This window comes from Sinocyclocheilus grahami, unplaced genomic scaffold (genome assembly GCF_001515645.1).
Source record: "Sinocyclocheilus grahami isolate Dianchi unplaced genomic scaffold, SAMN03320097.WGS_v1.1 scaffold4.1, whole genome shotgun sequence".
Classification (NCBI taxonomy): domain Eukaryota; kingdom Metazoa; phylum Chordata; class Actinopteri; order Cypriniformes; family Cyprinidae; genus Sinocyclocheilus; species Sinocyclocheilus grahami.
The window spans coordinates 573756-645844 of NW_015505183.1; the positions used below are offsets into that span (position 1 = coordinate 573756).

General features: G+C 38.2%; 1 protein-coding gene across 1 annotated transcript; it reads right to left on the bottom strand.

Moving 5' to 3' along the window:
- Positions 1–15785: 15785 nt before the first annotated feature.
- Positions 15786–49588, bottom strand: LOC107582329 (serine/threonine-protein kinase D1-like). The gene is made up of 18 exons (XM_016268124.1): positions 49149–49588; positions 32175–32313; positions 29227–29358; positions 28973–29133; positions 27105–27312; positions 25712–25789; positions 24950–25148; positions 23981–24104; positions 23786–23863; positions 23281–23566; positions 22110–22162; positions 21458–21530; positions 21046–21152; positions 20632–20793; positions 20343–20441; positions 19396–19663; positions 17459–17544; positions 15786–16322 (listed from the first exon to the last, which is right to left on the bottom strand). Exons 1-18 carry the CDS (start codon positions 49311–49313, stop codon positions 16104–16106), a joined length of 2637 nt encoding a protein of 878 aa, XP_016123610.1. The 5' UTR covers positions 49314–49588; the 3' UTR covers positions 15786–16103.
- Positions 49589–72089: the final 22501 nt, after the last annotated feature.

The following is a 72089-nucleotide window of genomic DNA, read 5'->3' on the forward strand; positions in this document are numbered from 1 at the left end:
AATTTTTTTTATATTAGGCTAAATTTTAAATAGAAACATTTCATGCATCCTGCTTAATTAAACACATTAAAGGTACATTTTTAAGAATGTAGTTTAACTTTCTCTATGAAAAATTAAAGTTGTATATTTTAAGGTCATTGGTTTTATAGCTGCTCATTAACTCTACAACATGAAAATGACTTGTTATATATAAGCTTATGAAAGCGTGAAATTCATGTAACATGTAAGCAGCTGGCTCAAACACATCAACAGTCCACTCTGTGGAGGTCAGATCCCCTGAGACCACTAGACCCTGAGAAGTGAGTGTTTAACAGTAGCATGACTTCTTCATCAGATGGCTTATTCATGGAAATTAATGGGATAATAACCTGATGAGAGATTGTCATGAGCTAACTCTGAGTTATCCTTTTCTTAGAGAGGTTTGGCTGATGTGAACAATATCCTCAATCCAAACATGTAGTGCTCGGCACAATTTAGAAGGATTTAGAATGATATTAGAGGTACAAAGCCCATGTTTTTTGTTGTGTTCTGTATTAATATATAACATATATACACTACAGTATGAAAGTTTGGAATAATTAAGATTTTATGTTTTAAAAATATGCCCACCAAGGCTACATTTATTTGATCAAAAATGTAGTAGAACGAGAACTATTGTCAAATATTAATCACATTTAAAATGACTGTTTTGTTTTACTATATTTAAAAAAAAAATGTAATCCTCTGATGGCAAATCAGAATTTTCAGCAGCTATTACTCCAGTCTTCAGAGTCACATGCTCCTCCAGAAATTATGCTATAATGCTGATTTGGTGCTCATGAAATATTTCTTATCAATCTAAAAAAAAAAGCTTTTTAAGCCTAATCATGTAGCTTTAGTTTATGTTAAATGTTGTCTTTTATGTCCAGAGCAGCGCAGACATAAATGAGTAAGCTTAAATTAACTTTATAAACTACACTCAAACGAGTGCTGGATTGGATCAGTGAGGGCCTGGCCTGGGAAAGGTAAGCATGCCTTCGTGTCAGGTGAAGTGATGAAGTATGAGTAGAGGCTGCTGAAGACGAGTGGTGGCCATGCAGGTAAACTCGGCTTTGGAAAAGAAGACATTGGATTTGTGGCAGCTGCAAAACCCACGCATGTACTCAGCTGGCACGCCGGTATCGAGTTTCAACCGAACAATACCATGTGTTTGGAAACAAACATGACTCCCAAGCATCTCAAATGCATCTCTGCTGAATCTGTGGGGAACACAGAATATAGAGCCCGTAAGTACTGCTTTTACAAATTAAGGTTGAATTAATGTCTGCTCTTCAAATTTGTTTTAGTTTGTACAATATCCTCTGTTTATGTGAATCTCAGTATTGTGTGATAAGGCACATCTGTATTTTTGCCTTTAGCAGGTAATAAGAGGATGTTTATGTTCCAAATAAAGCTTAAAAGTAAAAGCAAGCAGGTCCTGCAACCCTCCTGCCATCTGCCACTGAGTTAAGCAAAATTACCTAGTGAACCATTTGCTAATTTAAAAAAAAAAGTGTTTCATTTCTGCTCCTTAATTACAGTTGAACCTAGTTTCAAACTTTGTCACTACATTTGAATACAAACTCAGAAATACACTTTGGAACGTTAGGCACAAATTAAAAGCAAATATGTTTTCTTTTTTGCAGGAAGAGACTTTTATAAAAGACATTACATTTGGCTATGCAGTGACAGACATCCTTGCCTTGGGAAACATCCTAGGGGGAAAAAAAGCCTAATTGGTAGAGTGCCGTTTAACCCAATCTCTCCCACCAATATCAGTATCTCAAAATTGTGGGAATATAAATTCTCATGAGGGAATACGTGCAAGCGAGGCAAACACTTACCGCACCATTATTCCAGGCTCTCCCACCAGCCTCTGTGTTTCTTGATAGGAAATGTGAGGGGAGGGGTTCTGCTGGTGGATTCTGGGATGGTGACACCTGCAGCGCCTTTGAAAGGCATGCTGTTTCTGTTCACCCTTGAGTCTGTGGATGTTGTATGGAGGTGGAGAAAGGAACCAGGCCCCTTACCTGTGCAAGACCAGGGACTCTGGCCGAGCCAGGCCTCGGTTGGCAGATTGGTAATGAGTGGCTGTATGTGGTGAGGCTCAGGCACAGTACCGGCCCCCTGGGGGGAATGTGGTGCAGGATAATGAGAGGGCTGAAACTCTTAATGTGGCGGTGATTCTTGGAGACTATCCGTCCGGATTACCTTTCTCACTGTGTGCACAATGTGGACAAGGATTCCCAGGGTTAGGAACAACACCACCAGATTGGCCCAGCAAGCCCTCGGGGAGATGGGCCTTTCCCAGGGTACAAACACTGTGGTGCACGTTGGATTAATATGAACCGTAAATACCTGTTTGTTCCAAAATGCAGTTGCAGAACAGTGTGGAACACAAACACAAATAACTGCAAAAGGCCACATCACAGTCTGTCAAATGGTTAAAAGAGAAACGATGACTGCCACTTTGACTCCTCAGTGCTGATTATATTTACTAATAAATACTAATAAATTGATAACCACTTAGGGTGTCTGAGCCAGGCATGTGCAAAATTCAACCTACCTTTCAATTCACATGCATTCATCCATCCATCGTTCTATCTAATCGATCGTTCTATCATTCTATCTACCGTTCTGCTGTTCTATCTACAATTCTGTCTTTCATTCTATCTGTCTGTAAGGCTTATAAACATTTAAAGGGGTCATATGATGCTATTTTAAAGATAATTATTTGGTGTATTTGGTGTAACATAATATGTTGACATGCTTTAATGTTCAAAAAACACATTATTTTTCAAATACTGTACATTATTGTAGGTCCTCTATGCCCCGCCTCTCTCAAACACGTCGTTTTCAACAAAGCCCCCTCCTTTGACAAGCGAAGTCTGCTCTGATTGGCCAGCTGACCCAGTGCATTGTGATTGGCCGAACACCACAAGCACGCGTCAGAAATGTAATGCCCCTTACCATAATCGCTTCAGCTTTCAAAGTAAATTTCAAGACAGTTAATAATGTTGGTAATTTCACACACACACACACACACACACACACGATGCGTTACTCTGCGCTGCGCAAAACTCATTTGAACAGTCAATAGCAAATACTTAATCTACTAACAAAACATACTTACAGTCGCTGATTCAGAAGCGCCAGATTGTCATAGCAAACAGTCAATAGTAAATACTTAAACTCTTAAGAAAACATACTTACAGTAGCTGATTTGGAATAAGCACCAGATTGTCATAGCCAAGTCGGAATTTACCTTCCCATTTTTTTTCCAAAATAGCCTTTGCCCAGCCAGCCTAGCCTTGTACTCTTCTAGGTTCAAAAAACTGTCGTCCATAAAATGCGTTGCACAAATTCGAACATCTGGGTTGTGCTGTTCTGTTGTAAATAAATCTTATCCACTGATTTCTAATTGCATCTACTTCTGGAAGGCCAAATTTTGTGCTTTTACTTTTGCACTGAAACACACTCCCTGACATGGCTGCATCAACACAACTGCTGTTCCTGAAACCACGCCTTCTTTCTTTGCGTGCACATTTGGGCGGCATTATGCTAATATTTCCACATAGTGACGTAGATATGTGGGGACATGTTAGAACGAGCCGTTTTAGGTAGGCGTGGCTGACTCTTAACTTTTATAAAGAATATCTCTTTGGCTTTGAGACTTTAGTCTTTGCAACTTTACAGATCTTCTTTATGCACCAAGAGCTTGTAACACTCCAAAGAGAAAGGAAACTTGAAATCGCATCATATGACCCCTTTAAACTTCAAGGCTTTTAAAAAAAAACTCCATGGATGTGTCAAACCAACATTTAAAGTTTATCTTTGGTTTTCTAGTTAAAATTAGAGTTATGTGAATTCATTTAAATTATAGTTCATTTTAATTCTTAATGCTTTCTTGCATTTAAATTTGAATTGCAATTTTTCATCCTTTAAATTCAGGGATTAAATTACAATTTTTATTAAAAATGGCACACAACCCTGGTGTGAACAGGAATGGTTCAAATTATATAAGACTAAAATGACACATATGTTAGGTGGAGGCTTTTTGGGCTCAGTTATGTTTTTCACTGAACTGAGGAGGGACAATATTCATATGTCATAATGGAGCTGAGAAGGAATATGACGGCACACCTAATGCTGTGCTTCAGTGACTGCAGATTTATTTCAGCTATTCCCCCAGGACTGTTTATTTTAACTAAGGCACTAAGAGGGGAGGACTGATTTTATGCTTATTTTATGTTTGGATTGTGGTTAGCTTAAAAATCCCAACCATTCACAAGAGGAGTTTCATGACAACAACAACAACTCATAATTCAGTTAACTGTGATGATTAAATTAGTGCTCCTTTAGGATAACAGCCATGAATTATTATTTGAAGGAAAAGTAAGGTGAAAAATTTAAGGGGGTCTGAATACTTTCCGTACCCACTGTATATGTATATAATAGAAAAATCTTCTGTCAAAAAAGTATAGGTTGTCTGAACAGGATATAAGCATTGGATTTAAAAAAAAAAAAGAAATACATAGTGCTGTTTTCTGCAAAAGGGCCCAGGGTGTTAATAGTGAGAGGAGCTGATGGATTAACAGCAGATATTCACAGAGCATGGATAAATAATTGATGTGTTTCCATTTCCTCTTTCAATCTCAAATTGAAGTGAATTGTTAGCTTGTGGAATGAGATGTGCAAACGAATCCACCATAAACTTGTTTTTTTAACTTGTTAGTAATCCTAACCTTAAAGCAAAATAGCTAGCTACAGTATTTTGTTTGCTTGTTAGATGGCTAACATTTGTTGTTAATGGTTAAGTAGTTGCTGCCTACAGAGATTAGAGAAAAAAAGAGATTAGACATGCAGAGGAATTGGGGGAAAAAATGGTAATATGCAACAAATTTAATCATGAATTAACCAAATGTGGATCGTGCTCAAAATATCAATACAGAGAGATTAACTTATGACAGAGTTAAAAAAAAAACATGCATAAAATGTTTCATCCTCCCATTTAGTCTTATTTATATTCTGGACATGTTTATATGAAATGCTACAGACATGTCTGAATTATGAAAAAAATATGGTTGACAAGAATTTTAAAAAGTTAGTTGAGCCCCCATGTAGGCCCCAACCCCTCACAGACACACAAGCATCACATATCACATACACACACACACACACACACACACTCACTCTCTCTCTTGTCTTGTAAGAGTGTAATCACTGGTCACTCTCTCTGAAGCACTATATTGATGAGCTATGATTGTTCCTGATTGGCTAAAACCCCAAAGACAAAGAGACAGTGAAATATTAAAAAATGGCAGTTACCCAGTCACAATCATTTCAAATGTCTACATCAGAGTCCTGAAATTTCATGCTGTTTGTTCCTTTTGTGCTGTTAAAATAGAAGAAAAGCAACTAAAGCTCTAACAGGGTTCACAAAGTAGAAATTGTCACAGATTTTTTTTTAATTATTTAAATTGTATTTTAGCTAATGATTTTGAGTTAAATTGCTGACTTTTAAAAAAAGAAATTAATACTTTGCATTGATAAATAAAAGTGACAGCAAATACATTCATAATGTTACAAAAGATTTCAGTTTTAAATAAATACAGTTTTTTTACTTTCTATTCATCAAAGACTACTGAAAGTTTACACAAAAATATTAAGCAGCACAGCTGTTTTCAACATGGATTATAATAAGAAAAGTTTCTTAAGCACCAAATCAGCATATTATAATGATTTCTGAAGGATCATGTGACACTGAAGACTGGCGTAATGGTTGTTAAAAATGAACAGTAGTGTGTGTATATATGTAAACCTAACAGTTCTCTGCAATAAAACATACAAATACCTAGTGATTTTGGCATAGAGGTCTCAAAGAATACGAGGACATTTCTAAGACGAGGACTGGGTCAGCAGATAGTGTCTGACAGCTCTTGTCCTCTGGACTTTTTGTAAAAGCATGAGGCCACTGTAGGTTTGTTTATGCTTCCTTCCATGCAAGCTGTCTGTTCAGATTCCTTTCAGTGAGCAGAGATTAATACTGTTGGATCTCTGGTGTAAACAACACTGAGCAAGGCAACCTTAGCCATTGGTATATTTGTAAACGGGCAGTAAATGCATGACATGTCACATGTTGTTTGATGCCAGATATTATATGAATTGTCAGGTAGGATTTTCTTCAGGTTTAAGGGTGTTACAGACCCAGGTAAGGACATATAGAGATGCTTGTAGAGTATGTAAGCATGCCATACTGTTAAGTGTGTGTTCAAAGTCATGTACATATTCTTAGTAGTAATAGTATAGCAACTAGTATTCTTACCTACAAAAAAAAAATCATACGTTTTTTTAAAGTCTTCTAGTCTCAAATTTAAATGTGCAGTGAGACAAATATTTACTAACCAAAGAGTCCTGTTTACATACGCAGCTACTGCCACGGTCACTTCAGCCAGGGCGACAGCCAAGGAACTTGTCAAAGCAGCAGTTTGACAAGGTGTTTGATATGCTGAAATACAGGTAAAATCCCCCCAGTCACACTGAGCAAACAGCAGCTATTTTTGAGCCATGTGACAGTGCTTAAAGCTGGAAACACAGTGGTTCACTTCATGTGACTTTCTAATTAGAGTCTTTATGCTAAGACTGATGTCAGGAAAGCAAAGTATTTGTGACGTGTGGTGAAAAAAATGTTTAATGTAAACAGAAAGCAAAACTCTCTATACTTACATAGATAGATACTACACTAAATAGATAGATATATTTACACTAAATACAGCAAAAACATTCTTTACATAACCAAGTCAGAAATATAATATATAGTACACTCTTAAAAATAAAGGTGCTTCAAAAGGTTCTTCAAGCGATGCCATAGAAGGACCATTTTTGGTTCCACAAAGAACCATTCAGTCAAAGGTTCTTTAAAGAACCATCTCTTTCTTACCTTTTTATAATCTGAAGAACCTTCTTTCGCCACAAAGAACCTTTTGTGAAACAGAAAGGTTCTTCAGATGTTAAAGGTTCTTTATGGAACCATTTAGACAAAAAGGTTCTTCTATGGCATCGTGAAGCACCTTTATTTTTAAGAGTGTGCAGGGAGTTGAATCAATGAATCATTTTTATAAATGTTCACTGAACTGTCAGAATGAACCAAAAACCCAGAAAACCATTTAGGTGAGCGGGTTTGATCATTACTTTAGCTTGGACATTAAAGGAATAGTTCACTCAAAGAAAAATCCAGTGACATATTTGTTTAGAACTATTTTGGACTGTTTTCGCTTGTGAACGGTGCTTGATCTGTGAATATTTCTCTCCAGATTCAGACAACACAAGTTTTTCACTGGAGAAAACAATATTATGGATAGAAGACTTCAAGTTAAAACATCTTAATGATAGATTTACAAAAAAAAATTCTAATCTGTTCCGGTGATTAAACAAACTCATCTACATTTTGGATAGGCTGAGAGTGAGTCATTTTCAGCAAATGTTCATTTTTGGGATGAACTACTCCTTTAAAATCAGCTCTTTAGTACTGTTTGGTCACGCTATACACTGCTGTACGCTGGTTAAAAAAATCATCAAAATTGAGTTAATTTAGTACAGTCGCTACATTTAACACATCTCTGCCTGCTTATAATAATAATTAATTAATTTAATTAATAATAATTTAATTAATTTAATAATTTATGCATTTAGCAGACGCTTTTATCCAAAGCGACTTACAGTGCATTCAGGTTATACATTTTTTACCAGTATTTAAAATAGATAGTATGTATTTTTTACCAGTATGTATTATAGATAGACAGTTCAGAATTCCTAGGCTTACCATTATTTAAACTTTACATTACATGGTTTATGGTTGAATCTATTTATTCTATGTGAGTTGTATCCAATACCTGCATGTTTAATGTGATAGGAGAAATACAGTTGTCCAATTAAAACATGTGTAGAGCTGTATGCTGGGCCATGAAGAGCTCTATTCATTGTAGAATCAGAGTTCAGTTTGTCCCACTAACCAAATAGCACCTTTCATCTTCAGCCCTTTACAGAGCTACTGAAGTGGAAGGTAAACTTTGCTCTCCTCTCCCTCCTTTCGTTCCTCTCTTTCCTTTCTTGGCGAGCACTTGGCCTCACACTGTGTGGCTCGTCCTTAAAGCCACAGAGAGGATAAAGTTTGTGAATACATCACATGGGTGACAGTGATGGTTTTCAGAGGCGCTCTGCATACATGGAGAAACACCTGCACAACCAAATGATTGTCTCATCAGCTGGAGACTAGTTGGAAAGACAATTAAATTAAGAATGTATGGGCGCTGACAGCAATGGTATTTAATAACCAAAAATAATTTCTTCATTTCAATTAACCTTTGCTGTCGTTGCACGGCTCTGTATCTGTAGGATGTTGACCTTTGAAAAATATCAAAACAAGACACTCATTCAGCATTACAGGTGTGGCTTGTGGGGAAAAAAATCCTTAAAACACTTTTAAATACATAATAGAGCCAATAGCATTTTCCACTGAAATTGGTGATGCGTTGGCGTATAGATCTCCACCAGAAAACGTTAGCATACTAAGAGGACCAATGAAAAAAATATCTCTAATTTTCTCACCTTGTTGAATATAATGGCGAACACCGGTTCTGCCAAATTACTCTCTTCTTCTCGGCAGATGTATTGATAAAGGAAATCATCTTTTTTTCGATTAAAATTCAGCATAAAACTGTTTACAAGAGGAACAGAGCATATTGCATATTGCAAAAGCTAAAACCAGAGAGAGGGAGTGTGAGGGAAAGAAAACAATCAACAGACTTTATTATTTTCTTTTCCTATCAAATTTGAGCTATCCTTGGATCTCACTAATGAACAGTTATTGAATTTCTCGCACTACCATTGAAATGATGTTCATATCTGCAGAGAAAGTGAGGAAAAAAGTCCTCTCATTTTATCCCTTAGAACATTGGTTTATCATAAGACCCCTTATTAAAGCTTAGACTCTAATTTTCTCCTTCGCACTTAGGGGGGCTTTTATGATTATGGTTACCAAGGTGATGTAAGGCGCAGCCTCAGCTAAACAAAGCCAGTGTCACTAGAGTGAATAACCAAGAGCAAGGTGAGCACCACCACACGAAATTGCATGCCATTACTGTTAATATTTACTCATTAAAACAGCCAGTGGCTGGAGAGATGCTTGCACAATCACTAATTTTTCAAATCAACCACTGCACATACCCTTCATTATGACCTCCAAGTTCTTTATCCTTTTGCGAAGATACGCTACATGAAACTGAGTACAGTCATGTTGTTTGATACAAAAACGAAACGAGTCTTATGTGCTGCATATATTTGTACTTCAAGTATTAGGAGGCGGATTTGATGTTTACTGTTTAGATGCTGCCACAACATTCAGATTGTTGTGAAAAGTAATAAATAAAAGAACTTTGTTTGTTTACAATGACAGGAGGTTAATGCAGAAAGCCTTTTATACAGAAAGCAGTTATTTATATATATACAATGTTTTCCTTTGTCAGGCTGTTTCTATATGAGAGCAAAGACTTTTGTGCTTTTTAGATGTGGAAACACTTTAGTCATGGGTCATTAGGATTAAAAACACACTGGAAACTTAAAATGAAGAGGACATTTCGAGCCTAGAAAGACAGGCCTTTTTTTGTCTCTGTGAGAAATGATGTCTAATTTGGTCCGAGCGGTTGGATTGCTTGTCAGGTGCGTTATTTTAACTGTGGACAGTGAATGACAAAACAATAGGGCACTGAGAGAAAATTGTACAGAGTGTAGAAAGGAAACGAAATACTGCCTCCAAAAACCAACTCCTTTATGTGCTGGATTATCAAATAGAGGTTTTAGAACTTTTAGACCGTTGACAAAACTGACAGAACAAAGAGAAAAAAGACAAGCTGTCAGTCATCTCCAAAAAAATAAAACAAAACAAAAAAATAATAAAGTGAAAAACTCCTGCACATATGCTAGCAACATGTGAAATGCCAAATGGCACACTGTCACATGATACTTGCAAAAATAATAGATTGATTCTTTCAAAAGAGGAGCATCTGTCACATCACATTCTGAAAATTATTCACTGATCGTAACCTGTCTGCTTTTATTTCAGATGCATAAAAAGATGAAAAGTTTCCTTGGTTAGTTTGCTTAATACACCTGGTATTTAATCATTGTGCCTTTTTGTGTTTTTTGTCAGTGTGTGCAAAATGAGAACAAATTTGGTGTATGCCGGTGCAATTACATCACTACAGACTTGCATTGCCGGCTTTGCTGGAGATGCTTTAGTTCTCCCAGAAGTCTTTTTATTAATGATTTCCAGTTTTCCTAGAGCTTATGCCTCCTGTTTTATTTGCAAATTTAGTTTACAATGTTTAAAATGAAAATTACCCAACTGCTGATGTTATGAAGTGTAATAAATAGTGTCAAAATACAAGTTTTAGCAATTTAATTAATTTTTTTATTATTATTGTATAAAGCCTAGCTTCACTGCAACCTACATGAAATGCAATTAGCATACAAACTGAGCATATTAAGTGGCACAGGCTATTTAACAGTTTATAAATCAGATTTATTTCACTGTACTTTTAATAAGAATAATTTTATCTTTAAATAGTTGGTGATAAATTGTATCATTGTGTGTTTCTTGACAGTCAGCTCTATCATAAACCATCATAAACCTCTATCATATTGTACATTTTTCTTTAGAATTGTAGTCCTTTGCATTTTTAAAAACATTAACTAGTTTATTGTTAAGAATTTTGCAGATAAATTGCTCAAAAGCAGGTAACATGATTTTTAACAATTATAACAATAGTAACAATTATATATTTAAGTTGTGCATCTGATGGCTTTATTAAAATGTTATTATTATTTTATAAAACCTACCTTCACTGTGACATTAAATGTAATTATCTTAAAAACTGAGCATATTAAGTAGCACAGACTATTTCAAGTTTTACGTTTTTAAATGAGCTTTTACTCTTCATTTATTAAGAATCAAAAACTATTTAAAACTATGTTAGGTTTTCTAGTTTATTGTTCAGAATTGGCAGATAAAATGTAAATGCAGATAAAACTGCAAATACATGTTACATATGATTGATTCTATTTTAAAGTCATGTGCATCTGACTGCTGGTGCCGTACTTCCGCCTAACGTTAAGACCTGAAAACATTACATAATTACACGCTTTCAGCTAGTCTAAGAAGCTTGTCTGTAAATAAGGAAAGGGGTCAGGTGCAAATGTTTAAGTAAAGGAATGCATTTAAAGTTCTCTTTAAATGTGCTCAGCTGCAGGATTGCATTGTTAGGGTCGGGTTTAGAGTGAATGAACTTACGGCTACATGTGAGAAAAAGAACACATTGAAATTATGTTGTAATCATCAGTGAATGATTTATATTGACACATAGGCTTACACACTGTGATATAACTTCTAATCTGTTTGTTGTTTAATGGCAATGTAAGCCTCGCTTGAGGTTTCTGTACAGTCAATTCTAAAGGAGCAGAGCAATCATCTGGACACCACAGATATTTAATGTTGCTGTTAAGACTGTCCAGCTTCGCCTGCTGAAGCCACACTAAAATTGCCCTGCTGTGCAGAGGAAGGGCTTTAATCTCCCACCACCACCCTCTGCCAAACCTGTAATCCCACTAATCTCCACCACATAGCACGCAAGCACGCAGAGAATCCCTGTGCATCCATTCTGCCCAATCCCAGCAGAGCGTGCCCTATCTGACAGCTTTCACCTCTGTTAGTACAAAGAGGTGGTAATTTGTTTGGGGGATGGGTTTCAGTGGGCGGAAGTGGACTCGATCATCGCTTCACTTCCGCTATGAGCCTATTGCGTGCAAGGAGTATGTGCGCCAGTGCCAACTATTGAATTCCCACCACAGAGGGACTTCTCAGTGGTCCAGGCAGTGGGCTCTGTCAACCCAGAATAACCTCATTTAGCAACACGTTGGGTGTGGTGGAATTACAGGGCTATTTTTGTTTCCTTGCTTCGCTTGAGAAAACAGTTTACACAGGAGTATGTGTACGACCGATCTGTGCAGAAATTTGCATGAGCCTCTTATCCGCACTGTTGCCCAAACAACTCTGAACTGATAAACATAAACGTAAAAGCATAAGCAGGGTTTAAATGAAATCCTTGCGATGTTTGAGATTTGAATAGGTGATCCAGACACTGATCGTACAGTATTTTGGGCACTATAAATGTAAGGAATTAAGAGTTGGGGTTTGTGGAAATGAATATCGGCCCCTTGACTCCCACCCCAAAAACCCCACGTTCCCCTTCAGTGACTCCCTGACATTTCTCTGAACCATGCACTTGAAATGTTGCACTGTAATTGATGTTGATCCTAGCATGTGTGCAGGCTGCACTACAAATTAGGATGGAAAAGGTTATCATAATATTTAGCTAGTCTAATTTGTCAGCTGAATAACTTCCCAATGGAGAAATTCAGAACAGGAGGATATATTTTAAGTGAAAATAAAAGTTTTTGGGTGTACACTGTGAAGTAATGTGGTTTCAACAAACAGGCCATGAGAGCTAGTTCTCTGCAAGTTTTGTGAAACAGAGTAGGGTTTAGTCTTCACTTGTTTCTCAGGATTCATCCGTTTAAAGAGTCAAATACCCAGTTCACATATTGCTCAGTTTGATAGGCACAAAACAGTTTATGCAACATGGCCATACACTATAAAAAAATCAACCCACTAAATAGTAAAAAAAAAAAGAAAAAACTTAATTGCTACGTTACATTAAGTAAAATTAAAGAGGTGTCAAAGTGACAACCTGCAGTGGTGTTTTTTTTTGCACTTTTTTAACCACTTTGAATTGAATTTCTAAAGAAGAAAATCAAGTTGAAACTGAAAACATGACACATAAAATGAAACCTGAAATGATTGTGGCAAGTTACATTGATGGACACAAAAAAATAAATGTTATATACCATTTTTGCATTATTCAAAAATTAATGAATGATTGATTACAGGTATACTTATTAATGTTGTTAATAAGTATAATAATAATAATTATTATTTTATTGAAGCATTTTGTTATTCTGTTTTTTTTTATATATATATTTGTTTACACATATACACATTAATATTTCCTGTTCTAAATATTTATTATTCGTTTGTCAATATCAATATCAATTTGTTTTGGCGTCCCCTAGCGTTCTACATAAACACTTTAATCATTGTTATAATGAGATTAAAAACTGCATTTAAAATGTCTTGAACCCATTTAATTGGTCATGGTTATATATATATCTGTACATTATCATAAACATTTATTTTATTTAAATGAGGATAAAACTAAGCATTATATTAGTTACTTATTGTATTAAATATGGTCATAACTTATTTTATTATTCATATCATGTATATTTTATTCTTATTTTTGATTAGGTCAATTGTATTTTAGTGTTCAAGTTAGCAAAGTTTTGATTGAGTTTAAAGCTATTCTTCGATCCATTCTATGATAAGACCGACATAGTCTTTTGTTTATATTATCAGACCGGTCTCTACATCTCAGTAAGCATCATGATGTTTTTCAAGCTGGCAGAATTTGATATCAACTTGAATATAAAAGCAAAACACATTTTTCTAAGATGTTCGTTTAATTTCCTCAGATGATAACTGGGGCTTGATGAAGCTGTCGCGCGCCTATAGCTCACAACTAACTGCACCACGTGCACGTCACGCGCAACACTGACCTGTTTTCACATAATCAACATTTAATCTGAAGGGTCGTTTAAGTCAGTCCAGTAGCGAGACATGTCTGATTCAAGGTACAAGATATCATGCATTATACAGTCATAGATAGGCTAACTAAAATATTGATGATTACATAAGTCGATTTCAAACTAAAAAGAAATATTAGTCTATTAGGCCTAAATAATTTCACCAATAAATAATAACAGAATGGCGGCTTTTTAAAATAAGATTTAGACTTAAAAAAGTAGCCTATGCTTTACAAAGAGAGGAAGCAACATAATTGACTCGTGAACTGAAAAGTCATTTATTCGGCAATTTTTTTGCACCGTCTGGTTTCATGTTTGCTGCTCAACACGCAAGCGGGGAAAATATTTGCGTGTTTTGTCTGACAGAAGCAAATAATTCAGACGTGCGAAACGATTATATTTGTTTTCCTTTTGGTGAAATTGTCTGTGCCAACGAAGCCAGGATAAAGAAAAACGGAGTTACTACGGCAACAATCCTTTCAGGATATATCTCTGTCTCCTTTTTTTTTCTTTTTAAATATGCAATTGCAGAACATATGGTTACTCACTGTCAAAGCTGTGATTCTTCATTTGCATACTATTTTCCGAGTACACATTCCCCAGAAAACATGTGCAACTCCAGCAGATACATCATATATGGGAGGAAAAAAAGACAAATGTGTTAATAAGAAATCTACTAAGGCATAATTTACTACATTTATTGCTTTTATATTACTTGATTATTGCCCCTTCTTGTAGGAAACGCAGAGATATTCAATATTTTAACGCTGTTAATGTATTTTTCTTAATTGTTTTTATTCTTAAAAGCATAAAAGTTCTTCACTAGTTTATTTTAAAAGACAGTAATTAAATCTCTTCCGACTGTGGACATACTTTTACTGAAACATTTTAAGACTTAAAATGTTAGGCGTTTTATTTGAAATGAATACCTAATAGATACATTTGTTTTTATTATTATGAAAAATTATTTCGCCATCAATATGACAGGCTTAAACTGATCTGGTTGATCAGAATAATTTATAAAATTATGAAAATACTAATTCTGTGAGGAATCTCGCCCATGTCATTCCCTAACCTATTTGATTTTACACTGTAGGTTTTTATTTTTAATGCTGTTGATATCATTTTTAGTAGATACTTCACAATATATTCTGTTTTTGTAATCCATGTTTTCAATCGAATTTGTCGGTTTTGTGTTTTTAAATGAGATATGAGTCATATACAGTTCATATTCCTTTTGGTCGTGTAACACCTGCACTATTGGCTCTATTCTCCATCTATTGTGGGGAGGAGTTTGGATGAGAGAGAGAAAAAAACAGACTCAAATCATGCGTAACTCGATAGACAGCCCATCTGTAAGATTCTTCCCTTTCTTTCAGTCTGAGCTCGTCAGCTCTTGTCCAGGAATAGGCTGATGGCGCTGTGTAAATGATTCATAAAGACCGACTGCTGTTTTAGAATGGGACATGTTCTAATTAAACAGGCAGAAGTTAGAGAAATGGAAGAAAAGCGCATTTTGCGTTTTCTTGACAAAATACATTTAGAGATGAGCTGGATAGCCTATGTGTAGCCTATAGCCAATACAGGTTACAACCTAGGTTACGATAAGACAAATGTCGCGCAAAGACAGTCTAATGTTTCACTAACATAACCAACCCCCAAAGTACTCACACACCCCAACAGACACACACACACACACACACACACACTACATTCATAAGCACATAAGCACATAAACACAAAACCACAAAAGCTATAAATACTCTCCGCTATACATTTGTCAAGTTATCGTTGATGCAACAAGTTACCACAAAATCTTTGTGGTGGTATTTCTTAGCAGAATAATTTTGTTAATAAAAGACTTTATAAGTTAATTTATAATGTGTTTCTTATACATTATGACTTCTTTTGTGAGTTATACAAACATATACTGTTGATACAGTGTTTTCGACTGTGTCATGCCAGTTAATTGCAAAAATAATACTAATACTAATACATAATTTTATTCTCAGGTTAAGCTCCAAATTCCTTAAGAACAAAAGGAGCATGTAAGTTATGTTTGTTTATAGTAGTTTAAGTGCAGTTTTTTGTTAGATTTTATGTGTTATTATATAGTATGATTGTTTTTGTATGTTTGGCTAGATTGGCTTTTGTGGCTTAGGCACTGTGTGTATAGTGAAATTTGTGCTTGTTCTGTGGTGTACTGTTAAATGGAATTGTGCAGTACTTTTTTAGAAATTGTCAAGGCATTTACAGTTGGCTAAAGTGATTTCGCAGTATACAGTTGGCTTGAGTTCCATTGTTGTGCCCTTAAAGGGGTAGGCAGCAATTTACAGAACACTGACTCTGTCGCTGAGCATGCCCATCACAAGCTCGTCAGACTCCGCCTCTTCACGGACATCGGCATGAGGGTTGATTAAGTGGGCTGGGTACTGAAGGCCATTTTGTTCTGCAAAATGCTCCCAGCGCAAATCATCGCTTTCGTGGGTGATATATCGCTCCTGCATTTTGCACTCCAGAGTCCGCAGGTCCAGCCACATCTGGTAGTCCTGTCATAAAGATATAGCTTTAGGGATCCACAATATTTCACACGGTTAAAAAAATAAATCAATCAATAAAACACTATCTATTTATATCTACCCTTGTTATAAAAAAAAACTGTACTTGCAGATAATTTGGTAACTTTCATCACTGTTTTTAACACACAAAGTAAATTTTTTACTTAAATTACATTTTAAATAATTGTTTTAATAATCTATTTTCATACTTTGAAGAAGTACATTTGTTTTATGTGTTGACTAACATACTAAAGCAAATGTAAAGTACTTGATTATCATTTTAACTGTAGTGTGTTATTTAATATTACATGTTTTATTTAATATATTTTAAATAGCAACTTAAATGACAAATGTGCAGTTACAAATGTATTTAAATACTTGACATGCAAGTTTCAATAGAAATGACATTATTAGTATATTTTATTTTACCATAAATGCTTGTCAGTACATTTGACAGTACACTTTAATCATATTTCAAAGACAATTTAAGTAATTATGAAATTGCATATTGAGATGTACTTAAGTCCTACTAAAGTGAGTCAAAAAAGCACTCTAATGTTTAGCTAATTGCATTTAATATAATTTTTGAACTATATTAACATGCAATTAAGTGTCTGAAAACATTACATTCAGTTCCCTGTTGTATGTATATTTATTTACTTGTTTAATTTACTTTCAAAGCTTTGTTTAAAAATGTAAAAGCAGAGTAGAAATGGCAGAAATGAATGTGACAAGTTAGATGGCCGGAAGCAAAGATGTGACATTATGAAAAAAAAATTACAGAACATAAATAACAATAAAATATTTTTCTAATTATAAATAAATGGCATATAAATCTTTAAACTTCTTTTGCAAGTTTCCTACTATGTGCAAATATCTATCACATGCTCATCTATGCATGGTAGAAATGATCAATTAAGATGACCTGTGACTGCCATTGAACATTATTCTTGCCCTGTTAAGATGTTAATATTCTCTAACACAGACATGGGGGGTAACTGCGCCCCTATTTCAGTTGCCTAATGTGACTGTGGAGGGAAACAGAACGTTTTTTTGTGTGCATATCATAGCTTTTTTTTTAATTTATTTTTTTTACACAGGGCGTATAAAAGTCATTATCTTCTAACCTGTAACCAGGGATGGCTGAGAGACTTGTCCACGCTGTAGCGCTTCCTCATTTTGACTTGCAGCAGGTTATTAATGAGGTCAATTGCTGTAACAACAAAACAGGCTGTCAGTGACCAGGCTGTGGTGGAAAACCTGAAGGATTTTGTGTCCAGAGGAATAATGAGCAAAACCAACATCATGTTAATATTATTTCAGGGGTCACAAATTTCAGAGACACTCCAAATTTCTTAACCTTGAGGCCTCCGCGCTTAGTCTAAGGGATCGTTTGGCATTATTCACATGAATGGGTCGTAACAAAAATTGAGCACGCTCTCACCAATCTCTTTCTTTAACCTTTGCTCTCTCTTCTCTTCATCTTTTCTTTTCCCTTTCCCCCTCTTTCACGTCTCTCTCTCCCACATCTACACAGTTTACCATCAGTTGAGTAGATGGGTAGTCAATTAATGTTACTACACGTTTTTGAAAAACAAATACTTTTTTATTTTTTATTTTGAAAAAATAGTAAATTTATATTTTGAAAAAATAATAAATTTTATATTCTGTTATTTTTTAATTTTTTATTATTTCAAGTATTTATTATTATATTATAATTAAAAATATTTTTACAGAGAAAATCCCTAAAATATAAATGTTATTAAAAAAAATTCTCCATGTTTTGCAACTTGTTTTATGAAGCAGATACTCTTTGTTATGGCTCTTAAATATTTTCACTTCACAGTAAAAAGGAACAAATTCAATTAAAACAGTTTTAAAAATAAAGTAATTGTTAAAATAGCCATACTTGATACCGACCAAACTATATAAATAAATAAAAATCCATGTGAATAATTTGTTCCAATTGCCTGTGTTCTTAAGTAAGTAAAGTGTGGTCTTTGGTTCTCTTGCTATTTTAATGAGGAAGAAGGAGGGCATTAGTGAATAAACAGGGTCAAAGGTAAGGGCATCAAAAATCTAGTTAAGGTAATGAGATGAAGGTCAATTCTATTCATGCAGATTGCATATGACTTAAATGCAAATATTACCTGTCCTAGACCTAAGCCTTTACTTTGATCATATATTCCTAGATCATGAACCATGAGCCAAACAGAAAAGATTTGGGTGAGTTGAGGTCATCTATGTGTACAGTCACAGGGCGGCGATAATTAGTACAACTGAAGCTTTAGTAGAAACATCAAGCTGAAGTATGACTTCAAAATAGAGTTTAACGTCACATAACTAGATGGATATCAGTAGCAGGCTGGCTAGAAATAACATTTCTTGTGCAATGAGATCCTATTCATACGTGAGCTAATGAAAGTGAATTCATAAAAACTAGTCTAATAAGATTATTTGCATACAGCTGACCATGTGAGGTTGGATTGGCAAAATAGCTTTGTGCCTTGATTAATGCTTATATTGTGAGGATTAACACACGTATTGGACTCTAAATCGTTTCCAGCTTAGAGAGGTTAATACAGCTAGCTTCTGACTTGGTTTAAATAGTTATCTCAGTATTTCACAACCTTTTCAATCTATTTACTACAAAATCTGATTTAGAGACAATGTTTTGTTGTTAAAGGGACAGTTCACCTAAAAATAAAAAATTCATTCACCTCAGCAAAAGATGTACGACTTTCTTTCTTCTGTGGAACACAAAATACAATATTCTTAAAAAAATGATCAACTGTTTTTGTCTATACTGTATAATTAAAGTCACGGGGGTCCAGAACAACACTAGACTCGTGAAGGAGATGTGTCTCTCTCTTTTCAGAATAAATCATTGTGTTTTCCACAGAAAAACAGAAACTTACACAGGTTTGGGAAGGCATGAGGGCAATTAAATGATGAAGGAATTTTCATTTTGGAGTGAACAGTCCCTTTAAACACAACTTTACCTTCTTCATTCCACATTCATTGATGGTTGTGCCATATACTATCCGTTCTACCCAGAACTCACCCTGTGGGGTCACTGTTTTCCAGGGGTTTGGTGGGTACATGAAAGCAGCATTCTGGATTTGGTCATGAATGTCTTCATCTTCATTAAAGGGGAAGGTTCCACTGAGACTGACATAGACGATGACACCCACCGACCACATGTCTAGCGAGCGGTTGTAGCCCTTGTTCCGAAGCACTTCCGGGGCGAGGTATGCCGGGGTGCCTACCACCGAACGCCTAAAAGACTTCTCACCAATAATACGTGCAAAACCGAAATCACACAGCTTTACCTGCAAGACAAACCAAAGAATAATGAGCTTCACAATAAGCAGACACTGGAAGGAATTGGCTATTTTACTCGACTAGGACTGAGATGCACAAAAGACCAAAAAAATAACATCCTTTTGTTCTCGCGCTAGCTTTTAACACCACAGACGCCGTAATGATCAGTTGTCACAGTCTGAACGAAAGTCAAGTGAAATTATCACCCAGTTGGATGCGGTTACAATGCATCTCCTGCTGATCTACACTTTCCACCTTTAAAACATTTGTGCACAGCGACAAGCACCTGAGGACACGAGAACTGAGCTCAGATGTTGACAGCTTTAGTTCTGCTTCCACCTTTGCAAAATATTTGTAAATGACACACAGTGATTTGTTTAGTATTCTTCCAAAATGTTTGCCTGCGCTCAAACAGTGAGTCATCTTTCTGCTCGAGAGCCTCCAGAGACAAGCTCGTGCAGTAGACAGAAGAAACAATGGGAGGATAATTTAGAAATCTTTCATTAGAATGTAGAGACACACAACCCTGTGCCTCGAACGCACCATGAGAACGCTATAATTACCATCTTTTATTCTTGCCAATTTACAAAAACAGATCCATTTATGTTAATTTCGGTGTGGCCTCGCTTCATTCAGATATTTCCTTTCTTTTGTTGTCGCTCCTCGTTCTGTTCGGATTTTACTCACTTGTGGAAAAGAGTCAGCGGAGGCTAACAAAACATTCTCAGGCTTGAGGTCACAGTGAACAATGTTTTTGAAGTGAAGGTGACGGAGAGCGATGAGAATCTAGGAAAAGAGTGGAACAGCGTTATTATTATAATGCGGTATAAAACATTGTAAATAAAAATGCAAAAGCAAATGTCCAGCTTTACCATTTATTTTTGCTTTAAATATTTATATGGGATCGTGTGTACTGATTCTGCCATTGTTGCGCTAGAGTCAAGAGTGTGTGAAACACAGTTCCTGTGAGACGAACCTGCATAACGAGAAACTTGGTGATGCGTTCTGGCAGCCTCCCCTTCTCACTTGACAGTATCATCTCCAACATGTCGCCATGGAGCTTTTCCATGACAACAAAGACACGCTCTGGTGTCTCAAACATGCACTCAAGGTTGACAATGCCGGGATGGTGGAGGTTCTACATAAGACAGATACAACATTTATATTAATATTAATATTTATTATTAAAATTGTCAATATTGTAATATTGATGTTTAATCTAAAACATTTTTATGGACAAACATGGATTAAATATGTATTGAATATAACAATTAAATAATTCATAAATCCATACTCTTATATATGTGTGTGTGTGTGTGTATTACATCAATATTAGTCCATTACATTTAGCAATTTTTCTATTGTGTGTGTGTGTTATTTGTGTATTTACTTGGAGAATGGCAACTTCATTACGCAGCTGACTTTCCTGTTTGGTGGGAAATCGCAGTTTATCTATGATCTTGATGGCAACATCTCTGCCTGTTTTCCTGTGTTTTCCTGTGTTATATCAGAAATGATGATTTATATTGTGATGTGTGTATTTTTTTCATCCATTTATTGGATGTAAAGTATGGTTATATGTAAATGTCTATTACAATGTTTACCCTCATTACACATTAATTTTACCACTTACAATTTGTAAAAAACAAAAAAAGCCTTGTGCTGTATTTAAATATTTAAAAAATTTAAATACAGTAAAATATGCAGTAATTATAAGTATTGTCCTATTATACAGATTCCAAAACATTTCCTCCCCGGGTGCTCATGTCAGAGAACTCCATCTAAATAGACTGGTACATTACCTCCATAGACAATGCCAAATTGCCCAGAGCCAAGTACTTCATCAGGGAAAATCTGATACACTGTGCTAATATCCTGTAAGAAAAACAGAAACAAAATGTAAGTGTATGTGCCAAAATGGGCTGTTCCCAAAGCTCAGAAGCACTGCTTGATACATCAGATTTCTTCTGATCTAGTCTTTTCTTATTTTGTAATGTAGCAATGGCTGAATACAGACCAGGAGCCTAAAGAGCTATTTCCACATCTCACTAGGACTGTGTCAGAAAGACTCGCGTAACCATGGCAACCCCATGGCCGAGCAGGTAATCAAAAATAATCTCCAATAGAGGCATTGTGTGTTTATATCACACTGGAACTCAAGGTTGCAGGTATAGGCAAGCCGACAGGAACATTGAGCTCTTGCACATGAAAACAAAGCATGATGCAGAAAGAATATGATATATATGTGTGTCTCAAATATAAGAAAAAGCTTACCACATTCTCTTGAATCTGACAGTTGGATACAGAGATGCTAATGGAGACCTCTTCTGTTGGTATGAAAAACAAACAAACAAATAATGGCATTATGTCTCTCTTGTATTGAATGCCATATCCTCAGATTTACATCTTTCCTAAATTAATCTACCTGAACAAAAAAAAAAAAGAAGAGCTTACCACATTCTCTTGAATCTGACAGTTGGATACAGAGATGCTAATGGAGACCTCTTCTGTTGGTATGAAAAACAAACAAACAAATAATCGCATTATGTCTCTCTTGTATTGAATGCCATATCCTCAGATTTACATCTTTCCTAAATTAATCTACCTGAACAAAAAAAAAAGAAGAAAAAAAAGCATGACAATACATATCACATTACAAGAGTTTCTCAAAATCATCTCAAAGAAGATTCAAAAGCAAATGTAAAATTTAACCTGCACAATACTGCTCTGAGGTGGCCCACCAGTTTTATTATTGTTAACTAAAATTAAAACAATTAAAAATCTTTTCATTAATTAAAATAAAGCTGAAAAATGAAATATAAGTATTAGATGAAAAACTTAGAAATTAAAATTAGAAATGCTGCCTTTGCAGATAACTGAAATAAAATAGGTTTAAGTTGAAGAACTAAAATTACTATTACTAAAATAATAAAAATGACAAAAGTGCATAGAACCATTAATACACTTGAATTTAAAAACTGAAAATATTAAAATAAAATCTAATTCAAAATATGATTAAATGCCATAATAGTATATAAATAACACTACAATAACACTGGGGTTGTCAAGTACACCTTTTTACTGTTAGAATACTATATATCATTGCAAGTACCTATAAATTATTTTATTTTTGTCAAGTTGATCATCATAAACACATTTAAGGTGCTCATTTTTCTTATTGAGTATAATAAATGGCCATATATAATGTATTCTCCAAAATGTCTGGATGTGATTTTATAGCTATCATTTATCACAAAAGCCTGTGTCCAGATACTTCCCTACTACAATATGCCAAAAGCAGTACATGGAAAAAAAAAATCTCAATATGCAAGATGACACAGTAGGTGTAAAATGGCCTACTGTAAGAACTGCGGTACAGTTGATATCGCATGTCTCATAGCAATGCCAGCATGCCGGACGTAAATTGCATTCATGCTACACACCTGCATATGTATAGAATGTACTTGAATGATGATCAACAAGGTATTTATCAAAGGCAGTACATATTTGCACACAATGTAATATTACAACTACGCTGCATGTCTGTATTTGTTGTGTTTCCCCCCTAGAAACATTCTAAGGGTCTTCGCATAAGCCCCTAAATGTTTCACCATGAAGTTCATACTGTGGTGGCTGTGATGGCTGCCGTGAGATATGCCCTTGGCGATGACAGGCATAAGTGCATGCTGGATGGCCATCTCCCACATGCGGGCTACGTCCTGTCCCACACCGCTAATAAGCACGCTGCTTCCGTAGCCCGGTGTTCCCCTTTCGGCTCGAGCCAGGTTTTCTCCCACATAGTACACCAGAGATGCTGTGGCAATCTCAAAGCAATGTGGGTTGGCACCCTCAGGCAGAAGGTTGAATGTTTTCGCTGGTTCCAGAGACAGTACCTCAGATAGAGGAATTTCCTGTTGGAGAAGGTTAAGAGGTCTTAACTGAAAGCTGAAACCTCAATGATATTGCAGAGACATGCGTGTGGATCTGATGTGTGCAGTAATCCATGAAACCTATCAAGACAAACTATCGACATTATCAAAGAAAATGCTGAAAGCCCTCTAGATACTTCCTAGATTAATTTGTTAATGTGCGTTTCAAGTGTCAGACTTAATTTTTTTACTTGAAGCTACCTTATAGTATTTGCTCCCAGTGTCATTCTGGAACAGGGTAATACACTTGCTGTCAAGTCGCCAGTAATGTCTCTTACGCTAGTGTGGGGAAAAAAAACAACAGTTAAAAGAAATGATCATATACAGGATGAAAAGTTCACTTGGCAATTCACCTATTAATTCATAAGGTTTAAAATGGAAACCCAGAGCACTTACCAATGTGTCTTTGCTGGTGAAATGCACAAGCCAGCCTTCTTTCATAACATTGCTGCTTTTCCTCTTGGTGTGTTTGACAGACTGAACCACCCGCATAAGTGGGATGTTGTTGCTGGTGGAAGGGCTTACAAACATAGTGACAGGTCAAAACCTTCTAGAACATGTCAATAGCAGGTCAAAAACTATTTTCATAGCATTAGAATACTCATACTGTTTAGCTCATTTTTTATTTTGTACTTGACTTCAAACAGACAAACATCAACAACATGTTTTAACTCAAATTGTTACATAGAACACAGCAAGGCTGATAGTAAATTCAGTTTTTAATTACTGTTGTTATATTTTTCCTGTTTGAGAATGTATTTATGTATTTAATGTTAAGTATTTTAATTTTATATGTCTGTTATGCTGTAATAGTTACACTACTACTCAAAATTTTGGGGTCAGGAAAATGTTTTTATTTAAGAAATTAACACTTTTATTGCGCAAGGAAGCATTAAATTGATCAAAAGTGACAGTAAAGACATTTAGAATAGATTTCTGTTTGAAATAAATGCTGTTTTATCATTCATTTCTATTCATCAAATAATCCTGGGTAGAAAAAAAAGGTTTCCATAGAAATATTAACCAGCACATCTGTTTTCATACATTTTAAATTGTAATAATATTTTTCAATGTTGCCGTTTTCACTGTATTCTTGATCAAATAAAAGCAGCCTTGGTGAGCATAAGAGACTTCTTTTAAAATAATTTAAGATTTAAGAATCTTACTGATCCCAAACCTTTAAACAGAAGTAGCAGAACAGTAGTATTTGCAGATATTTATTTCTTTATTTTGCATTCAATAGTTTTTCTATGCAATCACTGACTGTCACTGAGACAAGTGGGTGATTATGTATTTTTGGACAAACGTCAACTATTTGTGATGTTGGTTTCGTTTATAATGCTTCTAGAAGTGATGAGGAGCTACCTGATGATTCTGTTGGATTCATCTGGGTCTTGGTCTTGGAAATCTCCCAGCTCACCATGCCCAGCTTCCAAAAGAGCAGCGGGGTCTACAACCAGAGACTCTTCCATGTCATCGATAAGCGGACTATGTCTGTCCCCGTCATGGTCATCACAACCCTCTTCCATGACCACATCTGATTCAGCACCAGGACTCAACAGATCTATGAGCCATGATAAGAAAAGGATTGGAACGATCAGGAAAGCAAACCAAGACAAAGTAAGTCACGTGATGCATAATGTGTGTAAAAAGCTGTCAGTTTAACACCACCAACCATAGAAAGCAGAACTTGAAAATGAACAGGTTCAAATTTCCATTCAGAAAAGTACTGTTAGTAATATTATATTAGAATATATAATATAAATAGGGAATATTATAATAGGGTCCCCATTGCAGGTATAACATTATGCTCTTTAGCTTTTGCATCAGATTTTATGCTTACTGTTAATGTACAGAAATAAATTCCATTTTTATTGCTCTGGTATTATAACAAATAATATAAATGATTGAGAATATCAATTTTTGCTTAACTATTATAAGTGATATAAACAAACCAATTTAGTCGTACAACATTACCCCAGTTTTGTCATCTGAGCACATTATGCTACGAATGAAGTATGATGTTCACAAGGCGTTTAAGGTTCAGTTGGATAAATATGGTTGTTTTTGTCATCAAATTGCAGTGTTGATCATTGAATCGCATGGAGTCACTAAAGTTAGACTTGCCTCCGTTTCTTGACACCTCTCCAAGGCAGTTGTTTGGCACTTTGGGTGCACATCGTTTATGGCAGTTGAATTTGCAATCTGAGACAGTGTGAGGAAAAAGAGAGTAAAGAAAAATGACAGAGAGAGGGAGAATGAGTTGAAGGGGGGAGTGAGGGAGAGAGTTTACTACCAATCTGGCACATAAACATATGAGTTCCTGTTGTGCTGGTGGCTGACAGGCTGAGACCTCGCACATTGAACACATGAACATTAAAGCTGTTTGTAACAGCCCAGCCAAATGCACTCTTTACTGCTTGGCACATGGCATATACTCCTCTTACACAAACACATCGTATATAAAAAGCAGCTGTTGTGTCACTTTATATTTGTGCTCTGTTCTAGATAACACAAAAGGATCAACAAATTCTGTGATCTGTTACTGATAGTTGCGGTGTTATCAGAACGTAGGATCTGTAAAGCAAGCATCAATACATTACATATTAGCACCTAATGGACTAAGAATAGACTATGTTTTGAAAAAATAGTATACTATGCATGCATACTATTTTATAGCATATACTATGTACTACTGTGCAGCAGATTTAATTTATGCATGGAATTCTACATTTCAGCTACTACCAGCCAATACACAACCATAGCACACTGTGCTAAGTGCTATCTCCCACAATGCAATGCATTTAACTTGCATTAAACTAGCACCCTTTTCAAATTTCCAGGGTTCTCAGAAGCAGAAAGTCATAACTTCTATAGAGATGAATGGAAACTACAACAAATATAATTTTTGCTTAACCAATTGCTCCAATAGCAAACGAAAAAAATCCATGATAACTTTTTATAACCTTACAAAAAAGGTTATAAAATACCTTACAAATTTATTTCCACCATGCATTAAACCAATTTAAACATGCACTGAACATGGTGAAGTATCTTTGTGACAGAAATATTAAGCCGAATGCTATTTCAAATGCAGCCAATATTTGCATAGAGCCTCATTATCTGTCTAACACAGTGCATCATTCATATAATAGCAAAGTGTCATATCTGCTGGAGAAATTATAGTGAATATTATATTAAACACATTTGTGTACTTATCATAATTTGTGTAATTAGTTTTAATGGATATTGTGAATAAACTGCAATGGTTTCTGGACAAAGTAATGATTCACAGCAATTAGTAATCATTCTCCAATGGCTGCTCAGATGAGTTAATACAGTTTTATTACAGAGAATCAGCATTACATGGAAACATCAGGATCAGAGGGGATTTAGACGAGGCACATTATTATACGAAGCAACAAGATACTAAAACAATTACTGTATGACAATAAAGGGTAATATTTTCAAGAGGATCATTCTACAACCGTAGCTTGAAATATTGAGGGTAAGCTCGTACCTTTGCACTGTAGTCCCTGACGGAACAGACCCTTGAGGAGCTTCTTGCAGTGCTGGCAAACGGTGGGGCGTGTGTAGGAATGAATGACAAATGTGTGTGGCACCTTCACTTTAGACAGCAGGATTTTGTCTAACTCTATTGGCCGACCTATATAGGACTGAGAGTTGGAGCGGCCTCTTCCAGGAAAAATGTCTGATGGAGTTTTTTGCTGTGAACAAATAATGTAGTGTATCGTGATGCATAGGACATCCACACAACACAAGGGCTATGTCACAGGTGTAACAGTGGTCTCAGTACATTGGTATTTTTAATAAATGTCAGGTCAGGGTAAACTGTTGAATTATATTGGGGCAAGTTGTCACACTGTGTTAATTAAGATGTTGTTTGTCAAACCAATTGTTCTATATTTTTGTGCACTTCCTTTTACATATTTGCGGTTTTAAGAATTGTTATAGATTTCATAATTGTTTTGCTGTGGGTATTTTTGCTAAAAAGCTTAATATATAACACGTTGTTTAATGGCAGGTTTCATTGTGACAACTTACCCCCATATAGTGTGACAACTGGGGCATGTTGTCACAAAACCAACTATATATTTTTTTCCCGAGCAATAGAAGTTTTATTGTTCAATAGATTTTAGCCAAGACTTTAAGGTATGTATTTATACAGAAATGATCTTCCAAAAAATAAACCCACCCTGAGAACTATTCACTGGAGCAAAGTGTGTCACAACTAGGCTGGTCAAATTTTATTTAATTAGCTATAATTTCATTTTTGGATGAAACCTGTGACTGCTTTTTCGGCAGTCATTACATTTTGCAAATTTTAAATGACTATTATCAAAAGCAAAGCAAAAGTATTCATTTGTCACACAAGCTCACAGATACTAACCCGAGCCAAGTCAGCTCCACACTGCTCTCGATTAGGTGAACAAAAAAACACAAGGGCTCTATGAGGTTCATGCTGAGGGAGATTGTTGTATATGCTGAGCTTTGATGAATTTGCATCAACTCAGAGCAACAACTTTCTCATCAAGCTGATCTTTAATGTGCTGCTGATTGGCAAAGTTGCAGATGTCTTACCACCTGAAGTGAATAGATCTGACATCACGCAGGTGTGCATAATCAACTATTCAATGTGCTCTAAAGAAGGAAAATTATCAATAGCTTCCTGTTGCCATGTTGTACACTTCACCAAAGGACTTAAGTAGATTCACGTGGAAAGTAAGGCATTGTACAGCTCAGTTAATCTAAAGTACAGATGCAGTTCATTTGCTGTAACCTGTCTAGGTGTAGGGAACAGATTAGAGAGCAGTTAACAGATGTTTGATTCCGCCGTCGACAGCCGATTAACAGTTTTCTTAAAACAAACTCTACATGTGCATCACAACATTTCTAGTGTCAGGTTCAAATTGAAGAAAAGAACTCTATATCTGACTTTATGAAAATAAGCTTCTAAACAAAAGATCAAACAGATTTCATGTTTTCATATCGCATACAACAGGGGGTGTATGACAGACAAAATATCACAAGGTGGTTAGTTAAAGCTAAATTAGTTTGTGCCTACCTCCATGCTAGGACTGACAGGAGACTGGGCAGGAATGAAAGGATGTGTGGGGAGAGGCAGAGAGAGACAGACAGAGAATGAGTAGTGTTAATAAACAGGACAAGCATGCAGCACTAGCATAGGGTGAACAAATAGGGGCCAAATCTATGATCGGAGCGCAATGTAACTGTTGTATTTGTAAGATTCATATGATTAGTATTTTATATCTGAACATTTATAATTGAGTATTCTACTGTATGTTGTAACTGAGGAAGAAGGGAGCATTTGATGCAGTATGGTGTGGATTTTGTCATCAAACTCACCAGTAAAGCTTCATCAGAGGTGCTGGGAGATGGTTCAGCAGACACAGAGCGAGTGTTGGTCAGGCCGGTGAGGGACACGTTAGATAGTCGTCGTTTACGGATGCCGCTGCAGTTGTTTGGGATTTTAAAGGCACACCGTTTGTGGTAGTTCAGCCCGCAGCCTAGCACAAAGATAGTGACAAAAGGCCATCACATGGTGGTCTGTTTCTACCACTAATGTAAAGCTGACAAAAGTGGAATGCTAAGACATTTACCTTCACACTTAAGCCCCTGCCTCACTAAACCCCACAGCATCTCTCCACAGTGATCGCAGAACGCTGGAGCTCGATATGAGTGAACGAACAGGGCGTGAGGTCTGATTTGAAAATCCTCTACAGTAGCTGAAGCTGAAAGTTTGAAACAAGCAAAATGTACATTTCTCATATATTTTGATCCAAAGTAACTTCCAGTAGACCAAATACAGTGTCTTTCTCCTGAGATCAACACTGGGTTATGTGCATCAATCTGTGATCAAGTACATTTCCATGTAATATGTTGTAGTTCACAATTTGGTTGAGAGAAATCATATTAGCTTGTTTTCATTTGTCACAATTACTGTAAATAATTCACTACTTTTGTTTTGGAGTGGATGTTGTAATTTTTCAAATTTCAACAAGAAAGTTGTGATTTGTTTAGAGATATTCCTGTCCCTGATCAAAATGTTTATAACTAATGATGATTTATGGGAATGTTGTTTCAATTGGCAATCATTTCATATGTTTTCCTGTGTCCCCATTTTCACTTCCCTCACTCCTTGTTAGCATTTTCTAATACCTTTAAAAAGCCAATTCCTTAATGACATCCAGGAAGTGAAATCAGCACTTCAGCACATTATACTTTCAGAACAAAAGTAGAAAAGTTGTAACTAGGGCAGTATCCTAAGGTACAAAAGCTAAAAAGTACATCTTTGTACCTTATTTACCCCTAAATATCGGTGCATGAAAGGTATATATTCGTACCTTTTGAAAGGGCACTGCCCCAGTGACAGTTTTGTACCTTTTTTTCTGAGAGTGTAACAATGGATTTGATGAAATCTGTGATGTTTTGTGGTATTAGCTGGTTTGTCACAGTTTAAAACATTCCATCCTTTTTTATAAAATTATACAAAATCAAAAGATAGTTAAATAAACTGTTTAAAAATTAATCTAAGATTAAATTAGGTTGACACTCTCATGAAAGCGAACACTCAATTCTAATTTTAGCTCTTTATTTCCACCCTGTAAAGCACCCAGCTAATAAGCAAATAATCAAGCTATATAATTAATAAAGTGCCTGAGCTTTACCACAGCATATTTCTGTGCTGTACACTTTCATAGAAATATGTCCTTAAATTATAACACTAGCATTATAATTTTTTTACTGAATAACAGGAATGACCCCTGTGTCTTGCTATAGAGCACAATAATAATAGAGTAAATATTATTTAAAAAATTTTTTATTATAATTATTTATGGGGAGAAACATAATTTGTGCAAAAGGAAATGCTGAAAGAAGCTTGAAAGACACATAAGTAACATACTTATTCAAAATACCCATGCAACTGTCATTAAATGCTTCAGGGAAATGAGTATGATGCTGAAAAGGCATCCTGAGTTGACTTAATGCAAATACTTGTTTCTCCTGTAATTTTTTTCCTTGCTGCTGGTGGAAATGGGAAGTTTTCTGGGCCAACACACTCTGGCCTGCGATTCCTCTCCGAGACAGTAAAGGCAACAAAGAAAGGGAATCATTGTTTGGCACACTAAAGTTTATGCATACTTCTTTATCAATATTCACGTATGGTTATTAATCCCACACGTTTTGTATAGCGCTTGCATCTTAATGCACTTTCTCAGTTGCAATTATGTTGATCTAGGCACAGCCAAACATCCTGTCAGCGCACTTCACTGAAGCCAACCCGTGGTTACTCTAAATTTATCCAGCAATAAATAGACTTCAAGCAGACTTTAAAGACCGCAACAGACTGGGTAGAGACCCAGCAGAGAAAGCGTAGGTCAGATTTTCATGAAATGCTGCTCTTTTTAATTACTGCAGGAGATACTGTCAAAGTGATAATCCGAGAGATCAGCATTCATTGGCCCGCTCGTTGCGCCTTTTTTCAGATTCAGGCCAATTACAAAGAATACAACTGCAGAGAAAGCGTAGGTCAGATTTTCATGAAATGCTGCTCTTTTTAATTACTGCAGGAGATACTGTCAAAGTGATAATCCGAGAGATCAGCATTTATTGGCCCGCTTGTTGCGCCTTTTTTCAGATTCAGGCCAATTACAAAGAATACAACATTTGCTTTGAAAACCATATGGTGAGCAAAATCAGATTTTCTTCTAATGTTATCGAAGAATTCATTTCGCTTTAAAAGTGCTGTAAAATACTAAGTTTACTTAATTAGTAAAGGAAAACTATGAGCTGGACCATTGATTTACTTTTGCGTCAAATTATACCCCTCGAGAAAAGTGACGAGACACTGGGTCCCTAAGGGAGTGTCATAATTAATAACTGTTGACCTTACTTTTGTGACAGTTGTAAAACTCTTTTGTGTTACTTTACAGTGAAAGCAGCTGTCACGTGTGTCATTGAGAAGTGTTACTCTGGGCTCCCAAAGGCTCGTCTATGAGAATGTGTGCATCTGGGTGTGTTAATCACCTGATTCATCTTGTCACAGGCATGCACATGTACAGAGAAACACACCAGACTTGGTAGAGAGGCTGGGGGGTAGAGGAGGTGTCAGTCTCCGCTTTATCTCGTCAGAATAGGCTTCACTCAATTACCTGACATAGCACAGGGAGGAGAGGGGGAAGGCCTGCCAAGTGTTTGTAGAAACACTTTAGCAGTGTCAAATGCGATACCTCCATCGCTTCCTCAGCAAAGCAACTCCGGTTTTCACACCGGGTGCGGCATCAAAACTTGGATGCACATCAACTTTTCCAGAGTGGGAAATGGAGGGACTAAGAGACAAATAACAGTCAGAAATGGCACAGGAATCGCACGCTGGTGTGTGGCAGACTGCAGAAACTTTGGCGGGTATTACAGCAAAGTCAAAGTGTCTTGTCTAACCGATCTATAAAACAATGTGTCATGCCACAAATAAGAAGAAGATGGATGTACATCTGCGCCTAGGGGCATGACTACATGCTGAGCAAGAGCTATTGAACACGCCACTTACCTGACAGGATGACTTCCACCAGGTCCCCTTCCATAATTTCCGTCGCGCACCTCACCAACTGCAGAATGTTCTCCGAGTTTGGATCATGACGGAAAAGAAGAATCTTGTCATACATCCCATAGAAGCCACATTCTGGGAACTGTGACAGAAGAAAAATTATGTCTGTCAGGTATTTTTACAGAGTAAAAGCTATACTGAGTGGGAGGTGTGTAGTTTATGATGGTTAGCTTACATGAATTGCTTGTCTACTGATGCCAGACATATAATGCGTCTAAAAGCCCTGCCCACATATTCAAATTACAGACAACATTTCTAATACCTGAAGCTTTTCATTCAGCTATTAAAAAGTACTCTGAAACCACATTATGATGCTCATGGGACAAACCTGACTGACAAAAACTGATTTACAGCATTAAATGCTTTTCGTTTCTCTCTCTCTCTCTCTTTTTGACTGCTCCTAAACAGTTTTACGAACAGCAGCCTCACAATCAATTCAATGTCAAAAGAAGAGAGCAACATATTGACTGACCCATGTAGACCGCTGGGGAAATGGCTCACTAGCCTCATTCCCTATTGATCCCTGCTGGGTTGAGTTGCAGCAACACTGCAGAGAAGGCCTGCATGAAATGGCAATCAAATTCAAAACCTTCAAACCTACACAATTCACAAAGGGTACTCACATCTAAGTTATTTGGCTTTTATTACACCACAAACAAAAAGATCACAAATAAAAACGAATCTGGCTGTCACAATGAACTTGTATTTAAACTTTGTATTTGCATTGACATTTCTCTGAAGGTTCACACATGCACAATATGCTGATTGAAAACTGTGTTGAGTATAAGCTTTTGAAATAGCACACATAAAGACAATATTATAAGAAAGTATTTAGGACATATTATACAGGTATACATTATAACTAATATAAATATCATCTTTTATATCATCTATCTTCCTTTTATTGTATATTTTTGAGAATGTCTTAAATTCTGATTAATTTGAATTTAGGGTAAAATGTATTATTACTATTCAAAATTGAATTTAAGGAAGTAGAATTCAAATGCAATAAAATTAAGCTTTCATTTTTTAAATATAATGATAAAATATTTTCTTTAAAAAATATATTATTTGTAATAATATGTATAAATGATCAATTTATGAAATGTGACAAATAATATAATATAATATAATATAATATAATATAATATAATATAATATAATATAATATAATATAATATAATACCCATGACCCTGCAGAGGAAAAGCTGTTTAGATAGTGTATTATATTATAATATATTATATTATATTTTGCACTGAATAGTATTTTGATTCATTCTTCCTCTTATCATTCCAATTCAACTTTCTGGGTGTGGCCAATTCAATTAAAATTCCAACTCATGAATTTCAAGTCAACCAGCTCTTAAATGCTATGTTCAACTTTTTCTTGATAAAATTTTTTTCACACTTCATAATGGCTTTTCTGGTTTTGCAACCATGCAGCTGAGAGCATGCATGTGCCTGATATTCCTGCATGCATTTAAACATACAAAGATTCAGGAAGCTGCTTCGAATGAGATTTCTGAAGAGGCATCTACAGAGAGCAAAGTATGGCACGGCGCTGAATAGGAAGTGAACGAACGTGGAGAACATCCAATTTCTAGATAGAGACACCAAACAGCAGTGACTAACATTGAGAAAGAAACTGCGGGATTACAAAACGGCTCCATCCAAGATATCTGAATGCTAACAGACCGTGAAAGCATATGATGATTATCAGGCTACAGATCACCAGGTTAACAGATCGAACCCTAATCATTCGCCTTGTTCCCAATCCAGTCGAATAGCGCTGTCACATTTATTCATAATTCCAAATGTACCATTTTACAGTCAGAGTCTCTAAAGAGCATCTGATCGCCGCTAATGTTTCAAGCTTGCTTCTAATCAGCGCACTGGTTTGGAGAAAATAGCGATGACTCTATCATTGTTTAGCAACCAGGCAGAGGAGCTCACCTCCAAACGCCCACACAAGATGTACACTGCACCAAAATGCGCTGTAAGCAAATTATTTACCAAAGCAGAAGACTCGCCTTTCAAAAGCAAACCACTGCAAGCACACATTCCAAACCAATGCATTGAAATTAGATTCAAGCCCCACACATAGACTCTCCTCCAGTATTCTCACAACATTATGGCGTTTATTAGATTCAATTTGACACCACTTGTGGGACGGAGTATCTGTTTTCACATTTTCTTTTTGCGGTTTAATTGTGCAGATTCCTTCCCCTCTTGTCTAGCTCTAATGAGTGCTACACAATGAAGATACACAGAGGCAAGTGTGCTTTTGAGGTCACCATGACAGCAGCCTCACTGTAACAGTGTGGGTTGTCATGGCAGCGGACACCCAAGGCTCTTTCCTGATTGAGCACTATTCATTTGTTTGGCACAAATGGATGCACATATATCTGCTGCATGTCTGAGCCATCAAAGCCGAAGACACACCGATCCTTGTCATTAACCCCTTGGGAGATGTCTGGCTCCGATCGGTGGAATCCTCTGACAATAACTCTATGTTATTGCCTCTTAGAGAGCTGCCCAGACCCCCTTGCTTGATGGTCTTTCATGACTGTCATTTTCTGCCATCTCTCTGTATGTGTTTTATAGATGACAGGCTAGCGTGGCGAGAAGAACATCAATTTGGATGTTGTCTTCCCTTTAAACAACTGGTTGCTGAAGCTGGTTGTCAGGGTGGAGCGAGCACTTGTGTGTGTCGAAAAAGGCAGGTATTTTGGGGAAAAAAGGAAGGAGAAAGATGGACGAGCAGAGAGAAAGAGCGAGCCAGCGAACGCTGTGAAAGCTCGTAAGGAGTGAATCATCTGTTCTAACTGTCAACCCCCTCTCGCCTACGCCATACCAGGCTCAATGCCCTGCTCTTAACATTAAACCGTTGTTCCTTCCTCCCAGCACCGCTTTGACATCCTAAAGAACCTTATCCCTTTAATTACTCAAACTAATGATATCAACCTGTTGTCATATTGGGAGACATGCATTATATAACATATAAAATAAATATTGGATTACTGCTATTACAATTAAGCTTTAGCATGTATAAATACATTTTCACATATCGGTGGATGTGCACATGGATATGTTGGATGATTTACAATCAGTTAACCTTTGCATTGATATTAACCTACTTTTAGCCTAGCACGCAGGCAAAAACACATTATAGCTACATTTGAAATTATATAGGTACTATATTTAAATAAGCACTTTTCGTGACCTCTCAAAAATATGTTTTATATAGTATGAATATGTGTAGTATGATTGAAATCTGGACATACTACATCCGCCATGTTGTCAATGTCATGTGTCACTTCACCGATTTGCCTAATAGGACAGTAAAGTGTCCATCAGATGCACACTTCGGAAACAGAGGTAGTAGGTAATTTGTGTACTTTTGCATACTGCACACTTTTGCCCGGACATGTCCTGGCTGGGATTTCAGAATTGCCTAAAATGTTTTCAATGTTTTCATACTTACGAGTGACCATATGGTTATTTCCCTGCTCTGTTGCAGGATGTAGATGTGACAATGCAGAACATTTACTACTACTGTAACTATACTATGTAAATTTTGATCTACATGAGTTGGAAAACCTATTTGCCATTACGTTGGATGATAACATGTTTTAAATTGCCAATACGCTTTGTTAATTTTGACCGGCTCTGTGACTGGCACTTAGTTTGCCCAGGTTTGAATGATACAATGTCATTTACTCTACGGGCCTGTTTATTTTACTAAATATAATGAACTCAATAACAGGCTAGTAGATAAAAATCATATTTTATACTAAAATAAATTTCCTTAAGTAGTGACTAGTTTATTTTCCTTTATTAGACCATGCAAACATTAAATGCAATTTTACAGGATTTAGTGCAACTTGAACTTTGAACTTTTTTGTTGGATCTGGTAGGTTTGATCAGGATGTTCTTTTCCAGTGCATGTCTAGAAGAAGTTCTGGTTGGTGTAACTGTATTTAAATACTTTTGATGAGGTCCACACTGATTCCTTCAGTGTCCAGTCATCAGCGGAAAGAGTCAAGTTTTAAATAGGAAAAATATAGAAAATATTTGGTCATTTTTGAGCGAGATGCTAACGGTCTAATCAGATTCAATGATCTATGCTATGCTAAGCTAAGCTAAAAGTGCTACCGCCAGACCCGGAGATCGGCTGAATGGATTCGAAAAACTGTAAAACTCAACTGTTTAACTCTAGGGGAGTTGGAAAATGAGCCTATTTTTAAAATGGTGGAGTGTTTCTTTAACTATCAAAGCATTGCAAATACATGTACAGATAATGTATGAGGCAATTTAGAAATCCTGGCCACGACGTGCGGCCACGAGTGGACGTATGGTCATCCTAGTTTTATGAATACTATGAATTCGGACATACTGCCCTGTTTTTCCACATACTATCCATTTTATTTTACAAAACGGAAGTGAGCTATTTTCTATGAATGTGTGAAACTTCCATTTCATTAGCCGCTATATAATAAATAACTGGAAGAATAAAAATGCACTAAAAAGTAAAACTATTTGCACTACAGTGTTTAGAATTACAACGATACATTACATTAAAATGATAAGAAATACCAGTGTGCAATATCAAGCAGTCTTACAAGCTATTTTGTGCAGCTAAAAATAATTGGAAGCGGAAGACACCAGAAGCCTCACACATTGAAGTTACAAACGGCTGCACCTGTTCTTACGTTAAAAATAAGGTGGATATAGTAGAGAAGTAGGCATATTTGGACGCAGCGTATATGTAAGGCTAAACCAAATACTGTCATGTATAAGAGCGGCCCTGTGACGCATATCATACATGCTCCATCATGGCAGATGTAAAGGAAGTGAAGGGAAAACAACATAAAATATCAACTTGATATAAAATCAGGGCGGTTTAAGTGACACTTCACTTCAAAACAAGCACAAAATGCAGTGAGGACTGCAGACTAAAGATGTGGGTTATCAGCAACAAAGATGACAACGACAACAGCAGCAGCACATATGCGGTGAAGTCTAACTATATTAGGCTACGAAATCCATGCCAGTAGAATAACAGACACCAGTGACGCACAGATCTTTGTCTTGTAATTAGTTTTGAGGATGATAAATAAGCAAGACGCTATGAGCAGAAGAGAAATAGCTGTTCACGTTGTACCAAAGTCAGTAGAGGAGTGTGGTTTGTTTCCTTGTACATATATACATGCTAAGCAGATGCAATACTATGGAACATTTTCTTATTCACTGTAAAAATTATTGAATCATTATTGTTCATTTGACTCATCACAGTCATTTCTGGCACTTCCAGAGGAGTTCTCAGAATTTCAACTTGATTTATTTCATTAGTTTCACCATAAGTAAATTCAGAGTGGTTGGGTGAAGTGTAATGAACTTAACACTGTTGTAACTTTGGCAGTGCAGTTTGCTGTGAGAAACTGTATGAACGTGCCAGAAGGGAGAACACTTTGTACTGAGAAATATAATTTGCAATATTATGCTTTCCAAAACATGTTTTAAAAATGTGGCTGACGACTTGTATTTAATATTTAAGAATGCTTTATCTGTATCTGTGTAAAATAATTCTATGTTACGACACAGTAATAGAATTGTAATTGTATGCTGTCATACTTCCTCACATCATCCATGCTAACTTTAAAATGAAATGATTTACTCAACCTCATGTCATTCCTCTATATGACTTTATTTGTTCTGTGCAACACAAAAGAAGATATTTTGAAGAATGCTGGTAATCCGTTTTGGTTATCACTAACTTCCACTGTATGTACAGAAAACACTGAGACATTTTTTTAAATATACTTGTTTTTGTTCCAAAGAAGAAAGTCAGTCAGTCATTTTGGAACATTTTTTGGAACAATTCGAGTAAATAATGACAGAATTTTCATTTTTAGGTGAACTATCCCTTTAAAGTGGCATGCATGTTGTGTGGTGATGACAGCAACTATAAAACCTGTCATAACATAAAGCATCTGTAGAAAAGCACTAAAAATGATGTGTTTAAATGTTTTAGTGCAACAGATTCAGTAAAAAAAAAAAAAAAAGCAATACATGTAAAAAAGCGAACATACAATAAAGTTTATTAAAGCTGCAGTCCGTAACTTTTTTTGGTTAAAAATGCTTCAAAATCAATATTTGAGCAAGTACATAATCAGCCAGTGTTCAAACTATTACCTTACTTTAGCCCGATTCACAATAGTCTACTTATAATAATGTTTTCTAATTTGAGTGGTACGGGTAGGTTTTCGCGGGAAATTTAAGCATGCTGCTGCGTCATTACGTCACTTCTGTAAACATGAAGTTGTCCCGGCTACTAGGCTATCGCATGTGAGGATCCTGCAGGTGGCCAATCGTTTATAGCCATTTCTCACAGCAGCTGGAATAATTAAATGTATCATTTTGATGGCGGATTGTAATCCAGAAAGGATTATGTGTTTATGAAACACATGTGAATTAAATGAAATTATATTCCAGTTATAAATGTGCTTCTGATTACAGACATCCTGGGATTACAAAGATTTGTATTTTAAAGAAAACCAGCTCGAAGGGAGCATAATTTGCTTTTTGGGTTAAAAGAATTTCTTAATATGATATTTGAATGGTATGACAATTAGAATAGACTGTGCAGAAATTTAAATCTACTCGCTTATACACACTATACTCATAGTCACGCAATGCTGATGTTGTTAACATTAACAATTTGAGAATAAAGTATAACAATAATAATAATTTGCACGGTTTGATGTGATATGAGCTAATTTAGATTAAATCACCATTGGTAGCGCAATTTATTGTAATGCTTTTTTCCTCAGTTGGTCAGAACAAAGATGGCAGACTTTTTACTTACTTGTTCAGATGACAATATCCGGTGAAAATGCTTATTTGAGTCATGTACTCCAATACGTAGGCTAGAATCTGTGAGTGCAAAGTACAATATCCACACCGGTGCGGTGACTGACTGCCACACACACATACTCCTCAAAACATTAGATTCATCCGCGCTGGAGCCATGCCGCCACACAACCCACGCAAGGAAGATAATTCCGCACACAGCTGCAATTGCAGGTTTTCAAACAGAGATGGCGACAAAGAGGCAAAATTTACGGACTGCAGCTTTAAAATGTTTTACATGAATTTTAAACCTATTTAATGCAAAACAAACTAAAGTGTGCATTTAGTTAAATCATGCATAGCAGTAATATGGAAATTAATAATTAAATTAATTATGAAATGAATACTCAAAATGATCAACATACAAAAATATTTTTGTTTAAAAAAAACTATTTCAAATAAATGCTGTTCTTTTGAACCTCATTTATTTATCAAAGAATCTTGTGGGTTTTCACAAAAATATGAAGCTGCACAACATTTACATTTACAATAAAAATAAATGTTTCTTGAGCACCAGATAGTGGATGAATAATGGCTTTGTTTCCCATTGACTCATGGAAAAATAAGCATTTAAATAAAGGTTTACACAAACTGAATCAATCCAATAATCCATGTACTCATCATAAGAGCAGTTCCTGTATAAAACATTTCACAGTTCAAAACAACTGAGAGTGGAAAAGTATCATATTAGAGAGCTGTAAAGTACGTGTCTTTGTTTATCTACCAGAAAACCAAACACACTAGATTTCAGAGGGAACCAGTCAATGGGCCTAGACAGCATGAACCATAACCACCATCAGTCAATCAGTCTGCCCGAACCATGTGTAGTCTGCAGGTTAGTAGCTGCTGGCTGTGCTGTAACAACCACTGATCAATACTATTGGAGCACTGCTCCTCTATTTATGCACCCTATACACACACACACACACACACGGTAACAACCTTCTGCCAAAGACATTGCTGCTGCATCAAGATGTTATAGATAATGTTCATGTCATATCACATCATATTAAAATCTATAAAAGCAAGTTTGAGGTAGTTCACCCAAAAATGACATTTCTGTCATCATTTGTCCATAATGAAAATTAAAGTTTTGTTTTGGAGCCCAGTGACTTCACTGTATCGACAAAAATGTCCTTCAAAATATCTTATGTTCCGCAGAAGGAAGAAAGTGGGTTTGGAACAACATGAAGGTGAGTAAATGATGACAGAATTTCATTTTTTGGGGGGGGTGACAATGGTGAGCTTTCCCTTTAATCAATCTATATTGATGATTTCTAAAGACTAATTTTACATCAATTGCATGAGATGGGCCAAAAAGGAGCAGAGCACCAATTAAAAAAATCAAGCCATAATAATTGAGATGGTAAAGACCTTTATGTCTTAATTCAAAGCTCAAAATTAAGTTCTCACTCACATACTGTACATTTGCATGTGCTTAATCCTGTGGAAAATCATCTGGATGAGCGACACTATAAGATGATACTGCACACTGTATCTAATTACAGCTCTCTCTTAGGACTGCTAAGATTCTCATTGTCACATTAATAGCTGTATGTTCACACTTTATTAGTGAGTATTTTACAGCTCTCTTCCTCAGTGCCGACATGCCCACTAACTAACCCTTGGCAAAGTGCACTCGGCTGGAGACAGCACAAGTTCTGTTGAGCTTTGAGGTGCTACAGCAGATCATTAAAATAACATGACAGGCTTAGCGGGTGGTGCACCTCTAAATTGACTTCATAATTTCGATATTTTGCCTATGATAGGGTGAACTGGACTACCTCACACAGCATGAGGTGCGTGAAACAATATGTAAGCCAAGCTTTTGTGTGCCTCTCCAATCACTGTATTGCTTTCAGTTGTTTCATATGAAATTTAAAGTCTTAAACAGTTTAAGAGTGACACTTTTTTATTAAAGGTGGCATTCACTTCCATTGGTTTAAATATGAAGAGTAAGGGAGATTATAAATGCTGTTTACTTAAAAAAATAATTGCATTTGCCTTGTTGCAAAAGCATGTTTTATCTAAAGGGTCAATACAAATGTCCATATAAGAAAATGTGGTGTAACCATCAATTAAAATTAAAACTATATTTTACACCCTGAATGAGTGTACATATAGGTAAAAAAAAAAGGTAAGCATATAAAAGATATAAGTATGCATTTATGTGATCAAAAGTATAGTCAAAGCAGTAATATTGTGAAATATAATTACAATTTAAAATAACAGTTTCTATTTTAATATATTTTAAAATGTAATATATTCCTGTGGTGGACGAAAGCTGAATTAGCATTATCATTTTAATACACTGAAATGAATGAAGAAAAAAAAATTCTTATTATCATCAATGTTGAAAACAGTTGTGCTGCTTAATATTTCTGTCGAAATTTTAATATATGTTTCCCAGGATTCAACAATGAATAGAAAGTTTTAAAAAACAGCATTTATTTGAAATAGAATTCTGTAACATTCTAAATGTCTTTACTGCCACTTTTGATCATTTTTTTTCACATTACTGACCCGAAAAATGTCAAAGGATATTTCACCCCTCATATAAATAAGTAAAACAAACAAAAAGTGCTAAATGCTTAAATAAATCAGACACTTGATCTGTAAAGCTTTAAGTGATGCTTTAAGGTTCAACTCAAAGTGGCTCAATTATACCTTGTTATAGGGCTTTTTTCAGTAACTGGATGTAGACTAAAAAAACACTACAAGATTGTGTTTGTGCTTAGTTTTCCTGAAGAGATAATTGTGTTTTCCAAACCCTGCTTGAAAACCCATGAAAATGATGTAACCTCCCAGTAAACTGCATTGACACTGAGACAAACAGTACATATTTTTAGTCATTTCAATTACTGAAATATGCAGTGTTTACTTCCTTACTGAAAACAATTAACAAGTTTCTTTGTTAACTCTCCATCATATTTCCATGTTGGAGCACATGAGAGCCCATATCGGAATAATGCTATTAAATAAAAGAGCAAAGCTGAAGCCCTGAGCTCCATGGGTGCACCTTACCCAAGAAACACATTTCAAGACTATTTTGTCAGAGCCACAGTATTATTTACAACAACAAGGATCCATTCAGCCACCCCATTGGCTGAAAGACCAAAGGGTGCTTTGCGGCGCTGCTACACACTGTTGAAAAATCAAGATGAATGGGATGATATGAAGCCACGGTCCACAAAAACAGACATACACGCACGTGTACACACATGCACACCGTTATGTATCCCATGGTAATGAAAGCTCTTTGAATACTCTCCAGAACAGCTGCTTAACAATGGGCTATGTGCAGCTCTCATCTCTCACCCCAATGTGTGTGTGTGCGCGTGTGTGTGTGTGTGTGTGCGCGTGTGTGTGTGCGCGCGTGTGTGTGTGTGTGTGTGTGTGTGTGTCTGTGAGTGCGTGACCCCACCACACATGGCTCTCGTCATCATAATAGCACTCAGATAAGTACTTCACAGGCAATCATAATCAGTTGCCAAGCAACTAGAAAGACTCGCATAGAAAGACCAGTGCTGGGAAGATGACCATATAAGCTACTATCGATAATTCAAATATAATATCTTAGGCAATGTAAATGTATAATTGCGTTAAATTCTACAGCTTTTGAAGCCTATTTCATCGTAACAATGTGAATAGCAAAATACACTGTTTTTATGCCCATTTTCAGAGAGACTCCATTTGCATCAATAAACCTAGCTCCACGACAACGAGGATCTTTTTTACTTGTTTTAGACCAATGATGGATGCATTAGGATGACATGAAATCACTTGTCAAACACAAGTAGCTGTTCCACACAGCCCTCATCAGCTATGCTCATCTGCCAGCCGCGTCTATGCTATGGATCGGTTAGCGCTTAGCATGAAGAGTGCAGCAGCCCCGCTGTTTAATAAGAACACTTTGAGGAGTGGTAATGCAAAAAGGTGCAAACTTCAAACAAAGGCGCTATCACTTTAATTAAGCCCGATAATCCAGAGCACTAATGGATTCACAGTCTATTAGGCAGCCCCTTGATAGCACTAAGGACTTTTGTCAATGTGAGAAAGAAGAGGAGATGGTAAAGAGAGTTTTCATTTCTTTCACCGCAGGTCATAATGTTGCCCTTTTTTCGCTAGTTTTGTTATGTGCTTCTAATTGTAAATGTGTTTGTCTTCCAAGTTGGAATCACTTGGTCATTTCATCAGAGACGATTGTAGGTAATCATAGAAAGTCTCCCAGAATGTGATTCTGAATCAGCTGAATCATTGAGTAAAGGCCATTAACACCAAGATTGATAACTATAACAATAGCGATGAAGATACAGTGACTAGAAGAATAGTGAAGTCCACAAATGTAACGATAACAGCACAGAGCAACAATATCATTGGAATCACTTTCAAACCGATTTTTTTCCAGTTGATGAATGATAAAAATATTGAAAGCCAATCAGAATCCGTTATGCTTTCAAGAGCACAAGCATTTAAAGCGGCAGACAACAAAACTGCAGCTTGTGCTTAATAAACAGAACATGATTTGGTGTGGACACTAATAAAGTTTTCATTATAGTTATCTTTATATTTAACGTTCTTGGTCTCAACATGCCTTATTACAATAAAATCTGTGGCACATTTTCACTCTGTCCTTTTAAAATGTTTCCCTCAATCTGACCTTTATAATCTTGCAGTTGCTGTGAATAATTTTTCATTGCAGCAAATATCCTCATGTTCTGTTTCTAAAAGGACAATATAAACACGTCTTGAGCTATAAATCTATTGGTATTTATATAAATCTCTGCACTGACACATTTATAATCACCACGTTAGCTTGTTGGAAAGCTTTGCACACTGTATTATGACAGAAATTATTTTAACACTTTTTAAGTTGGTTCATGGTCAAGCAGTCTTGCTCCACCTTTCATGACTTTCATGAGATTTGACTGAGGGTAGTCCTTGATCCTTACAGCTCAAGAGATATTTGTTATCCTCTGCTTTACTTAAACTATCCTCTGGCTCAGACCTTTACTTGTATCATAACAAAAGCAGCAAAGCAAAGAGGCCAAATGAAGTTGTAACTAGCCGAAGTTGATTGCCAAGGCCAGCTTATGTGTAGAACATCTTGTCCTTAAAAGGACCGCTCACCTAAATGAAACGTCTGTTATTATTACACTCGCTCATGTCGATCCAAAGCTGTTTGACTTTTTTCTGTGGAACACAAAAGGTGATTTAAAAAAAACTATTTTATATATACAGTGTATATCCTGTAGTCCTATTCAATATTATGACCAAAATGGGCCATAAATGTATCATAAAGTATCACTTCTGAAGTCATATGAATAATTTAGCATGAGAAACCTTGACATTCATCTGAACTCTTAAAAATAAAGGTTACAAAAGGAGGAATTCAAAACAATGCAATAGAATAACCATTTTGGGTTCCCCATAGAACTTTTCATTAATAGTTCTTAAAACAACATCTTTTGTTTTTTTTTTAATAATCGACAGAACTTTTTTCCACTATAAAGAACCTTTAGTGCAACGTAAAGGTTCCATGGATGTCAAAGGTTCCTCATGGAACCAACCAATGATGCCAATGAAGTATCTTTAATTTTTAAAAGTGTAGCTTTCTTTGCTGCATAACATAAACAGAGAAGTGGTGATCTCCAATTTGTGAATGAATCGTTATTTTGAGCTAGATCTTTTTAATGAAACATGTGATCTGGTTCACAAAACCAACTACTTTTGGAACATTTTAAACATTTTATAGTGATTTGTATCTTTTTTGAAGCTTGAAAACACCAATCCCAAATTATTGTAATTTCATGGAAAAGACCATTGAGTGCATTATTAAAGAGGTCATATGATGTTGCTAAAAATAACATTATTTTGTATATTTGGTGTAATGAAATGTGTTTATGTGGTTTAAGGTTCAAAAAACACATTATTTTCCACATACTGTACATTATTGTTTCTTCTCTATGCCTCGCCTTTCTGAAACGCATTGATTTTTACAAAGCTCATCGGTCTGAAAAGCGAGGTGTGCTCTGATTGGCCAGCTATCCAGTGCATTGTGATTGGCCGAATACCTCAAGCGTGTGACAGAAATGTTACGCCCCTACCATACTGTGATGCCTTGTCCGGCCGGAGCGACAAGACAAAAACATTAAAACCCATTATAAACGAGGCATTTGTTGCATCCAGTGGGGACATCATTATGGATTTTAATGACTTATACTGTCTTTTTACGTGTTGCGTTGCATCGCGCTGTGTAAACATAAAACCATGTCTGCATTTGTGATCGGAGAAATGACCAACAACAAGTGCTACTCTACACTGCTCAAAACTCATGTTTGAATCGTCAGTGGCAAATTCTTTAAATATAAAAAACGTACTTACAGTCTGTGAGTTGGAACAGCCGGCATTGTAGTCTACTCTACCAGGATCAGGAAACAGTCCTCCATAAAATGCGCTGGACACATCTGAATATTTGGGTTGAACTGTTCTGGAACAGTGTTGTAAATACAACTTGACCACTGATTTCTAGTCATGTCCTCTTTTGTAAGACCAAACAAAGTAGTTTCGCTTTCACAACAAAACACCCTGGCGGGCTAGAGTGAGCGGAGGCAGGCGGGCTTGAGAACGGCGCGCCCGGCGGATTCGACAAAGGAGCGTCCGGCGGGCTTGCGGCAACCACATGTGACGACCCCGGGCTGGACTCCGCTTCGTCCACGGTGAAAGCCGATACGGCGATCCACAGCGCGAAGTGGCATGACGAAGCAGATATCGATATAGACCCTCTTTTGGAAGGCCAAACAAAGTAGTTTCGCTTTCACAACGAAACACAGCGCCTTCACGACATGGCGGCCGTGGCAACAACAATACTACAGCGAGAATAAAAGTTACGCCTTCTTTCTTTTTGGGCAACGTTATGCAACATTTGGGCGGAGTTATGCAAATCTTCCCACATCGTGACGTAGACATGTGGGGGCGTGTTAAAACGAGCCATTTTAGGTAGGCGTGGTTGGCTTTTATAAAAAATATCTCTTTGGATTTGAGACTTTAGTCTTTGCAACTTTACAGATCTTCTTTATGCACCAAGAGCTTGTAACACTCCAAAGAGAAAGGAAAAATTTAAATCGCATCATATGACCCCTTTAAGATGTCTCCTTTTGTATTCCATGGAGGAGAGAAAATCATGTAGGTTTGGAACAACATGAGGTTGAGTAAAAAGTTTTAATTGTCACTCTTCCTTTAAAGACGAAGTCTGCTTGTATACAACAGGGAATTAAATATATGAAGAAACTGAACAGTTCTATTGTTAGGATTTCATTCATCTGTTGTCACACATATGTTGTCACACATCAGACCTACCTTATACAGTATGTAACAAAAAAAGAGAAGAGAGGAAATGAAGTGTGACTCAAAGAGACAGCTATGGGTTGTCTGATTACATTTACCTCTGAGCTACATGTTCTTTTCCATATGAACACCCGTACAACAGCACAGTACTGTGGGTAGACATACGAAAATAAAATTACTCCCTCCATCCTGCGAACACATTCCAAAACATACAGTACAACTAAACAATATAAGCTCAGAATTGTTTGAGACTGTCTGCACAACAATGTCACCTTCGCCTCATATACACTTATTCAACATCTCACATCGAACTATTTAAAGTGTTAAATGCTCTGAGTGCTTATGCTCAAGAGAGCCTCCCCATCTGAGAACGTGTATACAAGGCGTTGAAGGAGCTCAGGTTGCAGTTCTGTTGTTCTCATTCGCATTTTTTTCTTTCTAAATATATTTAAACAAGTACTTCTATTTTCCAAAACACATACTGACAATGTCAGGCCTAAAGAAAAAGGTGTTTCTTGTTAAGCGTCACAAGATGCTTGTTGTTGTTATGCTTATCAAAATACTGCTCTGTAGTTTAACACCTGTATGTCTTAAAACACTACAGACTGCAACCTCTGCACTTTGTGTTGCAGAATAAACTAGGAAGCCTCAAGGGAGGGAAAGAGATTTTGGGAAGAAAACAAAGTTTGATTATGGTGGGAAATTATGTTGTTGTCAACACCTCGTGTCTCAACACAAACTTTATAAGACGCGCACAATGAGTAATATTTATGGCGCTAGTATCATTCTGGTGACGTGTCACAGCACAGGTGCTTACAAAACAAAAAACACATTTTGCCGAAAGATATTAATAACTGTCTGCAGATGTCATCGTATGTGCCTTTTAAGGGGTGGTGACAATCTGACTGCTGTGTTATCACTGTGTTATGCGATTTCTGAGAATATGAATATTCACACTAATGAATTATTACAAGTACTTGTGAGTTCACATGTCATCAGATGTGGCTTTCACTTTCATGTCATTCCAAGTTACACAAAAAAAGTTAAAACCATATCCATTAACCATATTTATCAAAATGAAACACATTACAGTTATTTATCAGAATGTTCATTTCCATACAAGAGTAGAGAGTTGCCAGCGACTTTTAATCTTCAAAAAGGACAAAAGGTCCATATGACTTATATATTCATATGTAATATATCCATATGTTCGCTATATTCCAAGGCTTCTAAACCAGTAGTTTTGTGTGAGGAAAAGCTGAAATATTTCATTTTATTCACTGAAAACCTTTGTTCCAACTCAATACCTTTATGATACACATTAGAACTTCTTTGTGACCACTGGAAGCGAAACAAACTTGACAGCATAAATTCATCAAGTTTGCCCAATAATTTAGAACTATAGGGGAGAAGAAAAGTAAAAGAGTGTTGCTAAAGAACCATTTTTTTTATTATTATCTGGATTTAGATAAATATGAGGGCAGGGCTACATTTTTTACTTAATTTACTCTAAGAGCTCCAATTCAGTTTGCTTTAGTAGATCACAAGATTCTGCCAAAATAATAGTAAATTATATATTAAAAAAATTAAGAACACACAAAATGTTAACAAATATTAAGAACATGCAACTTCAAATATTCTTGTCTTACTATATAAATATTTTAAACAAATATGTCATTTTTGATTTCTAAGGATATTTTCTAAAATCTCTGAATGTTTTAATATGTTTCTTAAGTTAATGCCATTGTCACTTCTTATAGTGTCCTTTTGCCAAAGCAGTATTAGTCATGGGAAGAAGAAGACAAAAAAATTTAAAAATAAACATGGTAAACTCCATAGCAACAATGCAGGTATTACATTTTTTTGTTTAGTAATTTCTATCCATTTAATCTGATTATTTAACAGTTCTCACTTTGTTCTTGAAAATGCAGTTTAAATATGAAGTTCAAGGCCACATTATACAACTGTTTTATCAGGTGAGCCAAAATCATTCTTGCCTTGATTTTCACTCAGTGCAACATAAACTTGTACAGGATATCCCAAACAAAGCATAAAGCCCCTGGACATAATCCACTGAATAGTTTCGAAAGAATACAATTGAGTAGGAGAGACAGGCCTGCAGTACTCTGATGCTGTGTGTTAGTACAAGCCCTTCACTGGCTCAATAAGTGCCCAGCGTCACCATCTCGTCATCGCTGTCAATGGAAAATACAATGAGATTCACACTTAATGATGCTACACATCCAGTGCGTTTCTGTTGCTTCGGTTCATGGAGTTAACTCACAGTACGACAAGAATTCATTTGAACCGCCATTTGCTGTCATTTTCTTTTATCCTTTGAAAGTGTAAAGCTCATTTGTAAGCCTGTATGTTCTGCTTAACAGACTCCTAAATAAATAAATTCACGGACAAAATCCATTAGGCGGATATTTAAACAGGCTACCATAAACAGATGCTGCCTTAAAACACAGAGCCAATTTAAATAAAATGTCCAAATGTCACCAAAAACACCAAATGTCTAACAGTCTAAGAAGTTAAAAGTTAATTCCAAACTCCGGACGGTTCACTTCTTTCATTATTTAGGATGATTAGGCTACATCTATGGTAATTTTACTTGAACAGCAATGAATGAAACATGAGGAATATGGAAAGTGCTACCTTCTGGTCCACGATGGAGCATGCCATCTCTCGGACCTGCGCCAGGCTGAACTCGCCGGAGTCCAGCAGGACGGGTTCCCGGCTCAACCCGATCTGGATTTGGAAGGAAATGCCTTGCGACCCCGGGAGGGGGCTCGGCGGTCGGATCACCGGAGGCACGCTCATATGAATCCCCTGGTGTCAACAAACAATCACGTCTGGACAGCGATCAGATCGGGCTGTTTGATCGAGTGAGTTCACCCACCGGTTGCGCAAACCGAGGCAAACTTCAGATCCCTAAAGACGTTCAGAGGGTAAACAGACGAAAAAACGCGAATTTCAAGCAAAAAACGCTAGTACGGAAATGCAAAGAGTTATTTGGACATTGAGTGACGATGATGATGATGATGATGATGATGATGGAGATATAGACGTCAGATATGTTTAATGTGGGGCTCTGATCAGACACCGCCTCCTGGCTGGTTCCTTCATCACGGAGGCTCAGACGCTGCTGCAGTGGCGAACGGGGATGTGAATATTAAAGTTTCTGTGATATAGATTCATTCTTGACAATCATTTTTCGTTTACAGGTCATATGGAATAGAGTCGGTACCCTGACAGAACATTGCCATGGTAACCATAGTTTCCGCCAAAATACTTCCGCAAACCCATATGGGGCATCCTTCAAACAGTGTAAGAAGCTTTCAGAATATTTCGTTTCTGTTTTACATGATAGTTGTGGTTAATGCCACATTATTACCAATTGAGAGCAAAACATAAAACATTGGTGGGTGGGCTTTTTTCATTACGCAAAACAACCAACCAAAACACATCAGCAACAACATAGCAACATCAAATAATTAAAACAGATGAATCTATGATCCTTTTTTTGAACTGTAATACTGGATCAGATGTAGCCTAGTTGATAACACTTTAAAGGTGATAATTCTTCTTGGGAAGTTCCATGTACATAAAGCAGAAATACTGTCTATTACTCCCTCTTTTAAGTTTTTCTGTAAAGAACTTAAAATATTTGATGACTCATTGATTTCAATCACTAGGAACAAGAAATATATAAAAACGTCTCTCATATTAAAACATTTTATTTGTAAAATGTAATGTTTTAACCTCCATGATGTTTTATTTGTGTTCTGTTTGACTTTAAGTATCTCTGTATGTTTGTTTTTGAAAGAGAAAAAAAAGGGGAAAATGTAATTAAAAAAACAACAACAACATAGCAACATGCTAAACTGCTCAGAACACCTTAGCAACACCATAGCAACCACAAATAGAATTATATTTACATGTACAGTACTTGTCAAAAGTTTGGAAACATTTTGAAATACAGTAATATTGTGAAATATATTTTAATATCAACATAATGTATTTTATATAATGTATATAGGAAATATATTTTAAAATGTCATTTGTTCCTGTGATGCAAAACTGAATTTCAGCATCATTACTTCAGTCTTCTGTATCACTCTAATATGCTGATTTGCTGCTCAGTTATTATTGGCGCTCAGTTATTGATAATTGTTCTTCTTATTATCAATGTCTAAAACAGTTTCTATGGAGCGTTTGTTTGACATATAATTTTCTGTAACATTATAAATGTTTTTACTAGGGTTGTGCGATATTGAAGAAAAATGCAATATGCGATAACTCATTAAATAATGCGATATTCGATATGCGATACGATAATGCTTAAAGTGCCACATGCTCAGATGAAACAGATTTACTCAGCTGTTACTGAGTCAGTTCTGTGAACTTCTATAACTATCTTGTGTCATATATATATATATGGTTATTTGTATGTATGTATGTACCAAGAGTTCCTGTAAAACCACAACAAATTCCTTGTGTTTGCGCACACTTAAGTGGTGAATAAAGCTAATTCTGATTCTGATTCTGATTCTAATAAGAAAGCACCCCTACAACAACTTCTGAAAGTGAACGGTAGTGTTTTACTTGAGCATTACATAAAAATGTCATTTTAACATGAGTTTAGGAACTGAAAAATAAACAGCAAAAATAAAACACTGCTTCGTATTTACTCTTTGAATTCAATATGCACTGATTCTTATTTAAGCTACAAAAGTTATTTAGGTAAGAGCAGTGAGTGATTTTCTCTTTGTCTTTTGTTCATGGCCCTAAATATTGCAAAGCTGTAGCGATATGCATATTGCGATATATACATTTGCGATATTTCAATATATTGCACAGCCCTAGTTTTTACTGTCACTATTGACCAATTTAATGCATATTACTGAATAAAAAGCTTTAGTTTCTGTTAAAACACTCACACAAACATGCCCCAAACATTTGAATGGTATCATGGTTTCTGCAAAAATATTAAATAGCACAACTTTTTTCAAAGTTGATAGCAATGAGAATTGTTTCTTGAGCACCAAATCAGCATATTAGAATGATTTCTTAAGGATTATGTGACACTGAAGGCTGGAGTAATGGCTGCTAAAAAAATCAGCTTTGCTATCACAGGAATAAATTACATTTTTAAATATATCACAATTGAAAACAGTTATTTTAAATAATAAAATATTATTGTTTCTGTTTTTGAGCACACAAATGCAGCATCTGTGAGCATAAGAGACTTCAATAAAAACATACAAATAATATTGTCCTATCAGGTGACAGTGCAGGTAGAGCATGTAATCTTTGCTAAACTGATTAGAGCGGAGTTAGTGTTTGCCCAGTGCAGCCCAGTGTTCACATTGACAAGGACACACCAGGTATAGCATTTTCCCAGACAGAGTTGAGTAGCTAACTAAATGCCTTTTATTTAGATTGAAACTTACACATTAGGATACAAATAATTCTGACCAGGCTTGAGTGGGCCAACTGTTCACGCACCTCCGTGTGTGCCGGCATTTTGTAAACAGAAGGGCTCAAGGACTTGTAGTTGCTAGGAGAGAGGCCAGCTGATGCTCGCCTCCCACGCATAGAGCAACTGTGTGTTCATCACTGCTGTAGTACCATACAGAAGGCCACCAATATCACTCGATTCAATTAGAGAGATCACTAATAGGACTGCTTGTTTTAGGTCAAATTAGACCCACACAGGCTTACTGCTTTGTCAGAGAGCAGACAAATTTCCCCAAACAAATGATGTGTTGATTGTGGCAACATTTGTTACAGTTAGTTTCTTTCACAACAGGAAGTGTTATTTGTAGTATATTGTTGGCTGGCTGTAAAAAAAAATTTGTCTTAAGATATAATGTTTTGAATGGGTAATACAGTACATGATGAACATATTTCTCAAGTCAGCTGTACTGTCTCACAGCCTGACGGATTTATCACGATCCATTTGCGATAATTAATCCATGTCCTTTTTAAAATAACTAGAGCCTCTAACCTTTAGAGATGGTTTATTATATGTAATTAAAAGGATAGTTGAACCAAAATAGAAATTCTGTCATCATTTACTCACCTTTGTGTCATTCCAAACCAAAAGACTCTGTTTTGTCCATATAGTGAAAGTCAGTTAAGTCCAAAACAACACTGAACCCCATTAACTTTCATTAGGATAAAAAACACAAGGACATTTTCAAATGATCTCATTTTGTGTTCCAGAGAACAAAGAAAGTCATAAAGGTTTGGAATGATATGAGGGTAAATTATGACAGAATTTAATTTTTTTTAGTGTAAATCAGTTTGCAATAAGTCATTACCACATGTTTTTCTTTCACTTTGCACGTTTCTTGGCAAATTTTTGGTTGATTCTGTGAAATGCAAGGATTGACCACAGCAAAGCATTTTGTTAAAGTGATGCAAACATCTCGCATGCTGCTTCTGTTCCAGGTGGCTAACCTTTCCATGCGCACCGATTCTTGTTTGACTCGGTAAACTCTTCATGACACACAATTTCTCATTTGACAAAAATAACTCAAATTATTCCACTCATAAGCCTGTAAAATAATCTTCCTTAAATAAATCTAAATTACAGAAGACAGGAAGTCAAAAGATTATCGGAGCATGTCACACAGAAAAAGCGAGAAAACGCTGGCATATGCCAAAGCACCTCTTGACAGATAATAAGGTTTCTCTGTGTTAGGAGCCATTACAGGTCAGGACCCCCAGCGGCATGTCACGATGACTTCTAATTGCAATTTATGTAATAAGTGGGAAAGAGTTCTAGTAACATGGTCGAAAATGGAGAATATATGATTAGGGGCTTGGCAGAAATGACAGTTTTCAGTTTAGTACCCCGCTCACTCTTTCTCTCTCTTTCTCTTTCTGTGGCTCACTCAGCAATTAACTCAACGCCCATTACATCCTCAGTGCTGATCTGACTGACAGGGAAAATGTCTATATTTATAATTAGGGAGAGTGGAGTGACTGCTCCATCAAGCCTTTTTGTGACACGGAGGTTTTGACTGATACAGTCGGTGTCAGGTTTGGCATCTTGGGGCAGTGGAGGTTGTTCTTTGGTTTGGTTAAAGATGCATTTCAAGCAATCCAATTCTAAATAAGAGTTAATTTATAGTGAATATATTTTCCTTATAGAAAGAAAGAAGATATTATCAATTAGTGGCAAAGAGGAAATCAAAATTCCAGAGTATATTTTGATATCAATATTTTTAGTTATTTTACATGAATATCGGAGAAACGGATATGTTATTCAGAGCAGTTTGTGTGAATGTGATATATACTGAACAGTGTTAATATATTAAAGCTGAAATAAAAATAAATAGTGCTTTTCACAATGCATAGCCTCAAATCAACTTTACAGAAAATGCATGTTTCTACGATAAAATGAAAAGAAAGCTTAGATATAAAAATATAAATAACCTAAAATTAAAACTAATTTTTTTTAAACATTTATAAAAACTATATAGTATAGAAATAATTCTAAAAGATGCTGTAGCATAACTGTGCATTAACACACTTCTATTCAACCAAAATCCGACCTCAGACTGAGCCAAGAATTGCACAACACACCAAAGTTCAAGGACCAAGTGAGAAAAAGATCCTAATATATTCTGAGTAATTATACACTAAATGTAGAACCAAATTCATAGAAGCTCCAAAGAATCGCAGACATTAATAATAATATTTTTTATTGATGTAACACCTTTCAAGGATATTATCATATCGTGATCCAAATATCGCTATAAAATTATCATCTGGTTATATGCATTTATCATTTGATAATTTTCAGGTCATGTCAGGCCATGCATGAACATAAGCATCTGATTCATTTCAAAAACAGCTTTTTTCCTTTATTCGAAACTCAGAATTAAATGTTTATCTCTTTAACATACAATGCAAAATCACCACTCGTCAAATATAGGGTCCACACAGATCTGAAATAAACTTATGGCAATCAAAGGGTTAAAGTGGATGCATGAAAGGAAAATGAGCATGTCTGATGTGAAACCATTGTTTGACAAGAGCCACTCATCAATCTTTTGTGGGCCTCTTCAGCCACTGTGCCCTCTCTGCATGCTCAATCTCATTCAGTCCTTCATTCACTGACCTTTTGTTACCATTCATTATCTTTTCTGCAGACATCTTCAAAGCTAACAAAACTTATCATTCAAATTATTTGCAATTGGGTGCCTGCTTTCCCATAATGCTCAGGTTCATGATGCAGTGGGTAATGCAAAAGGTTCAGTTTATATGATATACTATTACGTTTTTTTTAGTTTTTTTTGGATGTTGTGAGTAAGATTGACAATGGCAGCTCATCATTGCAACACAAACGTTGTTGTGCAGATCTTGTTTATTTAGTATGTGGTCAGCAGGGATGCATATTAAATATCTGGAGAGACCACTTGAGTAAAAAGTCTTCATTTCATTGGCTGATTCTGTTTGTTTTATATTCATTGTGATTGTGACTTTGGCAGCGATTTAAATCCCCACAGCGAAGACGCCTTTTCTGTAATGACACTTCTGAGGACTCTGCAAAAAGGTCCTGTTTAGAATGTTGTCGTTTTGCTGGGTGAAATTCAAATAACAATAGGAAGCATATATAACAGGGTATGTAAATGCCAATACCCCGATAGATGTGTGAAGTAAAGTGTTTTGGGTTGGGCCTGCACATAGTCAGTCTATTGTGTTTGTGCAGCATTCAACTGCATCATATTGATTTGTGGAAAGGATTTTGAGAGAGAAAGAAAATTTGGGGCCTTAAATGCTGCTGTTTTCTGTTTGATTAACCAATATGCATTGTTACAAGCACCTATTATGTTAGTTAAATAACTGTTAAAGAGATAGTTCACCCCAAAATTTAACTATTTATAAAAATATTTTAAAATGTTATTAAATTATTCATTTTATATAAATTTTATTTTAATAAGAATATTTTAAATTATTTATTAAAAATGATTGACTCACCCTCATGTAATTCCATACCTGTATGACTTTCTTCTGTGGAACACAAATTTTTTTTATTATGAATAATGTTTCAACTGTTTTTTCCAAGACAACACTACTGACTTTCATTTATGGACACTAAATATATATGTTGACTCTTTTTCACACAGAAGATAAATATGCAAATCACATGAAGTCAAGTCACCTTTATTTATATAGTACATTATACAATACTGATTGTGTCAAAGCTGTCACGGCGCGTTACAGAAAACACACCGTGTAAGCAAGGGTCTGTGTCCAAATGCAGGCTTTTATTGACTGCCGGGGAAAACAAAGTAAAACTCAAAACAGAAACACAAACAGATATAAGAATCTGAGAAAGGCTCGAAACAGAAAAGGGAATCTGATGCAATACGGCCACGTAGAGCTTGGATCAGTCCCATCACAACACCTACGGGGGAACTGAGAGCAGCCACCGCCGCCTCGGGGGAACTGAGAGCGGACGCCGCCGCCCCGGGAGGATCGTGAGAAGGGCACTGTCACCTCAAGAACATCATGAGCAGGCACCACCGCTCTGGGGGAACTGAGAGCGGCCACCGCCGCTTCCGGAGCCTTGTGAGCGGGCAGCGCCACTTTGAGAACATCATGAGTGGCCACTGCCGCTTCGGGGGAACTGAGAGCGGCCACCGCCGCTTCCGGAGCTTCGTGAGCGAACACTGCCGCCTCGGGGAAACTGCGAGCGGGCGCCGCCGCCTCGGGGGACCTGAGAGCGGCCACCGCCGCCGCATCCGGAGCTTGTGAGCGGGCACCGCAGCTTTGAGAACACCATGAGCGGGCACCGCCGCTTTGGGGGAACTGAGAGCGGCCACCGCCACTTCCGGAGCTGAGAGCGGCCACCGCCGCTTCCGGAGCTGAGAGCGGCCACCGCCGCTTCCGGAGCTTGTGAGTGGGCACCGCAGCTTTGAGAACACCATGAGCGGGCACCGCCGCTTTGGGGGAACTGAGAGCGGCCACCGCCACTTCCGGAGCTGAGAGCGGCCACCGCCGCTTCCGGAGCTTGTGAGTGGGCACCGCAGCTTTGAGAACACCATGAGCGGGCACCGCCGCTTTGGGGGAACTGAGAGCGGCCACCGCCGCTTCCGGAGCCTTGTGAGCGGGCACCGCCGCTTTGAGAATATCATGAGCGGGCACCGCCGCTTCGGTGGAACTGAGAGCGGCCACCGCCGCCTCGGGGAAACTGAGAGCGGCCACCGCCGCTTCTGGAGCCTTGTGAGCGGGCACCGCCGCTTTGAGAACATCATGAGCAGGCACCGCCGTTTCGGGGGAACTGAGAGCGGCCACCACCGCCTCGGGGAAACTGAGAGTGGCCACCGCCGCTTCCGGAGCTTGTGAGGGGGCACCGCAGCTTTGAGAACACCATGAGCGGGCACCGCCGCTTCGGGGGAACTGAGAGCGGCCACCGCCATTTCCGGAGCTGAGAGCGGCCACCGCCGCATCCGGAGCTTGTGAGCGGGCACCGCAGCTTTGAGAACACCATGAGCGGGCACCGCCGCTTTGAGAACATCATGAGCAGGCACCGCCGTTTCGGGGGAACTGAGAGCGGCCACCGCCATTTCCGGAGCTGAGAGCGGCCACCGCCGCATCCGGAGCTTGTGAGCGGGCACCGCAGCTTTGAGAACACCATGAGCGGGCACCGCCGCTTTGAGAACATCATGAGCAGGCACCGCCGTTTCGGGGGAACTGAGAGCGGCCACCGCCATTTCCGGAGCTGAGAGCGGCCACCGCCGCATCCGGAGCTTGTGAGCGGGCACCGCAGCTTTGAGAACACCATGAGCGGGCACCGCCGCTTTGGGGGAACTGAGAGCGGCCACCGCCGCTTCCGGAGCTTCGTGAGCGAACACCGCCGCCATGGGGGAACTGAGAGCGGCCACCGCCGCCTCGGGGAAACTGAGAGCGGCCACCTCCGCATTCCGGAGCCTTGTGAGCGGGCACCGCCGCTTTGAGAACATCAAGAGCAGGCACCGCCGCTTCGGGGGAACTGAGAGCGGCCACCGCCGCCTCGGGGAAACTGAGAGTGACCACCGCCGCTTCCGGAGCTTTGTGAGCAGACACCGCCGCCTCGGGAGGATCGTGAGCGGGCACGGCCGCTTCGAGAACCTCATGAGCGGGCACCGCCGCTTCGGGGGAACTGAGAGCGGCCACCGCCGCTTCCAGAGCTGAGAGCGGCCACCGCCGCTTCCGGAGCTTGTGAGCAGGCACCGCAGCTTTGAGAACACCATGAGCAGGCACCGCCGCTTTGGGGGAACTGAGAGCGGCCACCGCCGCTTTGGGGGAACTGAGAGCGGCCACCGCCGCTTCCGGAGCTTCGTGAGCGAACACCGCCGCCATGGGGGAACTGAGAGCGGCCACCGCCGCCTCGGGGAAACAGAGAGCGGCCACCGCCACTTCTGGAGCCTTGTGAGCGGGCACCGTCGCTTTGAGAACATCATGAGCAGGCACCGCCGTTTCGGGGGAACTGAGAGTGGCCACCGCCGCTTCCGGAGCTTGTGAGCGGGCACCGCCGCTTCGGGGGAACTGAGAGTGGCCCCCGCCGCCTCGGGGAAACAGAGAGCGGCCACCGCCGCTTCCGGAGCTTGTGAGCGGGCACCGCCGCTTTGAGAACATCATGAGCAGGCACCGCCGCTTCGGGGGAACTGAGAGTGGCCCCCGCCGCCTCGGGGAAACAGAGAGCGGCCACCGCCGCTTCCGGAGCTTGTGAGCGGGCACCGCCGCTTTGAGAACATCATGAGCAGGCACCGCCGCTTCGGGGGAACTGAGAGTGGCCACCGCCGCCTCTGGGAAACTGAGAGTGGCCACCGCCGCTTCCGGAGCTTTGTGAGCAGACACCGCCGTCTCTGGAGGATCGTGAACGGGCACGGCCGCTTCGAGAACCTCATGAGCGGGCACCGCCGCTTCGGGGGAACTGAGAGTGGCCACCGCCGCTTCCGGAGCTTGTGAGCAGGCACCACAGCTTCGAGAACCTCATGAGCGGGCACTGCCGCTTTGGGGGAACTGAGAGCGGCCACCGCCGCTTCCGGAGCTTCGTGAGCGAACACCGCCACCATGGGGGAACTGTGAGCAGGCTCTGCAGCCAGCTCCATCCTGATGGCTGAGCCGCTCAACTGCAGAGCCAGGTTGACATAGTCCTCCAGCGCCTTCTCGGGGTGCCAGAATGGCATAAGGGCTCTGAACGGCTAGGCTAGGCTACCCCAGAAACATATCAGTGAGCAGGTCCTCTCCATCGCCGACTGGCGAGCCACTCATACGAAGTCCCTGGCATACTCCTCAATGCCCCGGTCTCCCTGCCGGACATTGAGGAACCTTCCTGCTGGACACATGCTTGGTGGATTATTCTGTCACGGCGCGGTACAGAAAACACACCGTGTAAGCAAGGGTCTGGGTCCAAATGCAGGCTTTTATTGACTGCCGGGGAAAACAAAGTAAAACTCAAACAGAAACACAAACAGATATCTGAGAAAGGCTCGAAACAGAAAAGGGAATCTGTTGCAATATGGCCACGTAGAGCTTGCATCAGTCCCATCACAACACCTAATAGCACTATTACTACAACTAGTAACAATCATTAACAATTATTAATAATCCGCCCAGAGAGGCGTGGGGAAGGCGTATAAATAGCCCTCAGGATGGGCAACAGCTGTGCGTGAGTGAGTGTGTGCACAGATGTGTGGAGTCAAGGTAACGGAGTCCGGGAAGATGGGAAGTGGTGACCTCTGGTGGTGAGAGGGAGAACACCAGACGCCAGACCCTGACAAAAGCAGCTTTACAGTGTCAAACAAGAAAATAGTTTGTCAATAATGCAAGAAGACAATAACAAAGAGTCATTTTTCCTGCTAAAGTCAGTTCATTGATGCCATCATCCAGTTCGGCTCTCTTCCAATAACATGAAGGTGAGTAAATTATGACAGAATATTCATTTTTGGGTGAACTATCCCTTTAAAGTCCCTGTAAAGTCAATTCTGAGAATTGTTTCTAAACGAATCATAAATGTTACAAATGTATTGCTGAAACACATTACAAAGACTGTAAATTCTGTAGTACTGAATAGTGGAGTTAGACCGTTAAACAGTTTTTCACCAATTCTGTGTTCAGGATTTTTTTGGGCGGGGCTAAAACGGTGGCTCGATGACGTACTGGAGCAACCGATCATGGCCCCTCCCCTAACACTATAATAACTGTTGATGACGCACCGGAGCAAATATGTATGGGCAAATATGTATGGCTTTGTAAATGCATTTAAGCTGCTACGAGCATCCATTCAGGTAGTTAAGAGGCGGCAGCTTTACCGCGAGTGGGCATGGTTTCAGCGCAGACAGCGGACAGGCCCCCAGCGTTTGAGAGCAGAGGATACCGCCCATTTTTTTAGATTTCGATCATTTATTTTATATACTTAGCAGATTTTTTTATCATTCAAATTTGGCTGAATGGTTAAAAATACATTTCTCTGTGGTGTGACAAACTCAGAACACATACTTAATATTGACTTTACAGGGACTTTAAGGCCTTTTAAAGGTGCTTGTGTTGACAGATGCATAATTTTAATTAACTATACAGTTGATTCATGATTGTAACGTATTTGTTTTAGGGTGTCAATGAAATGATGTGGCAAGTTGTTTGTGATTTATGCATGTTTGTTTGCAGGTGTGTGCATCTAATGTGTATCTTCTCTTTGCTCTGTCTCTTGTCTACTTCATACGGGAAATTTAATTTGAGGCCTTGGGAATCCTCTAGTGAAAATGTGCTCACAAACAAGTTTACTTTGAAAACAGATGTAGAGTCACAGAGCCCTCTGCAGAGCATTTATAAATCTATACAAATTATAATACGTGCACAATAGAACCCAAGTGGTGTGCTGAGTCCGTAAGTCTGTACCTTCGGTCAAGAAAATACAATAAAAACACTGGTTTATGGAGGGCTAGAATGGTACATATGCTAACTAAAGATTAAATTTAAAAATATCTTTTCAGTTGTTTAAATATAAATAGCAACATATATATATTGACAAAATCAAAATAACTACCTATATATACACATATAGATCTATCTATCTATCTATCTAGTAATAGATAGATGTAATACAACTATTAAAGCTTGTATAGTTGTGTAGTAGTGTATAGTTGTGTAATGCAACTATTACCGCTGGCTATTTATTAACAATTGTCACGTTTAATCTTCATAATATCATGACGAAGCACAATCATGGCAGTATGTAAATAGCTGACGTGATTACAACACTCTCGCATGAGAAATTGCTTCTTCGTTATGCTGGCCAGGGCTTATTTTTGATACTTAACTGGGAAATTGAAAAGCAAACATCAGAAAACATATTGCAACACTGCCAGGGGCGGTCCCTCAGCACCCCAAATAAAAAAAACAACAAAGTGCACCTTTAATTATTTTGTGTCTCCCAATAACAACTTTAATTGGCTTACGGAGGCAGGCAGGGACTGTGGAAGCATAGCTGGCATTCAGATGGGACTTGAAGAGGATGGATACTGTCCCCTAATGGCTCACATCACTGGTTCTAGAATCACAGGCCACTAATGACTCGCTTGTCACCCATCTCGTTAGCAGGGGGCAGACCTCGGCAGGCCCTCCCCTTACCCAGTCGCCAGGGACAGGCCTAATTGGGTACAGGGTGTGGCTGGATTTAGGGCGGATGGTGGTCACTGTTGCATGTATGAGTACACTTGATAATAGATTCCCAGGATACTGCATTAATCTAGAGTTTCAAACCTTTAAATTGAACACCCGTGCTCTGGCCTTTCTCTCGACCGCCCACTAACAAATCGTATTCTTTAGATCAAATGTATGAAGTTGTTTGTTTAGGATGCAAGTCATTCTTTGAATTGGCATCACACAATAACAATGTTGACTGAACATTTAGGCCATAGAGTTTATAATTATACAGTGGTTTGCAAAAGTATTCAGACCTCTACCTAATAACTTGCAAGTGCCCCTCATAAAAATGCATGAATATGAATTAAGCATATTTTAAATGTTTCATTTGTACTTGCTCTACAGAGGACTTTCCATCACAATATTATGTCAAGGAATGTCTATAGGCTGCAAAAGTATGCTAAGTACAATTTTCTCATTTTAGCCGATTCATATTCTGAACCCTGACATTTTTCTTTCAAAAAGCACAATTAAATCAATTGTTTTAATGTCACATTTTTATGTCAGAGAACATTATGGACAAAAAGAAAATGTAAATATGCTATGGGAACAAATGACCTCATTTTAATATTTTGAAAAACAACATTTTGCTGTAATAATTTGGGGATATGCACCAGCTTCAACACTTGTTTTTTTCACACCTGTGGACAAATTTGCAACATTCTCAAATACATTGACTAACCACTGTAGGACATTGACCATTTCGCGCTTGATCCACTTGATGTTAATTTGGTCTGGTTTTGTGGCATCAATCTGTAGCTTTTCTCCAAAATATCAGTTTTTCAGTACATTGATCATTTTGAATTTTGGCTACAAGATCTGACTTGGTCTCATCTTTCCAGACTGTTTTCTTACAACACAACAAGGTTAACAACATGTGTTTCTGCTTACACATTTCTAGTAATGGTTACTATACTGCAGCTTTACTCCATTCTTTGCTACTGAATGTTTCCTCTTTCAAATGATTGCTGGCATTGCTGGGGCATTCTTAGGTACAACCTTTTCTATTTAGTCTCTATAGCTTCCTGATAATTACCCCTGCTGTGTCCACTGGGACATCCAAACACTTGTATACTTGCAAACCCTTTTGTTATCATGCAACTCTAACTTCTTTGGAATGTCCTTTAGTATTTAATGATCCCTTAATGGTGGTATTTTTTTCCCAAATAAAAATAATTTTCAGTTGTAATACATAGAAATGCAAGCTTCTGCATTTCAAAACTCTAATTAATTCAGCAAAAATAATAACTCATAAAAAATCTGAACAGGCCACTATATATGTGTGACAGAAAATCCTCTGATGAACTGGTTTAAATGATACATTTAAAATATGAAGAAAACATTCTTTCCCTTTGCTCTCATCTATGTCTCACAATAAGTGAATCGTTTGAAACTAATTGTAAAAATGTCCTTACGCTGACATACTGAACTGATTGGAACGGCTGATGTCACAGTTATACACTGCAGACTAGGTATGTGGGTGGACACGAGCTGTTTTTGGGCTGAAGGAGTGGTCTGTTGTTCTTAAAGACTGAATAATTCCAAATGAACTCCAAAATCTTGACAGGAAAATACAACAGAGAATATAATTTATATGTAGCGCATCAATTCTGCGTGGTAAGTAAGACTGTCTTGCTCTCCCTCTCTTTGCATGTGTGAGAGAAACACTGAGTAGTGATGGCGAGTCAGGCGCCTTCACACTAAAGTTTACGGTGCTCTGCTCATCCATTGAGATTAATTAAAATAGTGCTCTTTAATGATGGAAAGCGAAACTGTAAAGTTTCAAAATGAGTGAAGGCAAGTGAAATATCTGTGTTAAAATGATACTTAGCCTCTTATTCAAACACTGGCGAGTGAAATCTAACAATTTATTAGCCATTGGCTAACGATAGACATTATTTGGTCGCATATGCGAGTAACTAGTAATAGAACTATAGTAATGTATGTGTCAGGAATATGGACCTGTTTTGTTGTGTTTTCTCCCACGTGCTCCCCCGACCCAGTTTTTTCCCTCTCGTTGATTTGTCATTTGATTCACCTGTGTCTTGTAATTACCCCTCATTAAGCCCTGTATTTTAGTGTTGTCTGCTCCATGTTTCCTTGTCCGGTATTGTTCGTCTCCTGATGGTGCTACGTGTGTCTCCTGCCTACGCTGTGTACCCTTGGTTTGTCTATTAAAAACTATTATTCCTGCAACTCCTACGTCTCCACGTTCCTCGCTCCTACACAGTGGACATCCTGACAGAATACCAGACCACAAAAAATTTTACTGCGTGTTTTCCCTCCGTTTGATTTCTGTGTTTTGTTTTTTCCCCTATGGATCCCATCGCCGCTAAATTCACTGCTCTAAACCGTAAGGACCTTCCCATCTTGGAGTATGTGGTTGAGTTCAGCCAGCTCGCCGTTTTAACAGCGTTTGATGATGCTGTGTTGAACTCAATGTTCTGGATCGGGGCAAATTACCATCGCCCCGTTGACCTCCCAGACACTACTGGACTGAACTGGAGGGAGGCGATCATCCAGTGTCTGGAGAGCGTCTGGCCCAGATCCAGAGCACAGCCAGTCCGAGAGCCCAGCCCCCCCATCAACCCGCTACACGGAGCGCAAGCCCGAGCCCACCGATGATGGAGAGCCCAAGCCTGCCGCGACCGACGAGCCATTGCCACATGGAGCGACAGAGCTGTGGATCGCCGCGGAGCCGGAGTGCTAGTGACGTCAGACCAGGTGCAAGAGCCGGCTACAATGCCCGCCACAAGGGAAAAAGCCGTGGACAGCAAGAGTGCGGAGAGGAGTTCTGCCCATTGCACCATGGCTGAGGGTGAGCTTATTGTGTATCTGGGACTACTAGACTTTGAAGGGGACCTAATAGACTGGGAGGCAGATATATATGTGGACATGCCCATTCTCCTCCCACCTTCCTCGGACTTACCAGTCTGCCCTGAACTGTCTGCCAGCTCTGTCGTTCCCCTGTCTAATGCGCTCCCAGTGCTGGGAGTCCCGATTTGGTGTGTGTGGGCAGCGCACACCAGCCCTGAGAGCCCGGAGGCTCAGATATGCCCACCTACCCTCCCGCTCCTGCCTCCTCCACCACTGTCGTCTGGCAGCCCCTCTGCTCACCCTCAGCCCACCATCTGTTCAGTGCAAGCAGTGCAAGTTCAGTGCAAGTCTGCCAGTCTCCATCATCAGCGTGGCTGGAGAATCTCTTGCCTCTGCCTCCAGCCTCTGAGTCCCAGACTCTGCCTCGGCCCGTCGACCCGGCGGCTCCACCATGGCTCCTAGCTCCCTCCTCTCCGCCGTGGCCCGGCAGTCCACTGGCTTCGCCGAGCTTCCTCGTCCCTCCGGCTCTGCCTTGGTCTGTCGTCGACCATCCATCACCTCGGGACTCCACTCCTCCGGCTACACTTCCTCCCTCTGGCTCTGTCAGGCTCCTCCTTCCCTTCGGCTCCTCCTCGGACCTCTGTCGCTCCGGCTCCACTGCGGCCTTCCAAATCCCCGCCTCCGCCTTGGTCGCCTGAGTCATCTGCTCCGCCATGGCCCTCCAGATCCTCCCCGTCGCCCTGGCTCATTGGCTCTCCGTCTCTGCCTTGGGCTCTTCCACCTGCTCCGTCGCTGTCGGTCGGCCCCATTGAGTCGTCAGCTCCCTTGAGTCGTCAGCCCTTCCTCCACCATGGCTCTTCCCTCCGTCTGACCCACCGTGGGTCGCCTTCATGGCTGTGGCCTGGGTCCCGCCTGGCTCCACCTGCTCCAAGTCCCTCCTGTCTCCTCACTGGCTCCTCCCTCCGTCTGGTCCGCCCTGGCTCCTCCTGTCGATATGTCAGGAATATGGACCTGTTTTGTTGTGTTTTCTCCCATGTGCTCCCCCTGACCCAGTTTTTTCCCTCTCATTGATTTGTCATTTGATTCACCTGTGTCTTGTAATTACCCCTCGTTAAGCCCTGTATTTTAGTGTTGTCTGCTCCATGTTTCCTTGTCCGGTATTGTTCGTCTCTTGATGGTGCTACGTGTGTCTCTTGCCTACCCTGTGTACCCTTGGTTTGTCTATTAAAGACTATTATTCCTGCAACTCCTACGTCTCCGTGTTCCTTGCTCCTACACAGTAGACATCCTGACAGTATGTTGAGTAAACATTCAAGCATAAATTTAGACAAACGCAGTACCGCTGCTCCCTATACACAGAGTATGCAGTTTGCGTAGGGCACCAACTCCCAGGGGGGCACCATCCCAGTTGCTAAAAAAAAAATGTTCGTGCTATATTAATATTAACATATGCATATACATAAAAACAAATATATACATGATGAATATATATAATTAGGTTATAAAAAAATTATTTTAGGGTGAACGCAGTAGGCAGTAGGCTAAGCACACGTGATGTGCCATTCCCGCATCCGCGCCGCACTCACCTCATGTTTGCGGCTGACTGCAAATGATCATAATGGACAACTATGCCTGGAAAAAAGACATCAGCAGTCCAGTGCAGAGAAAAGAAAAAGTAAAAAAGCCCAAGATGAAGCCCGTGCATCCCTTTCAGGTAGTTACGTTCATAATCCTGGGAAACTTTTTTGGCTGTTGATGTTGATAACATTTATTACTCTTAATTCATGTTTTAATTATCATATGATGAGCTCATTGACGACTTCGCCTCCAGAAAAAGCAGGAGTGTGCCTTTGTAAATTTTCAAATTTGGAATGCTCCAGCAGATCAGTGTTGATTTTCGGGAGTGTCTATTTACACTAAGTGCAATAGCCCGCCTTGTTGGCAGAAGCTATTTACACTAACTCCGCTCACGTAAGTGTGATTAGGCTAGTCAACACAACAAAAGACTATCAGCAAACTTCAGCTCCAGTGGCGTCGATGGTAAAGCGTGTGGCGTGGACATTTTGACGCGATCGCCCCGAGTTCGAATTTCTCCCTTTTCAAATCTCGTATCGCATCGGAAAGGCATTTATTTTCACTAAAAATGAAGGAAATAATAGAAAAGTTGAAAATAAAGTATAGAGTAGGGTTAGGGTATGTGTAGGGAGGGCTTTATTGTCCCAGTAAGGTGGCATCCATTTTTTTATTTAAAAATTATAATTTATACTCAATACGTTATTATTGCATACTGTTTTATAATTTACTGCAATATTGAGATTCAGATATTTGCCACTATTTGAATAAGTAGTTTAAATAGCATTTTATCATAGTGTAAATGGAATCTACAGCTAGCCTATTTGCACTTGGTGTAAATAGCTTATCGCTAAGAAAATATGCTATTTGCACTTAGTGTAAATAGCCGCTGCCATTGATTTTTGATTAAATTTATTATAGTTTATTTTGATAAATTTAATCTTTTAAAATGTTTAATTTTAGTTTTTTTGCTGTAGAGCTACAATTGTAATTTGTAAATAATACAATTTAATAACAATTTATTTATTTACTTACTTTTATGTTTTATTAAAGTTCTATTTTGGCCCCTATAGTAGGTGGTTTTTTATTTCCATAATATTTGGGGGAGGGGGCACAACATTACAATTCTGCTTAGGGCACCTGGCCAGCAGCGGCCCTGGACAAGCGTATATACTTTTTAGGCAGGCAAATATGTAATGAAGGTAGAGCTCCCTTGAGTCGTCAGCCCTTCCTCCACCATGGCTCTTCCCTCCGTCTGACCCACCGTGGGTCGCCTTCATGGCTGTGGCCTGGGTCCCGCCTGGCTCCACCTGCTCCAAGTCCCTCCTGTCTCCTCACTGGCTCCTCCCTCCGTCTGGTCCGCCCTGGCTCCTCCTGTCGATATGTCAGGAATATGGACCTGTTTTGTTGTGTTTTCTCCCATGTGCTCCCCCTGACCCAGTTTTTTCCCTCTCATTGATTTGTCATTTGATTCACCTGTGTCTTGTAATTACCCCTCGTTAAGCCCTGTATTTTAGTGTTGTCTGCTCCATGTTTCCTTGTCCGGTATTGTTCGTCTCTTGATGGTGCTACGTGTGTCTCTTGCCTACCCTGTGTACCCTTGGTTTGTCTATTAAAGACTATTATTCCTGCAACTCCTACGTCTCCGTGTTCCTTGCTCCTACACAGTAGACATCCTGACAGTATGTTGAGTAAACATTCAAGCATAAATTTAGACAAACGCAGTACCGCTGCTCCCTATACACAGAGTATGCAGTTTGCGTAGGGCACCAACTCCCAGGGGGGCACCATCCCAGTTGCTAAAAAAAAAATGTTCGTGCTATATTAATATTAACATATGCATATACATAAAAACAAATATATACATGATGAATATATATAATTAGGTTATAAAAAAATTATTTTAGGGTGAACGCAGTAGGCAGTAGGCTAAGCACACGTGATGTGCCATTCCCGCATCCGCGCCGCACTCACCTCATGTTTGCGGCTGACTGCAAATGATCATAATGGACAACTATGCCTGGAAAAAAGACATCAGCAGTCCAGTGCAGAGAAAAGAAAAAGTAAAAAAGCCCAAGATGAAGCCCGTGCATCCCTTTCAGGTAGTTACGTTCATAATCCTGGGAAACTTTTTTGGCTGTTGATGTTGATAACATTTATTACTCTTAATTCATGTTTTAATTATCATATGATGAGCTCATTGACGACTTCGCCTCCAGAAAAAGCAGGAGTGTGCCTTTGTAAATTTTCAAATTTGGAATGCTCCAGCAGATCAGTGTTGATTTTCGGGAGTGTCTATTTACACTAAGTGCAATAGCCCGCCTTGTTGGCAGAAGCTATTTACACTAACTCCGCTCACGTAAGTGTGATTAGGCTAGTCAACACAACAAAAGACTATCAGCAAACTTCAGCTCCAGTGGCGTCGATGGTAAAGCGTGTGGCGTGGACATTTTGACGCGATCGCCCCGAGTTCGAATTTCTCCCTTTTCAAATCTCGTATCGCATCGGAAAGGCATTTATTTTCACTAAAAATGAAGGAAATAATAGAAAAGTTGAAAATAAAGTATAGAGTAGGGTTAGGGTATGTGTAGGGAGGGCTTTATTGTCCCAGTAAGGTGGCATCCATTTTTTTATTTAAAAATTATAATTTATACTCAATACGTTATTATTGCATACTGTTTTATAATTTACTGCAATATTGAGATTCAGATATTTGCCACTATTTGAATAAGTAGTTTAAATAGCATTTTATCATAGTGTAAATGGAATCTACAGCTAGCCTATTTGCACTTGGTGTAAATAGCTTATCGCTAAGAAAATATGCTATTTGCACTTAGTGTAAATAGCCGCTGCCATTGATTTTTGATTAAATTTATTATAGTTTATTTTGATAAATTTAATCTTTTAAAATGTTTAATTTTAGTTTTTTTGCTGTAGAGCTACAATTGTAATTTGTAAATAATACAATTTAATAACAATTTATTTATTTACTTACTTTTATGTTTTATTAAAGTTCTATTTTGGCCCCTATAGTAGGTGGTTTTTTATTTCCATAATATTTGGGGGAGGGGGCACAACATTACAATTCTGCTTAGGGCACCTGGCCAGCAGCGGCCCTGGACAAGCGTATATACTTTTTAGGCAGGCAAATATGTAATGAAGGTAGATTTTAACCGTAATGACTGTAACTTTGACAGGCTGGGGTAAGTTGTCACAATTGTCTTTTATGTTGTCATTTTTAAACTTATATACAATTGTTGTTAGCCAAAATAACAGTACATCATTTCAATGTGCTGTTTTCTTTCTTTCTTTCCTTCTTTCTTTTTAATGTGCCTAAGTGCCTATAGAGAAACTGACGCATTATTCACTGTGTAAAAACAGTAGATTTACTGGAGTAAAAAATGTGACTAGTCCCAGTCTCCTTTACATTAAAACTTTATAAAATCCCATTTTAAATATGTATTTAGCTCTCCATCATAGCTCTTGCAGTTTCATATTTGGTGGTCTAATTAATCTCCACAAGGGAGAAATTTGCCAAAGAGTCTGTCACCTGGTGACCATTTTGACAGGTCCTGTCAAGGTGATGCCTTATCACAATCCACGCATTTCAGTGTCTGCTCTCCTCTGCCCAAGCAGGCAAATAAACAGTGGCATGTTTTCTGTCAGAAACCAGACTAAAACCTGAAGCTCAGCCTTTAAAGCAACACAGTATGAAAATATTTTTCACCTTTTGACCTTTATATTATATGCTTCTCAATGTCTCAGTTTGCTCCTGAGCTATATATAAGACACTATGAAGTAAGTAAGAAAAGAAGTGCACAGTGTTCAGAACAGATGACGTTCAAGCTTATAAATAATGAAACTTCATGAGGTCAGATCACAGCAGAACGTGGTATAAACATGGCAACGACAATCCACTCCTCCGTGCCTCACTGATAGCAACACTGAAAATATATGTTACACACTTATAGCAATTCCCATCCGGATGACCAAACCGGCTTCAGAGAAAGTCCGCCGTTAGATAAATGCAAATTATTTTCTGTTGTTGTATTTTTCCTAATGCATTCATGTTTTAAGGTTTGAACTTTAGCAGCTAAAAGGTGTCAACGTTGCTGCTATCCTGGAGTGTAACAACAATGAAATAATCCGCACACACACACACACACACACACACACACAGAGCCATCTGGCATGTCTGTCAGAGGACCTGACAGTCTTACCAGATATCACAGAGGGTGCTGTATGATGTCACGCAAGAAACAGCCACCAAAGTGATTTCCCGCCCCCTCCTATGCATGGCACTATTATAAACCTTGAACACACTGGCTCTTTTGACATATACGCTCCTTCTATAAGAGCCAGAATACATCTCCATGTTTTATCACTGAACTAATTGCCTCGAATACACAGGCTATAGATACTTATACTATAGCCTTATAGATAAGTATTATTTTGCACCTTTAAAGGCATTTTTCTTCATACCGAATGATTGCGATTATAACGGCCGAACTATAAAAATGTCATTCTAGCATATATGCGATGCTATTATATCTTCCCTCGCTTCATAGGCCTCACATTGCAGCACAACTACGGATAATTTTTGTCTCAGAAACAGACCATTAAGCCAATTATCATAACGTAAAATGGAATAAAGGAGGAGTGGCCTAATTCCCTCAAGCACAGGTCTCCCATGAGGAATAGGTGTGAATATTCGCCAGCATCTCGTCCCGTGTCCCCTTCATCCCTGCGTACAGCTTCTCCCCAGCCAATCCCCCACCCCCACCTTCCAACAAACACACACCGAAGCGCCTATCGCACTCCTGGCATAGTGTATATAATATGTAGCTAGCTAATTGCAAATCATCTGTGATGTACACGACTGCTTCACTAATTGCCGCTGGAAGCTGTGCTCATTAACTGTTCTCATCTGGCTCGGTACACAAGCTAAACAACCTGCAAACGATCCAGCAATTACTGTTATTTTACATCAACGACGCCAGGCGTGCATGAAAATAGCTGCTGTAAATAACAAAAGACATTTGGCTGCAAATGTCTGAAAACGCATCTCCGCCAAAGAAAGAGGCTCATTAAAGAGTAGTTATTTATTGAAGAATTTTTGAACAAAAGATGCAAAAGCAGCAGGGCGCTCCTGAGGGACTTGCCGAAGGCTTTCCTGAGTTCGATGGCACATCCACGGATTATTTATTGACCAAACTGAGTTTTCTTGTTTACCAATAAAATGGTGGTATGCTGACAATGTTTGTGTAACATATGCCTCACACATACTGTATGTCACCAGAAAGCAGCCTTACAGCTGGGTGTGTTTGTGTCTGTGTGATGGAACGAGAGGGCTAAAGAGAGGGAGAGAGAGTGTTTTTCAGTCATACTGACTGTCTGTCTTCTCTTTTGTTCTCACAGACACTTATATTCACGCATATATTCTCAGCTCCTCCAGATGCCTTTACATATATTCATGTATACAAATGCACTGGCGCTCTTTCAGGGAGGAGCAATGCTGTCCTGGTGGCCATAATGAGTGTTCATTTTTGGGGCACTCCCACAGATACATTGCTAGAAATGCAAATTTGTCCATTAGGTTGTACCAGGCTTTAATCTACAACTGTCTTCTGTTTACCATTGTAAAAATGCTACAGTAAAAAGCTGTTAATTGATAACTGTAAGTCACTTTACCATTACAGGGAAAAAATGTAAATGGTTTAACATAACATTGTCATTTTACTGTAAATTACAGTTTTTTGCCAGCAAACAAAATATGAATTACCATATGATTTATAGTGAAAACAGTAAAAGGACATTTCCAGAAGTTACTGCTTGACACATCACTAGTGATTATTTTTTTTATATTAATAATTGTTATTTATCAGCAGTGCATGTTTTGTGTTACATTTTCTGTTATTTAGTAAATACTTATTGCATTATTTTAGTGTCATGTGTGTTACCCTGAGGGTGTTGCCTTTGCGTGTATGACCCTGTGTAATGTCTATATACAAGTATTGGCCATGTTTTATAGACAAGCCACTTACAATGAACTTTAATTCATCTTGTGCCTTTCTTTAGTACCACCTATATATTATGGTGGTTATCAGTACATTTTAAGGTAAAAAGCTGATTTTTATAGTTAAAGCAGTTTGGTATAATAGCTAATAGCTAACTACAGAATATCACTTGAAATAAACGGTTCTAAAATACTAGTTGTAAAATATACAGGCACCAATATACCATCCGGTAGAAACCCTGTCACAATACTTTTTACAGTGAATTTCTGGCAACCACAGAATACCACAGAATACTGTCTGTCCCTTTCATTTAGTATGCTTTGAAAACGCATCATCAGTCATTAGGTTTTATTGATTTTATTGAATCTATATATACCAAATTCAGAGGTATGTTTGTGGTGCAATGTCATGTTATGTGACATTACTCTTTCTGCTCTATTGCTTTATTTTTCCCACATTATAACAGATTTTGTGTCCATTG

Bases quoted from the DNA above. Each gene is read 5' to 3' on its own strand.
- LOC107582329 (XM_016268124.1), bottom strand. From the start codon at position 49,313: ATGAGCGTGCCTCCGGTGATCCGACCGCCGAGCCCCCTCCCGGGGTCG. The intron at 23,864-23,980 runs GTAAGTGCTCTG...TCCCCACACTAG, and splicing joins TCACCAGCAAAGACACATTG to CGTAAGAGACATTACTGGCG. The intron at 23,567-23,785 runs GTAGCTTCAAGT...CTTCTCCAACAG, and splicing joins CTGGGAGCAAATACTATAAG to GAAATTCCTCTATCTGAGGT.